Source organism: Miscanthus floridulus, chromosome 6 (assembly GCF_019320115.1).
Source record: "Miscanthus floridulus cultivar M001 chromosome 6, ASM1932011v1, whole genome shotgun sequence".
NCBI lineage: Eukaryota > Viridiplantae > Streptophyta > Magnoliopsida > Poales > Poaceae > Miscanthus > Miscanthus floridulus.
Window position 1 is genome coordinate 114,344,964 of NC_089585.1, and position 72,089 is coordinate 114,417,052.

Consider the following 72,089-nt stretch of genomic DNA (forward strand, 5'->3'; position numbering starts at 1 on the left):
CTCCATGCAAGGTCTCTAGCACCTAGTTCAACTTTAGTCAAACATGTCACTTTGAAATTATGATACATACTCAAACCATGACTAAATGACCAAATTAGCCCTAGCCCTAAATACCAAAGTTGTTCATAATGATATCCTAAGCATGTTTAAGCAATTTGCAAGGTCATTCAATCATTTTATGTAGTAGTCACTCATAGAGCTAGTTAGGGCAATCACAGGAAACATGCCTTAAAGGCTTGATTAAGAAAAGTGACTTTCATGAACAATGTTCTAATTGCTAACCCAAGTGTGGTTACATGTTTTTGTGACTCACTTCTACCAAGTACATGTTTTCATTCATGATCATTTGCAGATACACATGGAGACATGAAATAACGAGAAAGGTTGCATATGATAATGAAACATGCGATAACAAGCAAATGTTGCAGATGTTTCAATTGTAAATGCTTGTTTATGAATGTGTGATGATCATGCTCATGTTATGCAAGTCAAGTTATGCAAGGCTAACACCCGAGGTGTTACAGTCACCATAGATAAGTTCACAAAATGGATCAAAGCTCAGCCAATCTCCATGATCAAATCTGAGCAAGCCGTGTTGTTCTTCCTCAACATCATCCATTATTTTGGAGTACCAAACTCCATCATCATGGACAATGGCACATAGTTCACCAGCAAGAAATTCCTTTGATTCTGTGATGAATAACACATCCGGGTCGATTGGGCCGTAGTCGCGTACCCCCGAACAAACGGGCGGGTCAAGTGTGCAAACGACATGCTCCTACGGGGCCTCAAGCCTAGGATCTTCAACTGGTTGAACTAAGTTCAGCGCATGCTGGGTCACTAAGCTTCCTGTGGTGCTCTGGAGCCTAAGAACGACTCCTAGCCGGGCCACCGGCTACACACCTTTCTTCATGGTCTATGGTTCTAAGGCCATCCTCCCGACCGACCTCGACTATGGAGCGCTAAGGATCAGAGCATACGACGAACAGGGAGTCGAGGCATCCCACCAAGATGCCATAGACCAGCTAGACGAAGCTCGTGACAGTCGCCCTCCTCCGCTCAGCCAAGTACTAGCAGGCGCTGTGTCGGTACCACAGCCGACGGGTGCGGGACCGAGCCTTCAACGTTGGGGATCTAGTTCTCCGCCTCATGCAGAGCAACAAGGACCGCCATAAGCTCTCCCCACCCTGGGAGGGCCAGTACGTCGTCGTGGAAGTACTCTGGCCAGACGCCTACAAGTTGAAAACCATCGACGGTGAGGTCTTCCCCTAACGCCTGGAACATTGAGCAGCTACGTCATTTTTACCCTTAAATAAACGCATACCTTCTCTTGTTAGTTTTTGTCATAAAAAATCCTCGATCTTTAGTGACATCTGACCCCTACAAGTGCGAGGGGTCAGAACCTCACTCGGGGGCTAATATAAATACGTTTATCTTGCAAACACTCTCTGTATTACCTCTGCAAACATTCTCTATGTTTTCCCTCTTTTCTCATGGCAAGTCCTAAGGACTAGGATTTTGGGAATAAAATCTGAGTATAACTGGTAGGACTATGGGAAACCTACACCCCAGTGGCTATGACCTCCTTGCTTCACCTAGCATGATCAGAATTAGGCTTGCCCACAAACTGAGTTTTTTGGGACCTTAACTATGGGAAGGGTCGGAAGGCACCAAACCTCTTTTACAAAAGAGGGAGAAGAGCTGAAAAAATGTTTGTCGTAACAAAAGTTGAAAACTTATTCATTTTTCACACAAATTCATCGCTTATAAAGTGATTTCATCGCGAAAAGGACTAATGTATTCATAAATACAAAAGACTATTCACTCGAGGGGCTCCCCCACAACTTATTCGAATACAATTTCTGACCAATTCTACTATGAGTACTACTACTGGTCGGCCGTGCCATGCTCTCCATCGGCGACGTCCTACCGCTCCATGGGATCCTCGAGGGCGCCGTCATCTGCAACGTCGAGCACCAAGTCGAGGACCGTGGCACCTTCGCCTAGGGCGTCCAAGGACTATGCCTATCGTGATTCAGCCGCAACCCTGACAATAGCACCTAGACGGGGCGCTTCCCTGCCTGAAGAAAGGCTACCATGGCTGATGGAAGCCTCCGACATCTCATCAAGCTTCATGAACTGGCTGATCTGAGTGGCCACATGGGTGAAACCCCCCACCGATAAGACTCGCCTAGAGAAGATTCATTGGAAGAGCTTCCCAGTACGGCTCCATCCAGATGAAGGCCTCGCGGACGACGGTAAAGCCAACTGACGCTCAGCACCCTCCAGTGCGCCTCCTTCTTCGACTAGCAGCGACCCCTTCTCGACAAAGGGCATCCAGCACCATCTAAAAGGGTCGAGATGGCGACTAGAGGGGGGGGGTGAATAGTCCTTTTTAAAACTTAATCATGTTGGCTAACCGAAACAAGTGCGAAATTAAAACTATCGGACTAGCCAAGACTACATCCCCTCTATCTATGTTCACTAGCATCTTGCAAAGATACTAATCAAGCAACAAAGGTGCCAGGCTAGCTAGAGCTCTCCTAACCAATTCTAGAAGCAAGGTCATATAAACCTATGCCACTAGTACTTTAAGCAACAAGGGAGCCCCTACACATGCTAGTAAGCAAAAGCATGAAGCTAACTAAGCTCACTAGCAATGCTCAATAATAAGGCAACCAATGCCAAATTAGAGAGCGTAATTACTTAGCTACACAAACTAAGTAATGTGACTAACAAGGTTACACAAACCAAATTAGCCACGCAAGGGAGCTACTTCTATGCTACACAAGCAAGAAGGTAATTAGCAAGCTACATAAGCTATCTAATTACAAGAGCAACTACACAAGCTAAATATGTATAAAGGTAATTGCAAGCTTGTGTAATAGGGATGCAAACCAATGGGAAGAATAAGGTTGACACGATGATTTTTCTCCTAAGGTTCACATGTTTGCCAACACGCTAGTCCCCGTTGTGTCGACCACTCACTTGGTGGTTCAGCGGCTAATTAGCATCACCCGCTAAGCCCGCAAGTCGGGCGCCGCAAGAACCTACCCCTTGAGTGAGGGTAGCTCAATGACACGCTTTACTAAAGTTGCTCTTTGCGGCTCCCGCGGGGCGAGCACAATTCCCCTCACAAAGCACTTCTCCAGAGCGCCGCACAAGCTTCTTGCGGGCTTCGATAGAGACCACCACCAAGCCGTTTAGGAGGTGGCAACCTCCAAGAGTAACAAGAACCACCAACAGGCAACTCGATCACCTAGTACCACTCGATACAACCTCACGATACAATCGCACTAGAATCGCTCACTCACACAATCGGATGATCACTATAGAGTATGTGTGAGATGGAGGGCTCCTAAGCACTCTCAAGCATGGACACAAAGTCCCCTAAGGTGCTCAGCACCAGCCATGGCCGAAGGCCACTTCTGTTTATAGCCCTAAGGGCTAAACTAGCCGTTACCCCTTCACTCGGCGTTTTTCGGGCTGATCAGACGCAGCACCGGACGTGGTAGTCGTGCATACCGGACGCGTCCGGTCACTATACCAGACATGTCCGGCAGCACCTGACCGCCACGTGTCCCATTCAAGCTAGCCGTTGCCACAACGTCTCTCTAACATGTCTGACCGGATGCTCACACCGGACGCAGAAGCAGACATGATCGGACGCTGAGGCGCTGTGTCCGATCGAGTCTAGTAAGCACCTAGGTCCGATCAGACGTGTCCGATCACCCCTGACCAGACGCTGTCAGCGTCCGGTCGACCGTTCACAGAATGCCGACCATGTAGATTCACACCGGACATGTCCGGAGTGGCGACCGGACGCGTCCGGTCGCTGAGTTCACCAGTTAATACCGGACGTGTTCGGTCACCATATCGGACGCGTCCGGTCACTCTCTACCAGTGCAACTCACTCCTTTTCTTCACCAAGTTGATCCACATCAACTCTAACTTCATCTCCTTTGTAAATGTGCCAACACCACCAAGTGTACACCACCATGTGTATGTGTGTTAGCTTTTCACAATCATTTCCCAAAGGGTTAGCCACTCAACTTGCCACGCCACTCAATCCTAGCGACGATGTAAAGTTAGATCATTCGAGTGGCACTTAGATGACCGATATGCAAATAAGTTTGCTCCTCTTGATAGTACGGCCATCTATCCTAAACCCGGTCATAAACTTCTCTACACACCTATGACCGGTGAAATAAAATGCCCTAGGTTATACCTTTGCCTTGCGTATTCCATTCCATCTCCTCCAACATCGATGCAACACATGCACCAACATGATCAACAATGATATGATCCACTTCATATCATCATGTGATCATATTGGTTCATCGATCTTGACTTCACTTGCTCTTCACCGTTGCCATCGTCCATCGATGCCAAGTCTTGCTCAAGCTTCACCGCCACGTGGTCCATCACTCCAAAGCCTTTGACTTGCCCTTCACGCTTGCAACCGATCCATCAAGCCAAGTCTTGTCTTGATCTTCTCCACCTTGATCACATGACTCAATGTCATGTCTCATGTGCAATAAGCTCCTTCATCATCACATGTGTGAGCTTTGCAACATCTCCAAGCCATTTTCACCTCCATGACATATGTTGCTCACACATATGTACCTGTGGACTAATCACCTGTGTATCTTACATAAATACAATTAGTCCACCTAAGTTGTCACTCAATTACCAAAACCAAACAAGGACCTTTCACCATCTCATCTACGTTGGATGACCTCCAGCTTGACATTGCACTCTAGATTCATGGACAGATCTGTGAGTTCTCCTCTCCATCGCATTACCCTCTCTCACTTAAGAACCGCCATGACATATGAACATGCTCGGTGAGAAGGAGAAAGGAGAAGAGGTAGCGGCTCAGGACCAGGCGAAGGAATAGGATAAGAACTCCTCTCCCCTCCCTATTTAAGGAAGAGGCGCAATAACTGAGGAAAGGCGAAAGGTTGGGACAAAAAACTCTCTTCCTTCCCCTATTCAATGCAGATGGGAAATCGATGCTGATGTGAATATGAGGGGATGTGCCCGGACCGATGGGACGCACTCTGGTCAACAAGATGTCGCCTGGTCAAACAGGACGTTGCCAAGGCATGGCCCACCACTACCGCGCGCTGGGCACTGAGAATCAGGGCGCACCTGCATGCAGGCGACTCTCCTGCTTCCCCAAGTAGGACCATGGAACGACCCTGATGATGGAACCCCCGTCTAGGGGGGCCTAATAGGCCTCCTGGGTCAATCAAACTGGCCCAGGTAAAACACCGAATGAATAGCCGCCGAAAGATAAGCACCTTTGTTTTCTTACTTTGCGTGTTGATTCCATTACCGAGCCTCTGACCTCAGCAATGGTAGGGGCACGGACATCAGCTCGAGGGCTGCCAAGGTGTCTACTTGTTTAGACATTCTCTTCACCCGACCCCTCCTTACATTAAAAACCGAAGATACGGTGTGCGGGTGTAAAACTTTGAGTAAAACTGGACTGAACCACTAGACCCTACGCCCCAGGCAGCTATGGTGTTTTTGTTTCACCAGCATAATCGAATTCACAGTTCCTTGTACCCCAAGCTTTAGCATCCGTCTTCTCAAGAAGAGTTCAGAGGGGTCCGCCTATAGAATCTCCTTCAAGGAGAAGTTGTCAGGTCGCTTAAAGTCAATCGAACAGCTTGGATCCCTACCGAGAGACAGAAACGAAAAATTGCAATGCTTGTGCAGGTTACACTAGCCTTGCCGTGAACATCAGACTCGGACCCCACACGAACATGTCCGGTAAAAGCTCCTCATCGCTCATACCGCCAAGGTAACATTACTGACCCCCGCTTTCATTTCAATTAAATCGTACATTAAACCCATATATCCAAACATTACATATGCAATTGTTGCATCTCAAACGCTTCATGTCACCCCATGAAGCGGCGCCTGCCTCATTCGATATGAGTGGCAACTGACCAAGGTTCAAAGGCCGGCCCACAAAGGGCTAGAGGTCGCCTCACGTCAAACAGAGCCAAGGGAGAAAAACTGAGAGGAGCCCCAGCGGCCTTACCCTGACCCCACTCAGAAGCGGACAGGGATATCTTGACCTTCCTCGTTTGATTCTAACCTCAAGCTAAACCCATAGAATTTCCGTTGAGGAGAGACCAACGGGCCACCTGAGCCTATCGAATGGCTCGGGCATCTGCCAAGAGGCAGGTTAAGAAGTAGTGGAATGCCACATGAGGGCTGTGCCGACCCCATCAGCTAATGACGGACCTAGATTCCACATGAACATACCTGTTATTGAGCTCATTGAGCATGACACTTGAGCCATCGAGGCAAGTGTCATCAACTCAGCTCCTCTGGTTGCAGAAATCGAGGATAGGGGGACACACGAAACACGACCAACCCCTATCAGACCCCAAGGGGCTTGAGCCGCTTGATTTGAGATTGAGAGACCGAGGTTCGAAGGCTGGCCCATGAAGGGTCCAAGGCCACCTCATGTTAAACAAGAGCCAGGGGAGAAAACGTAGATGAGCCTCAGCGGCCTTTGCCCAACCCGTATTGAGGCGAATAGGGTTATCTCAACCTTCTAGTTCAATCCAGCCTCTAGCCGAGCCCATAGAATCCCCATTAAGGGGAATCTATTGGAAGGTGGGTCAAGGAGCAATGGAACGCCACCCGAGGACTTTGCCGACTCTATCACAAAGCAACAGGATTGGATTCCGTCCGAACATCCCCGTTAGTGAGCTCATCAACCATGTCACTTGAGCCTTCGAGGCAAGTGACATCACCTCAACCCCTCTAGTTGCGAAAACCACAGACGGGGCAACAATAACAAGACAAGCCAACCCTTGATTGAATCCCTGCCACATACGGGGGCTCAGGGAAGGCTAGGCCAGCAATGAGACCAAACACACGGTCATGGAATGATTGCCAAAATCCTAAGTAAGGGGTAAGTGCGAATACAAGAGTAAGTTTGCTACCCTTGCTTCGATCTCCAGTAACATTCGGCCCCAGCGACCACAAGGGTCTCACTCGGGGGCTAACAAAGGTATAAATACCTCTTTTTTCAAAACAGTCGTTGCATCAGACCTCTTCCTCACATTAAGGTTAGCCGTAAGGTTTGTGGGAGCAGATAAACGAGCATGCCTAGTAAGACTGCAAAAAGCCCACGCCCCAACGGCTATGGTAACTTTGCTCACCAGCATAATCAAAATTTCTCCCTTATACACCTCAGGCCCTATGGTCTTAACAAATGAAAGGGTCGGATCATATAAACCTTTTTTCTCAATTGTAAAAGGGAAGAAAGTAAGCTCAAACAAATGAAACAAAATTGCGAAACGAAATTACGAATCTGTCTATAGACACAAAAGTACCAACACTTGTCCACATATTACAGATAAATGTTTATCAGACTTATTCAACTAACTACTTCCTCGAAGGGAGAACTATGTCTTTTAGCCTGTTCGCCAGGTTCTGCGCAATGGGAGTCATCGCCTTCTCAATCTCATCTAGCTTGGAGTTTTCGTAGCCAGGCACGAAGCCGAGGCTCATTGCCTCCATGTTAACTTCCTGATCATAATGAAAGCGAGCAATAGCAAAGGCTTGGGTGATCCCGGTGTAAAAGATGTCCTCTTCAAGCTAGCGCACCCACGCCGTGATATCTATGGCACAGGCCACAAGTGAGCCGGTTTCCTCTAGCCATGCCACCCCTAGGTCATCAAAAACAACCCCGATGGCGGCGCGCAAGAGATCATGCTCATCACTCTCAGCCTGAAGAATCCCCCGCACCTCAGTGAGCTCTATGCCTAGCCTGGTAGAGACACTCTCAGCCTCTAGCCTTCGGGACACTACGACTCCAACATCTGCCCAGAGGTAGCTAACCCCTTGACACGCCTCGTTGCGCTCTCGGATGGCCTAGTCACGCTCCTCATGGGTCGTGCTGTGCTCCGAGCGAAGTCTTTCGACAGTCTATCGTAGCTCGTCTCACTCCCTATGCAGCCGAGCGATCACCTCAGCATCCTAATTCACCCTCTGCTATAGGGTTGTGGACCTGTCCTCGGCTTCCAGCTTGAGGTTCTACTCCCTCTCGAGCTCTTCTAGAAGCTCAATGGCTTGTTGGCTGGCCTCGACATCCTTTTGGAGCAGCTCATCCCGCTCCTTTCGGACCCTTGGCGGCCGCCTACTTGTCCTGCTGCACCCTCGCCGATAGATCCTAGAACTACCCATGGACCTCCTCTGTGTCTCAACATGCCTCAGCTTCCCACTGTTGGGCGATAGCAAGCTGGGGGCTCACATCTCTACGCAGCCAAGCCTCCTCGGTGAGGCGGTCCCATTCCACCTTCTGCTCGCGGAGGAACCAGGACTTCTCCCGACTATAAGCAATGAGGGACTAAAAAGAAGACCAGTATAGAAAATACGAAAATACAAGAATACATGAAGAAAGAAGAAAGCGAGAGGGAAGATCAAGTGGATACCTGGCCAGTGGGAATGATGACATCACGCATGATGCCCCTGGCCTAGCTCAAGGCATCCATCATAGCTGAGAACCCAATGTCGAGACTCTCCCACTCTATGCACTTGGTAGCATCGTTGAGCGAGAAGAGAGTTGACGTTGGGTCCTAAGGAGCCATCCACTAGAGCGGCAGCTCACCCCGCGTAGGCGACCCCCCGTTGATCCTCTCCACCACTGCCACAACGCCCAGGGACTCACCGGCCGTGTCCCCCTCCATCTGGCCCACCTCAGGCGCCGCCGCCTGGGCCGGTGGCACGGATTGCGCTGCTCCCTCGAACACCACCATGGCTGCGTCTGTCTATGCCTGGCTTGTCATGGTCATAGCCACCTCCACTTGCGACATCGGGGCCTCAGCTTGTGGTGCCACGCCCACCACGGAGGGTGCCACAAGCATGGGCGGCAACTCCGTCCGCTCCAACATAGGTGGCGGAGTCACCTCTGCCATTGTCTACTTGGTGACCCCCAAGGGCGCTTCTTCAGCCCTGACGCCTGCTTGACCCACCGAGGGCACAGGCACCACCGGATCGGTCGACAAGACCGCAACATTAGCTCCACTCCTGTCCAAAATAGGAGTGACGTCAAGCGATGGCACCCGTTCCACCTAAAGAGCTACACTCTTCTTGGGTGCCAGCGCCAAAGAACGGCCCGATCGCAAGATTTTGCAAAAGTTAAAAGGCATAGGTCACACTAAAAAATAGAAACGCAGAAAAACAAGAAAAATAGAGGAATCAAAGACTTACGCTGGCGCTGTTGGGCGATAGGAACATTTTGGGGATGAACCCCCAGATTTCTGCTCCAACTTGTTTGGGCGGGATAGTTTCAAACCTACCCCCTGCTCCCGGGTAGGAGGGCTCATCTCCCTTGTCTCCGAGGGCACGGCAGCAAAGCCACCCCTCTCTGTCGGCACCTCGGGCGTGATGGTAGATCCACCCGCCCCTATCAGCTAGTGGGGTACGACAGTGGAGCCGCCCTACTCCACTATCACGACGGTAGATCCACCGGCTCCCGCCGGTCCTATGGACGGGCCAATGGTTTGGCCTGTCTTCGCTAGCGTCACGAACTCACTTCCCTCCGCATAGAATGGGAAGGGTCCCTACATGGACGAGTGGGTACCTGTCAGCGTATCCTCACCCTCCAGGACATCCCACTCCACATCAGTAACTACCTCGTCAAACTCCTCCACCTCCTCGTCGTCGTCACTATCTGTCTCTTCTCCTCGCTCCCGTGCTTGCTGCTTTTGTAGCATCTTCTTCCTCTTGAGCTCCCTCGTCGTCCTATCCTACTCGGACGCGGTGTGATTCGCCGTCACCACAATCTGGTCATTCGGCAGCAGAGCCAGGTTATCACCGAAGACTAGTCTCTTTGGCTGGTCCTGCTATCCTGAGGTCAGCATCAAGGGTCCAAGAATTCGAGTAAAAAGGAGGCACGGAAAAAGATAACTTACAAAATCGATGAACCCTGGTTCCAGCCGCATTAGGGGATGCCCCGGCACCGAATACATGAAATCAAGGACAACGCCAACACTGTCCTTCAAAGGCTCTATCGCCTCCTTGATGCATAGCGCCACTTCGGTGGGGGGGGGGAGCGCTTCGTCGACAAGCGTCGTCCCTTCGAGCGATGCTCTGAGGCCCATCAGGTATAGGGGAAGCATGTGACTCATCAGTGGCACCACCCTCCACGTATGGTAGGCGCCAATGATCCCTGATCTCTTCACACCCCTCTCCTTTAGAATTTGGAGGGCGGCGAGGTGGTCCTTGATCCTCTTCTTGTCTTTGTCCGGGACACCCCACTTCCATGACCCCGGGACCTCTTCGATGATGCGCCCGGAGAACACTAGCAAGGGGGCGACAACGTTGTCCTTGACGTAAAACCATTGCGAATGCCACCCCTTGTTGGAGGTCGACAGACGCATCAATGAGTATTCATTCACCCGGTTGTTGCGGAGATGAATGCCGGCGCATCCCATCGGCACGCTCAGATCTTGCTTTCCGACCCGCTTCTTCAAAAGGTTGACGATGAAGAGGTGCCACCACAGGTCGAAGTGGGGACTAATCCCTAGGAACCCCTCGCATAGGGCGACGAACATCGCAATGTGCTGGACCCCATTGGGTGTAAGGTGCTGCAACTCCACCTTGTAGTAATCCAATGGCCCACGAAGGAACTTGTGGGCAGGTATGGCCAATCCCCACTCATGGAAGTGGGCGAAGGAGATGACATACCCCTCGAGTGGCGACGGCTTGTCCTCATCTCCGGGCAGCCGCCACTCCTCGACGGTGGTCAGCGGGCAAAGGAGGCCATGGTGAACGAGGCCCTCTAGGCACTGAGGGGTGATATTAGATCTGCACCATGGCTCTATTGAACTATTGAAAGGGGTGGACGCGAGCTTGACGACGGCGGTGGTGTGAACACAAGCTTGACGACGGTTGCGATGCGGGTGTGGGAGGCTCAGGCGATTGGCGGTGGAGGGTGCAGGTGCAAAGACGAGGAGGAGAAGTATGGAATCCTGGGGGCGAACCCCTTGGTTTTATAGGGGCGACGGATGCGAGAAGAGCAACCGCTCACCTAGGACTCTGAGCCTACCATGATACACCACCACGTCACGTCGCGGGATATGCACCCACGATCCCTATCCTTTCCCACCAAAATCGCGCCGAACGTTTTACCTTCCCGAGCAGACTAGGACTCTTTTCCCACAGAGGGAATACGCGTCAAAAAAGCTTTCCTCCGGCCCGCCTGGGCCTAGGAGTTCAAGGGCTGGCCCAACAGTCTCGACGTCCGTCCTAATGAGGGATGGGCCCACGAGCGATCAGAACTCAGGCATACGAACCTCAAAGGAGTCTCGATCCGCAAACACGTCTCGACTGGGCTGACCCTGGATGAATCCCCGCAAATGGGATACTAGGGCCCTCTTTGAATTATCTAGTTGTCAAAAACACCAAAACTCATAGCCATGCCCGCGAAGGGTCCGAAATACCCCCAGACGATTCTATCCTAATCACCCGGGGGCTCGGGGGCTACACCCGATGGGTGCGCTCGCGCGCACCCTTTGGCGAATCGAAATACCCCCGGACAATTCTGTCCGAATCACCCGGGAGCTCGGAGGCTACACCCGTCGGGTGCGCTCGCGCGCACCCTCTGGCAAATCGAAATACCCCCGGGCGATTCTGTCTGAATCACCCGAGGGCTACACCCGTAGGGTGCGCTCGTGCGCAAAGCGCACCCTCTGGCGAATCGAAATACCCCCCAGGGGATTCTATCCGAATCACCCGAGGGCTACTATCGGGGACCTAATACCGGGGTACCCAATGAGGTGGAACTAATAACCATCGAACGTTGACGCTTCCGGTCAGACAAGAACGCTACTATGTTTCTTACCCGAACGACGGAAGGTTGGTTCTGCCTCGCCCGACCCTCGAGGGCTAGACTCCGCCTCATCCGACGGCTGAGGGCTGGCTCCTCCTCGCCCAACGTCCGTGGGTAGGCTCCGCCTCGCCCGACGGCTGAGGGCAAGCTCCGTCCCATCCGACGACTGCACCCTGCTCCTTCATGATGACGAGCAGGAGGTAAGACAGGACACTCAGGTCAACCGCAATACCGAGGACCATGCCCTGCACGCCTGCAGGAAGGTACCGTTAGGATACGATGGGACGGGCACTTTAAGCCCTTTCCGATCTAATAGAGTCCGAACAGTGTTATAGGCGCCGACTTTTGTCCTATAGTGTTGTAGGCGCCGCCATCAGCCCTCGGGCGTGGATACTAACACAAGCATACGACAACCACTACAATCCAAGAAAGAACTCACATCATCTACAGAAACAGATGTATAATCATTTCCCCGTCTACTCCCCGTAGAGTCATGGCTCGGCGCCCTAACACACCGCACTGTCCGCCAGGAGAGGATAGGACATGACCACTCGCTGAGACGAAGTCAGAGCCCGGCCCTATTAGGATCAACGAAACATGCTAACCCTGACGTGGTCTGCCATGTCAGCAGGGCAGGCTCAGGGGAAAACAAAGACCCGGCGCCCTCGAAGGACCTTCTTTGCCTTTGGTTTTTTCCTCTTTCTCTCATCTGTAACCCCTGCTCCCCCTTGGTCTATAAAAGGGAGGGTAGGACGCCCCACTAAGGGGACGGATCAATTCCACACACAACACATAGCTAAACAGCAATCGAGCTTTTGGCGTCATTTCGACCTTTCCATTAGAGACTTGTGACCTGTCCCTCTTTCGACCGTTTGTACCCCCTACTACGAACCTTTTTTCGGTACTAATAACACGAGCAACAGCAAACTGGACGTAGGGACATTCTGCCTGAAACCAGTATAAACCTTGTGTCCTTTAGTACACCATCCGAGCCTAACGCGTAACAATTATAAATTTACTGGTTGGTGTTTGTTCGAAACACCGACAAGCAGCCAACAATTATAAATTTACTAGTTGGTGTTTGTTCGAAACACCGACAAGCAGCCACTGATGTTTCTTTCACAATTTTTTGGTGCATGCACAAATGCGCCTAAGAACAGTTGAACAACTCCGCGAGCCTGTGATACAACCTTCATGCTTTGGACTGTGCACCTGGTATTTCAGTTCTGCTTAGCTAGCAGAATCGTGTGGTTATAATTCATGGAATTTTGTGCACCATGTCATGGTAATCAGCTAATGATTATAATTTCCGTCATCATGGGTTCCAGGATGCATCTTGGATTTTTCTTGGTAAAATACCAGTGCCAACCTAAACTTTCTTCAGTTCTTGTGCAAGTTAATCGGTCTGAATGTACAGACCTTCTGATAGCGATTATTCAGGAATCATAACAAGCAACTGCTCTAATGATTGCAAAACATACCTGTGAAAACAAAAATATATTACGATGGTTCTCTTGTAGCTGTGTCGTGTAACTCTATTCCTCTTAATGAAACACAGGCTATAACCCTGATTGTGAAAAAACAAAAATATACAGTTGAACCCACGAGAACAACAAATCAAAAAGCCTCGTGTTACAATATGATTATCTTTGAAGTCCTATAAGCAATGGCCTAAACAGTTACCCATATTGTTGAATGATCTGGATAGATGGGATGTGTTCGACCCTAACAAAATCTTCACTAAGTTCTCCCAATCTATCAGTAAACGAGCTTGGCATGCCCACCAATCTCAGTCTCTGAAATGTAGCAAGAGACTGCAACCCAGTAGGAACTGTCGCTAGATTTTCACATGACATGATCCACACTTCCAGGACACAGGGCATGGCTCCTTCATCGACATCCCATTCCTCCAGCTCCTCATGTTCAGTTATGATAAATATTTTCAGGTTTGGAAAGCCTGGACAGCAGCATCTCATCGCTTTTCCCTGGTATGCTTTGTTCAGCTGGAGGAATAGCAGATTTGGCAATTGAGAGAGAACTGAAAGTGGATCTTCTTCCAGTTTTGAGAAGCTCAAGCGTAGCTTTGTAAGCTTATCTAACTGAGTGAACCAATCTGGCAATTTCTGTAATGGTCCAGCTATGTGCAGCTTCTGTAGACATGATGATGAAGGCTTCAATGTTGCAATGTCAAGAGGTCTGATGCCATCACCTGAGAAGATGGATAGGTATGATAGTTCTTTCATATTGTTTACTCAAGAACACAGTTTTTCTGCATCTTCATTGTTTAAGTCCTCTACAGCAAGCTTTTGAAGCTTAGTAAGGCTTGCAATCTCATGAACAACAGTTGCACTTGCTTGCAAACCAGTTAATACTTGGAGTTCACCAAGCTGGGAAAGTCCTGTCAGGGCCTTGATGCTTTTGCCATCTTGCTTCATCTCTAGGTTTCTTAAATTCCTCAAACACTTGATTTGAAATGCAATTATACTTATCCAAGTCTTCCTGATATCAAGAGTTTGCAAGTGATAGAGTTTCTGCAGTGTTCTTGGGAGCTTCTTCAATTCTGTTCCTCTTAGCCCAAGATACCTCAAGTGTAGTAGTCCTCGTATCTCTTTTGGAAGTTTTAGCACTTGGCATTTTCTAAATCCAAAATTCTTACCAGTTTAAATCTCTTTGCAACAATGTTGCTTTTCAATACAACAGGTGCACTACCACTGAACATGAAAACAGATCGCATTTTTTTCTTGTGTTCTTTGTGGAATTGCACATGAGATGTCTGTAATGAGATGCGCCGAGCACTAGTGCTTGCACCTTTATCATGACAAATGACAGAAAAGTTTCCATTTTCAGATAGCGAGACGGCAAGATCGTGAAGGAGATCATGAATTCTGCATGCTTTTACTCTCCCGCTGCTGCTAACGACCGACGCTTCTATCATGCTTCTGTTAATGAGCTCCATGAGGTACTTCTCTGCGGTTGTTTCAAGTGTCTCATCATTTTTCTTTTTCACAAAACCTTCAGCAATCCATAGTCGAACTAGTTTCTTTCGTGAGATCTCTGAGTCGTATGGAATGACAGAAAGCAGCAGAAAACATGGCTTCAAAGGGTGTGGAAGATCCTTGTAGCTTAAAAAGAGTGCTTGGTGGACTCCCATTTCACCGTTGCTTAAGTCCTTCTGAATACTCTCCAAGACACGTCCATTCGGTGTCTGTTTTTTTCTTCCTTGACATCATGCTCCCTGCAGCAACTATAGCAAGGGGCAAACCAATACACTCCCTCACAATGTCCTTAGCGGTCTCTGTCATGTCATCAGGGCATACCCCATCTGTCAAGAATGCCTTTCTACAAAACAAATTGCAGGAATCTTCAAATGTCATTGGCTGAAGTCGATGGACATCACTTCTCGCATCAATAACTGACTCAGCCACGACAACGTTACGCGTTGTCACAAGGACCCGGCTCCTGCCATTCTTAGGCAATACCAGCTTGATCACATCCCAGAGCCCTTTCTCCCAGACGTCATCAAGCACAAGCAAAAACCGCATACTGTTAGATTGATCTCTAATCCTGATCGAGGGTGCCCAGCCCACCATGGCTGGAGAGCCCCTGTCACACTGCGCTATAAAAGAGGTGGGGGCCGGCGGCTCTGATCACGAGGTTCACCTGATTTGTGCTCCCCACCGACACCTAAACCCTAATCCGATCTAGAGGGGCGCGACTAGTTACGGGAAGCCACCAGCTGCGCCACCTCTACATCTGCACCGAAGGGCTCCCACGACGCCAGACTACACTGCGCCGCCACCGGTTGCCACTGCTCATCACCGTCCTCTTCCCCAACCGTCGCTGCCCTAGCGCAGATACCGACTCCATGACGGACGCGAGTGGATCCTTCTCTACGGTGTCATGTTCGACACGTTCCTCCACTCTTCCCTCTAATCTCTGTCTAGAACATGTACTAGGACATGCTACCTATTTACATGAAGTACCCGGCTAGATCTACGCTCCTAGTGATTCTATAAGTATACAACAATGGTATCGGAGCCAGGTTGCTAGGTGTAGATCTCGGCAGAGAAGTTAGAAAAGAAAGAAAGGTCAGATCTAGCTCGAATCTGAGAAGACAAAGGGTTTGGTTGAACCCTAACCCTAACTGGGTTAAGGAAAGGAGAAGAAGAAGAGGGTTTTGACCTTAAGAAGTTGAGAGTCAAACCCTAAACCCGTGAAGAGTTCACGGGGAAGATAAACAGTGAAATCCTAACTTCGATCCCTATCCCCAATCGGTTGAATCCGAGAACACAAACAGAGAAGCGAATCTAAAGGGGGACGTTGGGGAAGGGGAGGCCTACCTCGCCGCTACGCAAGCACTACTGCCTCACCGGCGCACGGGGAGAAGAAGGCCGAGCCGGGGCGCTGCTCGCCGGGCTCTGGCCAAAGGGGCGCCGCGGCTAGGCCGCTCGACGGCGACGCGCTCACACGCTGGGGAACACGCACGCCGGCGAAGGGGTCGGCGACGGCTCCGAGGCTCTGCTCGCCCTCCGTCGTCTGCTCGCTCGGTTCCTGCTGTTGCTGCGCTGAGGAGAGAAGAGAGAGCGGCGAAGAGAGAGAGAGAGAGAGAGAGAGAGCAAAAAAGAGAATGGCGTTAGGGTTTCGCCCGCGTCGGCCGTCGGGGGGTTTTGATTACTCGATAACGACGCTCGACCGTCGGATCGGTGCGGACGGCTCAGATCGAGCGGGCCATTTCGTGGCCCAGGTGGGCGTGTGCGGCTGTGGCACTTTGCCGGCCTAGGCCCACGTTGCGGCCTGGGTGCGGCCGGGCGTCGCGCAGAGGTAGTGAGCCGAGCTGTTTTTCCTTGCTGGGCCAATGAACAGTGCTGAAATGAGTCATTTTTTGTTTTTCTTTTTCCAGTGAATATTTATTTCCTAGAAAATGGATAAATGGCTTAAAGAAAATAGAAAAAAGAATTTTCCTGTGGGTAAAATTCACTAAATTAAGATTAATTTTCTGTTGCGTATATAAAGATGTTATTTTCATTATTAAATTCGAACCAACAGGAGAATTTAATTTTAAAAAACGGATATGTTTTGGCTTATTATAATATTATTATTACTCTGACCAACATTGATTAATGGTAATATTATGATGAGTTTTTGTCATGCATTAATTCTATTTCTGCCCAACGATGATGTAGAATTAATGTAGAGGACAATTGTATATTTTAATTTTGACCAACATTGAAACTAAGGCATGCAATTGTTGTTATTATTTATGTTCTCACTCTATATAAATTATGTTTTTCAGACGGATACAACTTGATGGGTTGTAACAAAGAGATCCCCACTCTTAAAGGATAATAACTACACGGAGTGAAAGAAAAAGATAGACCTAGCCTTTATCTTGGTTGAGGTGGACTGGGTAGTCACCTCACCGTGTCCCATTGAACCCGTGGCACCGGTGATGAAGACAAACGAGGCTGATGCCGCTTGGGCAACCAGAGAGAGGGATTTTGCATTCCAAAGAATGTCCTATGACTTTGAGCATAGGAAGTGGGTCACTACCAACAAGAAATGTATGGCTGTGATAAAGAACTATGATTAAGCCTGCAATTGTGGGCTCAATCCCAGAGTGTGACACCGTTACCGAGTATCTCGAAAGAATAAAGAGTCAATTCACTGGCTTTTCAAAGACATATGCTACCCAGCTGATAAAGCAGCTGGTGGCAGAGAGTTACTCAGGTAATGGTGGCATAAGAGAGCACATACTAACGATGAGCAATTTGGCATCCGAGCTAAAACCAATAGATCTGGCTCTCAAGAAAAAGTTTTTATCCATCTGATTTTTGCTTCCTTGCCAAAAGAGTTTGACACTTTTATTGTCAACTACAACATATAGCCCGAGAAATAAGACATGGAGAGGCTCATGGCTATGTATGTGTAAGAGGAGGAGAGAATGAAAGCTACCAATGGTGGCACTATTAATTATGTGAAAAACAAGTTCACAGTAAAGAAAGACCGGTGTCTCTATTGCAAAAAGACGGGACATTATAAGAAATATTGTCCCGATTACTTAAAGATGATCATGACAAAGAAAGGTGAAAACATTATTACGTTCATAAATAAATCTCTGTATGTACAATATTCAAAATCTACTTGGTGGATTGACTCAGGTGCAACTGTTCATGTTGCTAATTCTTTATAGGATTCCGTTCGATGAGGACTACGCAAAGAAGCGAAAGACACGTTAAAGTTGCAAATGGAGTCTGAGCAGATGTCAAAGTCGTTGGCGATCTTTATCTAGAGCTTGCTGATGGCTTCACTCTTTTACTTAGAGATGTACTTTATGTTTCCTCTTTACAGAGAAACTTGATTAGTGTTTTATGCTTGGACAATGATGGATATGATTGTCATTTTGAAAATAGCAAATGTAAGATAATATTTAATAATGCATGTGTTGGTCGTGCTATCTTATAAAATGAGCTTTATTTGTTATCACTACGTGATAATGTGAATGTTGTATGCGATGATGGGAACATTGCGTGCGACAATGAGAATGTATCCTCGTCTGCGGATGTAAACAGAAAACGAAAGAGAGTTCATGATGCGTTGTTAAAATTATGACACTGTCGTTTAGGCTATATTTCGAGGGGGAATAGAAAGACTAGTTAAGAATGATATTCTTCCTCCATTAGAGCTCTTAGATTTAGAACAATGCAGAGAATGCATAAAAGGAAAGTATGTACAGAAAATTAAGAAAGATGTCAAACGAAGCGTAGGAATTTTACATATTATTCACACAGACATCCTGCGGTCCTGTTTCCTATAAAGAGTGTGGATGGTTATGATTCGTTCATAACATTCACAGATGATTACTCCCGTTATGGCTATATTTATCCAATCAAAGAAAGAATAGAAGCATTGGATAAATTTAAGATATTTAAGGCAGAAAGTTGAAAACCAATACAATTTAAAGATTAAGATAGTTAGGTCTGACCGTGGGGGGAGTACTACAGTCGGCATACCCCATATGGCCAAGTTTCTGGACCTTTTGCAAGGTTCTTACAGGAGAATGGCATTGTAGCTACAGTATTCTACACCGGGTGAACCTCAACAGAATGGAGTAGCTGAAAGACACAATCGTACCCTGATGGATATGGTGCGCAGTATGATAAGTTACTCCACCTTACCGTTGAGCCTGTGGATGAAGGCGTTAAAAACTATCATCCATATTCTCAATAGAGTACCAAGTAAGTCGGTGTCCAAAACACCGTATGAGTTGTGGACAGTAAGAGTACCCTCACTAAACCACTTACGTGTGTGGGGGAGTCCTGCTGAGGCTAAAGTATTTAACCCAAACATTGAAAAGCTAGATCCCAAAATAGTAAGTTGTCATTTCATCGACTACCCAGAAAAGTCAAAAGGTTTTCGTTTCTACTGTCCAAACAGATATACAAAGTTTATGAAAACGAGACACGCTGTCTTCCTAGAGGATGAAATGATCAGGGGGAGCATGGTAGCTCGAGAAATTGACCTTAAAGAGAAGTAGGTGTATGCGCCCACTCCGATGATTCATGAGCTATTTTTCTCACTACTTGCTGTCGCTGCACCGACAATGCAAGACACTGTGATGCTAGCACCTGTTGTTATTCCGCCTGTGGCAACAATAAATGACGATGAGAAAACTATTCTTTAGGATCCTGTAGAACCTATTGTCACACATGAGGGGGAGCAACAACAACCTCAAACAGAATATGTGCCAAATGTGGAGGCTCCTAAAAGGTCTCAAAGAGTTAGAAGATCAGCTATTCCTGCTGACTATGAAGTATATAATACTGAGGAATTTCAAATGGAGAATGATCCCACCTTATTTGAAGAAGCCATGAGAAGTGATCATTCATCAAAGTGGCTTAAGGCCATGGAAGATGAAATGAAATCTATGAATGCCAATAAAGTTTGGGACTTAGAAATAATTCCTAAATGAGCCCAAACAGTAGGCTGTAAATGGGTCTATAAAACAAAACTTTTGACTCTTAAGGGAATATAGAGAGAGAGATATAAAGCGCGACTTGTGGCAAAAGGTTTTACGCAAAGAGAAGGAATTGATTACAATAAGACCTTTTCTCCAGTCTCATGTAAGGATTCCTTTAAAATCATAATGGTATTAGTGGCACATTACAATTTAGAATTACATCAGATGGATGTAAAGACGGTATTTCTCAACAGAGACTTGGAGAAAAATGTTTACATGGCACAACCGAAAGGTTTTGTCGTGGAAGGAAAAGATCGAATGGGATGTCGCCTAAAGAAATCCATTTATGGATTAAAACAAGCTTCAAGACAGTGGTACTTAAAGTTTGATCAGACAATAAGAAATTTTAGGTTTAAAGAGAATGTTGAGGACAATTGTGTCTATGCAAAGTTTAAGAATGGGAAGTTTATCTTCCTTGTCCTGTATGTGGACGACATCTTACTTGCTAGTAGTGATGTCAGTCTACTACTAGAGACAAATAAATTTTTGTCCTCAAAATTTAATATGAAAGATCTTGGTGAATCCTCGTTCGTTCTAGGGATCGAGATTCACCGAGATAGAAGTAAAGGGATATTAGGACGGTCACAAAAGACGTACATAGAAAGAATCTTAAAGAAATTCAGTATATATAAATGTAGTCCCTCATCCTGCTCCTATAGTCAAGAGCGATAGATATGAGGATTTTCAATGCCCCAAGAACCAATATGAGATCGATCAAATGAAAGAGGTTTCATATGCTTTCCGCTGTCGGAAGCTTGCAATATGCTCAAGTATGTACGCGCCCTGACTTAGGCATTTGTTACCGGGTTACTTGGCAGATTCCAGAGCAATCTTGGAACAGAACACTAGAAATTAGCAAAGAAAGTCTTGCGTTATTTGCAAGGAATGAAAGGCCTCATGATGACGTATAGAAGATCTGATTCACTCAATATAGTGGGATATTCAGATTCTGATTATGCGAGAGATGATAGAAAATCCATGTCTGGATATATATTCACTCTCGCAGGGGGAGCTATTTCATGGAAAAGCTCAAAGCAAACCGTCACTACATCGTCCACAATGTATGCCGAGTTTGTAGCGTGTTATGAGGCAACGGGGCAGGTGAACTGGCTAAAGAAGTTCATACCCCGTTTGAAGGTGGTTGACAACATCTATAGACCACTTAAGTTATACTGCGATAGTAATCCGACAGTACAGTATGCTCACAACAATAAGTCAAGTGGTGCTGCCAAACACATTGACATAAAGTATTATATTGTGAAAGATAAAGTCCGGGATCATGTCATAAGTCTTGAGCATATAAGTACCGAAAAGATGCTCGCGGATCCGCTTACAAAAGGATTACCACCCAACGTGTTCAGAGAACATGTAGCCGACATGGGTTTAAGGGAAAGCCTATAATTCCTTGACAAAAGAAGGCCCAAAAGTTAAGTATCTATTTTATAACAGAGTGGTGTATTGTAGCTATTAAATCTATCGGCAATTGACCGTGACAATGAAACATGCTCTATGCGCTAATCTGTAATGAAATGAACAAAAGTAAATGATATAAAAATAAAAGATGGAAGGAGATTAAGGGGGAGATTGTTAGATTGATCTCTAATCCTAACTGGACCCAACGACCCAGTTGGGCCTTCGATTCGCGCCCTGATCGGGGCGCCCAGCCCACCATGGCTGGAGGGTCCCTGTCACACTGCGCTATAAAAAGAGATAGGGGCCGACAGCTCTGATCACGAGGTTGACTTGAGCCGTGCTCCCCACCGATACCAAAACCTTAATCCGATCTAGAGGGACGCAGCTAGTGATGGGAAGCCACCAGCCGCGCCGCCTCTGCATCTGCACCTGAAGGGCTCCCACGATGCTGGACTGCACCTGCGCCGCCACCGATCTTCACCGCCGGTCGCCACTGCTCATCACCGTCCTCTTCCCCAACCGTCGCTGCCCTAGCGCAGACACCGACTCCATAGCGGACGCGAGTGGATCCTCTTCTGCGGTGTCAGGTTCGACACGTTCCTCCACTCTTCCCTCTAATCTCTGTCTAGAACATGTACTAGGACATGCTACCTATTTACATGAAGTACCCGGCTAGATTACATTCCTAGTGATCCTATAAGTATACAACACATACCTCTGAGGCCACTCCAGAGCAAGTTCTTGGAGTTGCCCCTCACTGAGAGAGTTTGCCTCGGCAGAGAGGATCCTCACCAGCCCCTGGCCATCTCACGAAGGACACCTCGCAGCTCCATCTTATTTGAAACATAGACCCATGAACTGCAATCGAAGTGCCTCTTCACATCTGGGTGGTTGTACACCTTCTTGGCAAGCGTGGTCTTCCCAACACCACCCATGCCAACCAAGGACATGACGCTCAGCTCTGATTCCTCACCCAAATATGCTGAAGCAACGCTTCCAGGTCTCTATCTAGGCCTACAGTGTCTTTGTCATGAACTAGGGGAGACGAGGCTAAGAGACCAATGATCTTATCACTGGAGTCTGCTGGGTTTGGGTACTCAAACCGCCGGCGAGAGATGTCGCTCAGCTGCTTCTTGATGCGCCTGATCCGAGCCTCTACTTTGCTCCATGCTCTCAAGTTACCGAGGATGCTGCAACCACGCACCTGATTAGCATCCAAGACATCGAAGACGTCCTCCGAATAAGCATGATGTCCCACATCTGGTGGACCCATGCTTCTGTGGTCGCGCTGCCATCGCCGCTGCACGTCTCCACCTCGTGCAGGAAAAGCTGCATGCTGTGGAGCTCGTCGCGGAGCCAGCAGACATCCTGGCCTGAGACTAGAACGGTGGTCATGGAGTATCTCACCGCTAAGGAAATGACAAAAAGATGAAGAAGATCCAAAGCACATTGAGGTGTAGAACAAACATAGCACCATGAGTTAGAACAAAGGCTGAGATCATTAGATCTAAATCCATCACAAAAATCGAGTTTCTGATGGAGGTACTTTAATAATAATTAGATCTGAACCATCACAAAAAATCAAGGACCCAAATACAATACAAATAATGATCAATGAGTGAGCGTCAACACAAGAATTTTTTTGCCTTGCTCCAAATTTTCATAGCGTTGGTTGGACTTGGTAAAACTCGGGGTTGTTGCAACACTAGGAGAAAATGGCAATCGCAAATCAAAACTTACTTTCTGCAAAACATAAATCATCTATTGCAGCATTAGGAAATCATCTTGCAATACCCCCAAATGGTCTCATGCAACACGGAGAAACAATAAACACAACTTCATAAATCAGATGCAACAACATGGGTTTGGATGGCTTATAAACACAACTTCATAAATCATCCCGTTCGTTTGGCTTATAAGCCAGTATTTTTCTCTCACGACAGATAAGTCAGACTGCCATATGGGTTTGGATGTACAATAGCTAGGGGATGAGTTCAAGGGCGAAGGTTGCAGCTCCAACTGAATGCCCCGGCCCATAACCATCGAGCTCACCGTAGGGAGGACCGGAGGAGCAAGAAGGTCATCACATTCTGTGTCCACTCCCAGCATGGACGAGCCCACACAGCCATACCTGCCGTGGTTGCAGCGACACTCTTTGAACTTTTCCATGAGCGGCGACGGGAGCATGACCCCGCAGGAGACAGGGGAGCCAATGGTGGCTGCGCTCGAAGGATTTGGGAGCAAGCCGACGACGGAGGAAGCAAGATTGACAGATTTCGTTGTGGGCAATAAGGAAGTGCCGGAAGAAAAAAAGAGATATTGGAGAGAGAAGAGAGTCGGGAATCAACGAGTGAGGCGGAAGATTTTTTTTTTCTTCAAGCTCGCAGTGGATGATAACGTGGATAGCGTGAGACCTGTTTGTTTGGATGTGGCGTAAACGATCGTAAATTTTCAGCCGGAAGAATATTTTTCTCTCCGGAAGAATATTTTTCTCTCACATAAATCAGTCAGCAGTACTTCTTCACGAACCAGCAACGATACGAATCAGCCAACCGAACAGGCTGACTTAGTATTAGTATCCGAAAAGGACTTGTGATGTTATGATGTTCTACGGTTGTACCGTGGACAGACTCAAGAATTATTGTTTCCTTAATTATTGGGATAAAGAAACAGATGCTTGTTTCACTTTGCTGTCCATTTTATCCCTTTTGTGCAACAAACTCCTGGTTTGAATACACTTGTTAGCTTTCTAGTAACGAAGAAGAACGCCAGAGCTTTATTAGTGTCAATAGGCGCGCTTGATTACTGTGGGTGCGCGCCGGTGAGCACAATGAAAGTTTTCCATGAAGCAAAAGCTCATTCTTTCATTCCTGCAAAAATACAAATTCGCTCGTCGTTTCAGTGAAACGGATTTCTTCCATTCCTTTGTGTCAAAAATATACACTAGTCCGTGGCGCACGCCGTCAGGCACGTCGGCGTCGACGAATCACCCGGTTAAGGCGCAGATCATGGCATTTTCTGTGCGTGGTAATCATAGACATGATATTTCCAGATCATACACAGTCTATGATGAAATTCTAAAATCTTAGAGAGTAACAATGCTCATACATTTAAGCAAATTTGAGTTCCATTCCAAAGGAAAACAAATCATAGCAGTGCAAAACATAGAAAATAAAAAACTCCACTCCAACCCAAGGGAAAGAATCTTTGCTCTCTCTCTTGCTACGCTTGCTCTGATTCATGTACCTTCTTCCCACCATTCCTAACATCTCAAAGTATCAATTCCGGTAGGATCTATAGTTTTTCACTGTCCACTGTATCCTATTTCAGTTTTTTTTCTTCCAATTCCTCTATTTTGCATTCCTTTGTTGCAGTCAAGCCCTTGCTGTCAGAAAAGAATTGTTAGATAGTCGATACAGATGTACATAGCTTCTCAGGCGTCTCTTGTCCTTCCCAGCAGCATGTGCCTCACTCACTCCTTCGATGGTCGTGGCACCTTCATTTCCCACTTCAGCAATGACAGGGTTAGTGCTACCGACAGTATAGTGTCCCAATAACACTGTGCGAATGGCAATCAAATTAGGCAACTGCCATAAAAAACAACCAGTAAATATCAATTGCAACTGCATTTATGTTTTTTTTCCCAAAAAAATATCTACATGGGGTTCATAATACAGGGTGGTCACTTTGGCCAGCATGTAAGATAGAGAAGGCATTACCATCATATAATGAAAACATCACACTCAATTGAAGAAAGAAACCTAGGCAATAGTTAAAGGAGGAAGCAGTAGACAACCTGGGGCTACTCCAAAAATGGTGTCGGTCATGAACAGATAAAGGGAGTTGGCAATAAATTCCAGTAATTCAGCCCTACTGGTATCGCTAAATTCATAACAGAAGTTCTTATACTTCAAAAATGGCAAAAAAAAGGAAAGGAAAAAGGTTTGGCATGTTGCTCAAGCACATTCATTTTGTATTTTGTTATTTTAATGTACACTTGTATATTTTCGTATATTAAGGATCTTATTATGGATCTGTTACATTTTACTTCATGGAGGTCTAAATCTAAAAAACAATCCCATGACCTTTAGTTGTTAGGAGCATTCATGCATGTATCCTATGAATATGCTGCTAGGACATGTACCTTTGCAGTCAATGTAGGCCACACGAACATATAGCAGCACACTGCAGAGAAGGTTGACGAAATCGGCCATGTAGGATTCAGTACATGCGGCCAATAGATGTAGACACACAGAACATTGACAGATAAGAAGGCTGTCATTGCATCTTTGACACCACCGCATGCGCCACCACCACCAACCCCCTCACCGCCATGGCCAGGTCTTGCTGTTGCCTGTTGCTGTCACAGAACTGCAGTGAGCTTACTCTATTTTAGATTATAGAATTATGCATGTGTGCTAAAGGACATAAATGTGATAACAATATCTGTACGAAACCAAGGGTGCTATACAGGTATTCCATGGTGGTGCACATCTCTGGGATATGGTAATATATTGATAAAAGATTGAGGTATTTATGGGACTCTGTCAGTGTCATGCTATTGAGAACTAAAAACCAAAAAGTTAGTCAAACTAAATCTGTGAAGCGAATAGCAAGTTATTGTTATACAGGTAATAAATGTTTCTTTCGTTTTACAAATTTTAATGTGGATAGAAACTAAGCACAGTTGTCCCCTGCTGGACATCTCCTGTATATAGCAAAGACAATGTATTTGATAAAAGAAAAGGCCAATGTATGAAATCCTCTCTCAGCAAACATTTATTTAAGAACCAAAACCAAAACACAAAATAATACAACTTTCATTTTAGGAATGCACAACTATAGCGGACTGCACATTTCCTGCATATGCTAATTCTATAAAGGTCACCAGCAAAATGGGAGTGTAGGAAGAGCCCAAGGAGCCAGCCCCAGGCCAGTAGCAGAGGATTCTTGGAGCAGACTCATGTTCGGCACACTAAAACCTGCTATGTCAGACCTCTCATTTCCACTGAACTAATTGTCACCACCGCTACTATCACTGAACTAATGGGTTAACTATATATGAAAATGTCAACTATCACTCTACTAATTCTCATAGCACATAAATGGCATTTCCTCTCACTGAACTAATAAATCCATATTAAATCAATTTATCCCTCAAGATAAGGCTTAGGGCCGGCCTTACCTCATGATTAGAAGAGGGCGAAGGCAATTAACGATGCGCTTCTTGAGCATGTGCACAAGCTTGATAATGGGTTAGGCATAAAACTGGCATGGGATACGCATTCCCTCAAACTGGCTTGTGTATGTGGATTATTAGGCAGATAGATTAAGCCTGACAAATAGGTTATGTAGAGATATAGGTGACCAAGTAATAATTGGAACGTGCTGCAATGTTATGCGTATAATCAGTAAGCTAAGGTGATAACAGCTATTCCATAATTATGAACCATACTTTCAGAAACAATCATGCAAGGTAAGAGTCCATGCAGGTTCTTGTTAACAGAACACATGTGAACCCAAAAAAAAAACAGCAAGAGCTGCATAGGAATTCACCAGGTTCCTATCCTGTGATATCCACGATTTTGTGTTGAACACCAACAGTGGAGCAACCCTTAACCTACAAATAATGTGAGTGAAGGGAAGACAATGATATGATAAACAAGGAATGGAAAAATAATAAAAGTTCCCTACAGAACTCACCCAAATGCCGCATGATGGGTTTAGACTATTTCTGCCAGCAGCACTCGCAACAGGCTAGCCAACCTATGTGGGGAATTTTTTTCTTTAGTCAATCAGCAAAGTACCGAAGGGCAAAGCAGAAAAAAGGAAATATGGAAAATAGATGTTAAAACGCAGCAATAATAATAAATCAAAGGAACATAAATAAGCGACTGTAGATATGTTGTTTCCATCCTATGCTATTGTTGCCATCATGATTCATAATTTAAACCAACATGATTGCAGGACCACCGATAGCAAAGGCAAGTAGAGTTGTGCCTAATACGAAGCATTAAACCACAAATCAGCCACTGTTATGGAAGGGGAACAAAATATCTCATGAGCGAATTTTTTTTTTTTTTACTGAGACTATTCTATTCTCGCACTTTAATTTTGCAAAACAGAAGAGACATGTTGTAAGCATCAGCAAAGCATGGCAAGATAACACATGGTAATATGATCATCAATCTATAACATAATACCTGCCTGGTCTCAAAATCCTACACTAAGAAATCAAACAAATATCTCAGACATGGTCATGTGCTCAGGTCTATTGCATAATACCTGCCTGCTCTCAAAATCCAGTGGAACCCAGCAGAACATATGAACATAGGTACGCACTAAGCACAACAAGAAGAATTGTAGGAAAGGCTGGTTTATGGCTTAATCACCGCGAAACACCTCACGGCCACTGCACCAGCAGAAGGGAAAATTAGCGCCAACAGATTCCAACATGGCATGACAAAAAAAAACCTACTCGGTGAGGGCATACAAACACACCTGCGATCTCTGAACTATGAAAGTAGGCAAATAGTAGGAGCATAGCAACACAACGGTGATTTCTGAACTTTGAAAGTAGGCCAACAGTAGAGTTTTTCCAATGGACAAAACAAGGTTGGCACCATCACAATCAAACAGGCTACTACTGTAATGAGATCTGGTTTTTACCGGCGCGGAAAATCACAGTCAAATGGAAGCGATGCATGAATAAAATGTAAAGTAAAAGGGACCAAAAAAAGATTCTCACCCGAACAGCAGATCAACAGATCGGTTAGCAGCTGCTGGTGACTAAATCACTATAAAATACCACCTCGCCAGTGCAAAAAAAAATCAGGAAAAAAATAGTTTGTAGTAACTGCACAGGCATAATATAGTTTGCAGAATTTTCTTAAAAAAAAGAGAGAAAAGTATGACAACTTACCAACATAGGAAGTACCTGCAGTTGCGTTGTACATATGGAGGCTGAGAAGTGAATAAAAAGTGTTTGCAATACAAAGCAATTGTTAGCAACACAGAAAAATGTGGTGTGAGGAATTATATGAAACAATGTGCAGTGAAAACGTAAACAAAGTATATAAGTCTAATCTAAATCTAAAAATGAGAAAGATCTTTATTATGAAAGCCAACACCTGCATATGCATGTGTAGCCTCTGCATTCAGGAAGAATAACATCACACTTAGAAATGACGGCAAGAGTATAGGGCGTACCCAGTGCAGAGAGCTCCCGCTCTGTGCGGGGTCTGGGGAAGGGTGTCAGTGGCAAGCCTTACCCTCGCCTGTGCATAAAAAAACTTAAAACAAGCAGTATAGACCTACCATCTCAATAAGTGGACATAGGATCCTGAAAGAGCGCTAATTAGTCCAATAATATTTGTATCTTTATTCAGTCAACCAAAACTTTTATTTTTGGTGGAGAACCAAAGCAACATCATTATTATTACGTATGTGGCAGAGACAGTTGATTAGACAGGTAACTATGTTTGTTATTAGACACAAAAAAGACTCAGGACAACCTGCCGCAGACAAATTATGACAAAGGACTAAAGAGGTCAAACTGGAAGGAACATATGGTAAACTGAATGCAGAGCTGTCTAACCTTGATCAGTTATGAAGATAAGAAGCTCTATTTAACTATGCTACACATGATCCGTAACAGGTAGGGAAAAACATGAAGTATGCCCAAAAGAAATTTAATTCTATGTTGGCCCTGAATCTTTTTTGTAGCCATAAAAAAGTATATAATGCTAACACTAATATGTCTTGCCTTTGAAACTGACACCAAAACTAATAGCATAAGCAGAGCAAAGATGCTACACCTTAGTACCTGAGATCTGTGTCCAATATATCCATGTAGACATTTCATCAAAAATCATGAGGGCACTTTGTAGGACATCGTACCTACAGAGAAGGGGTCACATGGTCATAGTATTAGCATGTTATCAATGGAACAGCCATATATAAAGACCAATTTGATACTCTGATAACATGACAGCTTCAAAAACAACTGACATGTACTAATTAAGATATGTGTCGACAGATTAATAAGAGAAACTAAAACTAACTCACCAAGCCTACCTGAGTAGTAATCAGTTATGAAGATAATCAGGTCTATTTACCTATGCTTACACATGATCAATAACAGCTAGGGAAAAAATGGACTATGCCCAAAAGAAATTTTAATTCTATGTTGGTCCTGAATCTTTTTGCTAGCCATAACAAAGATATATAACGCTAACACTAACATGCCTTGCCTTTGAAACTGACGTGTAAACTAATGTTTTTTCCTCAAAAGCAATACATCCCTGTCAACCAATTTACAAAAAGCGATCAGTATGCACCTCCATCACAATCCACAATTACATTCTGCTGTCTCTGGACATAATCAAGGAAGGGAAGACACCGAACAGAAGGATAAAGTAGCAATTACCAGTGTAGCAATTTCTAGAGAAGGAAGGGGGAGCCGGCATCATCACAGACACGAAGACACATTAGTTGGCAGACCAAAAATAGACAATACATCTCCATTAGATCCCTGGAAACAAAATCAATGTCCGGTCAAAACAAAAGGAAAAGTTTTTGGGCATCTAGAATCATAAATCAGAAGTAGGCACCCACAACCTGGCACACTTTGCTCCAAGGAGACGAAATGTGACAGAGACAGCTCGGGACCGTCGCGCCGGCGGCGCCGGCGAGGGCGGCCAACTCTAGGGCATTCGACGGCGACGCAGGCAAGGGCGGCCAGCCCTACACCACGTCACGGCCGGCGGGGGTGACGCCGGGCATCCCTAGGGCACGGCGACGAGGCGCCGCGGATAAGGCCGGCCAACCCTAGGGCACGGCGGGGTGGCAGCGCAGGTGAGGACGGAGGTGGCGTTCAGAGGAGGGGATGGAGAGGATGGAGCAGTGGCGGCGCTGGCAAGGGCAGAGCGGCAGTGGAGCATGTGGAGGGGAGGGCTCCAGAGGGCGGCGTGGGGAGGGGCGGCGGAGCAGGAGGACGGCGCGCGTGGGAGGGAGCGGCGCGCGGGAAGGGACGGGCGCGGGAGAGCGGCGTGTGGGGAGAGCGAGGGGCGCAGGGGAGATTTTTTTTTTTTTGCCGTGTGTACAGTCGGTGGATGGGCACCGTAGATTTTAGATCAGACGCAGTAAAAGATTTTTGCTATCATGGATGCTCTGGTTGGCGGCCAAATTCGGCTCGTTTGATAAGAAGAAAGAAAGAAACTGACGTTAGCGAAACGGAGAAACGATATTCCATTGAAACTAGAAAACTCAGCGCGGCTTTGCCGCGCCTCTTTGGAGTTCGCCGGTGTAGTTTTTTTATACCATTATTAGTGCAAAAGGTTGAGCTACGAGATCACCCACATTAGTAATATATAAGGATTTTGAAGTTGAGCTAAGTTGTCGTGGAGTCATGATTAATATTTACAGCAGTAGCACTATCAGGAGTTCAAATATTTTCTCAAAATATCATTCTGTGCCTTGCTCGATCCAACTGTGTTATACTACCTAAATTTGCATGCACATATATACGTTGTTGTGAGGTGTGAAAAATCTGTACTACTAATTCTTAGAGTTGAATAAGGCACTTGAACGGGACTGAAGCACCAAATAACTGACATAGGTCATACATTATACGACTGATTTCAGATACAAAATTAAAATAGAAACAAGGTATTGTTGAAAGAATCAATGTTTATAAAATCTAGTATTAGTTTGCTGGTAAAAAAAGCAATGCAACAGTACCGTTTCCTAGCATTAATTAGAATGTGAGGCACTGAAAGATCATGCTAAGAACGTCGAATGGCCTTACAAGATTCACAAGATTCCCAATGCACTTCAACATTGTACTAGCAGCCCCAAAAGATGATGTATTATTCCTGTGAGACAAATAATGTCGTGTTTGTACAGTAATTAACAAACTTGACTTGCAATTAGCAGAGCAAGTATTTTCAGACTAAGAAAGCAGTAGGAAAGGCAGTACATCAAAACTGAAACTACACATGAGAGAACGGCGAGGATGTCATCTTTTGTGTAATGCTCTGAATTCTGAACTATCTAATGATTTTGAGTTATAGCATGTCCATATGATAGCGCTGCCTCATAGTTTTGGATGAACAGGCTCCGCACTGAGGAGCAGTCGTGGATCTAAGACAGGAATAGTATGATAGAACACATACTAAGTTAAATGGGATGCTTCAATTGTCGTAATTGAGAATAGTATGATATACTAAGACAGGAATGGATGAAGAACATATTAAACCCCAACATGAATAGGTAATCTCGTGCATAGCTAGTCATTCACAAAGCATATCAGATGATCTATGTATCAATTGTCCACTAATATTTCTGCCAATGCAAAATCAAGCATGCTGAGTTGAATTTTACAACTCAAAACCCATAGAGTTGCAAACAAATTAAGCAGCATTTTCCATCTTTAACTCAAACACATTCAGACATAAGAAATCAACTGCGTGTATTCTCTGATTCAGGTCTGGAGTTTCATTTACCCATACTGAACTACAGTTTTACGTTTTATCAGAGAGTTTAAGATGGGATATTTTGGCGCACCTTTCCGGGATTGAAGTTTGCAGCTGCAATTGGAGCTGCGGGTACAGTGAATATCACCAGGCACAGGCCGCCGAGCCGGAGGAAGAAGGAGCCTAGGGTCTTTGCTCGAAGGGGACTTGGATCTCCAGCCCGAGGTCCCAACTCGGCCCGCCGACGACGAAGCCGCTGCGGCTGCCCTCCGCCTCCTCCTGCGCCCTACGCCGACGCAGCCTCCTCCTGCGTCGTCTACACCATCCTCACCTCCTGACCTAACCAAATCAGCGCCATGAGAAACAAAGTACGCCAACCCAACCCAATGTCGGGCAAAACGAATCAGTGCAAGGAGCATCTCTTACCTGCGTCTTGCTCGCGAATCGCTACACTGGCTGCTGGAGAGTCGAGGGCGGGAGAGACGGCGGCGCACGCGATAGGGCTGCGGGAGAGAGGCGGCTGCGGGGCTGTGGGAGTTTGCACGATAGGGTTACAGACAGGAGAGGGAAGAGGGATGCGGGGTTGATTTCCAAATAATTTGAGGCGTTTTTTGCAAAATATTCTGAGAGGGCTTCTGGAGCGCGGGTTGATTTCCGAAAAGTTGAAGGGGTTTCTTGTAAAATGACCGCGGATCGCCCGATCTGGGCCGTCCGCGCGCCCGATCGAACGGCCGCAAAAAACCGGTGACGTGGCACGCTGTCTGGCCGCGGTTTGGGCGCATGTTTCATATAGAAAGATTCCTATACATGGAGAACCTCCGCTCCAAACGGGATCTCAGTGAGGATCAGACATTGACACCATTCTTCACGGCATCTCTTGCCTGCTAGTACCCGTAGTAATCATCTTTCTGTACAGGTACTAGGGTTACGACGGAGTTTGCAGGTCTTCACCGGCACCGGCACCGTCATCCACTGACTCCCATCCCAGCGTCCGGATGCATTTGCTCTACTCCAGGTACTGTATGCAACACGGCGACAACGACAAGGCTGCCGGGGGCATGCATGCCAGTATGCCACCCTCAGATTGCAGCGCTGGTCATCGTACAGATCGAGTTAACACTCCTTGTCCATTCTGCCGAGCCCAGCGGCCGGCTCCTGAACATATCAAAGGCTAAGGGCCATTACTAGAGAACAGACTTTAGAATGATGTCCCAATTTAGTATTAGCCTCGGCATTTTTTTTTGTCCTCGGGACTAAATGACCCTTTAGTCCCGGTTGGTACCAACCGGGACTAAAGGTCCCTGCCCAACGGTCGTCCGCGGGGCAGGGATCTTTAGTCCCGGCTGGTATTACCAACCGGGACTAAAGGTAGTCCCGGTTGGTAATACTAGCCGGGACTAAAGATTTTAATCCTGGTTTGGGTGATTCCCCGGGAATAAAGATTAATCTTTAGTCCCAGTTTGGACCCCTAACCGGGACTAATTATCCCGGCCTATAATTCTGCTCAATTCTTCCTCCCCGAGCCCGAGCCATTCCATTATTCAAACTCACTGCCTCTGTTCTTCAGCTTGCTGTTGTTCTTGCACTCTCCTCCTCCATTGGTGTTGCTCTTCGATTTTGGAGGTAGCAAACTTAATCCTCTTATGTTTTATCAGTAGCTTATCTCATTTTGCGATGTAGATGCATGTGTAACTTTATATGTTGGACTTTATTATGATTTTATATGTCATTTTTAGCTCAAAATCACATGATGATTTGCATATATGTTTGGATAAACAAAAGTTAAATTAGTTCATCAAAATCACACCTCGCTCGTCCTCGCTGGAGCACGCGCCATCCTCGTCCCCGGTGGCTTACGTGATCTTAGAATTAATTTTTCCATGAAATGAAAAACTTAGAAAATTGTTAGAAAATTATAGAAAATCCGTACTAGTTGAACTTGCGGACCGTATTCATCTCGGCGACCATATTCTCTGCCGAGCGGTAACGGACGTCAAGGAGGAGCTTTGATTCTACGAGGAAGAGCGGCAACGGTCGTGGAAGACCGTGTTCCCTTTCTCGTAGAATCGGAGCTCTTCCTTGGCCAAGTACGGTGCCGTCCGGTAGAGAAATGCTCGCCGAGATGATCACGTAAGCAAGGTCAACTAGTACGGATGGTTATTTATTGAAACATGTTTTTGAGCTATAATTTGATGGATATTTGATAACTTCGGACCTACAAATGTCATCTACAAATATTACTATCCTCGGCAACCTAAACGCCCACGAGCTCGCCGATATCGAGCAGGTCACTTAGAATTATTTTTTCCATGAAATGAAATACTTAGAAATCATGCCTTTTATTTTTTAGAATTAAATTTTCCATGAAATGAAAAACTTAGAAAATGGTTAGAAAAATGTAGAAAATCTGTACTAGTTGAACTTGCGGATCGTGTTCAGGTCGGCGAGCATGTTCTCTGCCGAGCGGTAACGGACGTCAAGGAGGAGCTTTGATTCTATGAGGGAGAGCGGCAACGGTCGTGGAAGACCGTGTTCCCTTTCTCGTAGAATCGGAGCTCTTCCTTGGCCAAGTACGGTGCCGTCCGGTGGAGAAATGCTCGCCGAGTTGATCACGTAAGCAAGATCAACTAGTATGGATGGTTATTTATTGAAACATGTGAAATCCGTACTAGTTTTGTTTAAATATATCATTTTAGAAAATATGAAATTTACACTAGTTTGCAAAAATAAGTATAGAAAGTAGATGATAACTGTTACCGGATCCTCGGCCTCTCGTTCGGTTGCGAAACGACTGAGGCCAGAACTCCCTCTCATTATCTGCGGCAAGTGTAAGCAGAAGATTGTGATGGAGTACCGAGTCAAGAGACAGGGACCCAACAAGGGTCGTGTTTTCTACAAGTGCCCGGATCGCGATGTGAGTTTCTTACGCATTTTCCACAACGATCTCCAACTCCTACACCGGCCCCACTGCCTCCACAACGATCTCCAACGTCTCCACGTCGGTCTCCACCAACACCGGCCTCATCGCCTCCACGTCGATCTCCAACACCGCCCCCACCCCTCCACAGCGACGCACTACAAAGACGTCTAAGGTCCCGGCGGCAAAGAAGACCCCGAAAAAAAGAGTTATTTCTCAAGAAATACTTCCTGAAAAAGACTGATGAGCAAATAGCAGCTGAAGAAGACAAAAAAGTAAAAGATTTTTTTATAGATATCAAAAACAAGAGTCAAGCAAAGCTTAAGAAGAAGCCGTACTTTTACATACCACGAGATGTGCTGAGGCAGAAGGTCGATGCTCACAAGAAAAAGATGATTGAACTTCGTAAGCCTTCGCCACTATCAGACTATGACCGCTCCCTCGTGAAGTCATATGATGCAGATAAGAAAAGGAAAAGAGCATCAGGGAAGGATGTCCCACAGCTCGGACAGCAGAAGCAACCAATGCAAAATCTTGTTGTTGCTAATGAATATGGTTCCAACATAGAAGTCTATCGACCAGACAACTCTGGAGAAGTGTCGGTTCAAGCCCTTAATGCTTTTTTTAAAGATACTGGTTTAACCTTGGATCAATTGACGGGCAAAGCTCCAATCCAGAACCTGGAAGTTGATACCTGGAAGACTTATAAATATGGCAAAAGTCTGTACAACCCTGCGGCTCTGAATGAATTGGGTACGCAAATATACTTGCTCAACAAGTGGTACATGCAGGCGTGTGGCAGGGGTGAGCAGTGGATCTTTGTCAGATTTAGAGACCATCATTACTTCCGTGGCGATGACATCTTACATATTAGTTTCGAAGAATTGCATCAACTATTCCACTTGGACGCTCTGGACAAATCAATCATTAGCTCCTTTTGTTTGTAAGTGATTCTTACTTTTATTTAATAAACTCACTTCCATGCGTACGTGTATATAATTATCCTCACATGTAACTTATATTTATATATAGATTCCAGATGTCAGAGCTCCAAAGAATACAAGACACCAGTGTTGGCTTCATTGATCCTTATATCGTATTCAAAACCGGTATTATTGTCAATGAGCGATGGGTATCTGAAGCATAGGAGAATATCATGATGTTTTTCGTGAAGCAGCACGACAAGACAACAATACTTTTCCCATACAACTTTGAGTAAGTGTTAATAATAATGTAGTCTACACATTTTATGTAATATCAATACAACTTATATGCATGTACGTGTGTGTATAAACCAATGCAGGTTTCACTGGATACTCATTGTCATTGAGTTAAACTCAAGTCAGTTAGTAATCTTGGACTCATTGAGAAAAGAGCGAGCACAATACCAAGATATGATAGACATTATCCAGGGGTAATTTCGATCTCTCGCGCACAACTATTATTGAATAGACTTTGCCATAATTTATTAACGATCGTACATTATTGGTCGCACAGGGTTTGGAAAGAGTTTATTCGACAACACCGTAAGGATTGCAAGGCACCACTTAATGTAGTTGAAATACCAGTAAGTAGTACTATATATACTTCCCCACATGTTTAATTACTATATCGTACTTCAATTTACGTGTGAGATGCTGAGAATAATCTTCTTCTCGTATAGTGGTGTTTGCGGCAGGAACCAGGTAATAACTTGTGTGGATACTACGTTTGTGAATTTATCACTGCATACATAAGAAGAACTCCTGAAGATGTCCTCAGAGTATGTATATATCATTTTTTATTTATTTTTAAATAAATATATATATTTATATATATATATATGTATTAATACTTTTCCTTTTATTTCAAATGCAAGACTGAATGATTGAAACGAAGGGTCATGCAAAAAGACCATCTAAAAGCAATTCAAGAGTCAATAGCAGGATATCTTCTAGAAAAAGTGCTAAATCCCAACGGCGAGTTCTACTTTGATCTAAGAAACTAATGATGTAAATTAAATGTTTATTGATATCGTTATTTTCGAGAACAAGATTATGAAAGTGTTGTATATATACATATATATCTATAATATATATAGTTTCATACTTTATTCGAATAATGCTTGAGATAAGAATTAGATGTATTTATATGCGTGCGTGTATTTATATTAGCAGCGTAGAATACGTACATAAAAACATATTATATATTAAACAAATATGTGTAACTGAACTGAAAACAAATTAAAAAAAAAAGAAAAGGAACCTTTAGTCCCGGTTGGTAACCCCAACCGGGACTAAAGGGTGAACCTTTAGTCTCGATTGGGTTACCAATCGGGACTAAAGGGTGCGCCATGTTTGCTCGGCTGGAGGGCCTTTAGTCCCGGTTGGTAACACCAACCGAGACTAAAGGTCCCTCTTTAGTCCCGGCTTTATGACCCGGGACTGAAGGTTCCACTTTTAGTCCCGGGATCGTTGTCCCGGCGCGGTAACCGGGACTAAAGGCCGTTACTGCCCGGGACAACAAGTCCATTCTGTAGTAGTGGGCCAATGCTAGGACAAGGTCACGTAGTTGTAGGGCCAATGCCTGAACATATCATAGATGTTAGTATAATACAGTTCTCGGTTTTAGGACTCAAATAATTTCAAAGTCAATCAGATGTATAAAAAAATACTAACATCTATGAAATCGAAGCATTATTAGATCAATTATATGAAATACCTATTTAGAGAGAAATATTAATAGTATTTTCTATGCATTTAACTAGATTTAACAAAGTTTGACTTGTTTCCAAATTTAAAATTGTAGTTTTCTTTGAAAAGAGTGGAATGTGTCTGTGCGGACTTGATGCGTGCGTGCAGAAGCCATGAACCTGGGCCCGTTCCTCTGCCGGCGCGGCGCTGCCAAGCGTCGTCTCGTCCCTGTCCAGCACCACCAATTCTTCTTTGTTTTCCCTTTAGTTTCTTTCGTACTCGTGTCATCATATTCGTGTTATTCCCCACCAATCGGGGACGTGTGATGCGCTGCTGAAATATGGTCCGCAATCTGCCAAAGGACGGGAGTGACTCAACGAATCAACGGATGTCCTGCTGCCGAGCCTCTCGCGGCGTGCGGTTCTTGTTTTGTTGCCCAGGCAAAGCGTTTCGTGTTGATGCAGGAGCCGGACTGCGGGAGTAGCCATCGCTGCTCTTCTTCGTTGATGGATGAAATCGATACGGATATTTTCCGACCGTATTCGAAACCGAATCTGTTTAGAGGAGTTGAGATCTGTCCGTATCCGAGTCCGGATATCCAACATCCGATACCGTATCCATATCCGAATACTCAAATCGCATATTTATGATGTCGATATCCAATCGTATCCTATCCGACATAGTTGACACTATCCGTATTCGAATCCGAATCCGGACAGAAATATGAAAACAAATGTAATATCGGTGATATCCGTTCGTATCCGATCCGTTTTCATCAGGTAGGGACGAAAACGGATCGGATACGAACGGATATCATTAATATTACATTTGTTTTTATATTTCTGTCCGGATTCGGATTCGAATACGGATAGTGTCAACCATGCCGGATAGGATATGATTGGATATCGACATCATAAATATGTAGGGATGAAAACAGATCGGATACGGACGGATATCACCGATATTACATTTGTTTTCATATTTCTGTCCGGATTCGGATTCGAATACGGATAGTGTCAACTATGTCGGATATGATACGATTGGATATCGACATCATAAATATGTGATTTGAGTATTCGGATACGGATACGGTATCGGATGTTGGATATCCGGACTCGGATACGGATAGATCTCAACCCCTCTAAACGAATTCGGTTTCGAATACGGTCGGAAAATATCCGTACCGTTTTCATCCCTATAAACATGTGATTTGTGGATTCGGATACGGATATGATATCGGGTGTTGAATATCCGGACTCGGATATAGACAGATTTAAACCCCTCTAAACGAATTCGGTATCGAATACGGTCGGAAAATATCCGTATTATTTTCACCCATACCTAGAAGTAGAAGACGGTGAACTCAATTGAACAAGTTGTGAAAGCGCCGCGTATCTGTATTCGCTGATGAATACTTTCGTATTAGATATCCGTTTTAAAAACGTACAGCAGCTTGAATTCTAGCACTGTGTTGTGGTACAAGTTCCGTGTGCGCTGCAAATTTGTGACAGCTTGAATTCAATTTGCTGGCTCATTCTGCCTTTTGTATGTAGTACGTAACGTAACCCAGTCCTGTGCTGTAGAAGCAGGACACTGGGAGTTGACAGGAGGTACAAGTCTACTATTCCTTCCAGCAAGTCAGTACCTGTCTGCATGAATGTGCAGCTTAATTACAAACAGGGGTTCAGTCAGACGTTGCAGTGTCATGGAGTGAGTAACAGTAATGGCATCGCAGCGGCGTGATACGAAGGCATGGCACGTTCCTCTGTTACCATAAAGCTGCACACTAAACCATTCGGTCTGTTTGGCCAACCATCTTGCCCTTTTGATTTGATACTTCCATTCCATTCCATGTTAGTACTAATTGATTCCCTGTACGTTGTTTGCCATTACTGTAACTCGTCGCTTGTCACACAGTGATTAGCTAAGCCGATTGACCAATCCAGCATAACTCGTCGCAGGCATGGACCATGCAGAACAGTACACTGCACTGGAGTTTGACAAGAAACAAAGGCAGGCACCGGTATTTTACCATAGGAAAAAAAAATCACTTTTGCCGCATTCATATTTGACTCCCCTGTACAGAATCAATCACAGCAGGCAGCAGCTATGCCACCTCGTGATCAACCAACCCACATTTGTACATCAATCAACCGGAGGTAACTAATAATACTGGCCCCGTTCGTTTGCTGAAATTGGCTAAAAAATACTGTTATGCCTGAATCGTTGGGAGAGAAAAACACTGTTCCGCCTGAAAAAACAAGTTGAATAGTACCGCTTTTAAGGTCGGCAGAACGCAAGAATCTAAATAATCCTGTATGGTTACTGCTGTAGCTGCTATACCTAAACTAAACGCGTCTAATAACTAATTAGTAATGCACCTGGCAGCTCGATCCCCCTCAACAGCCCATATCTATCTACGGCTATGAGTCGGCGGCGAGCGGCGGCGAGCCGGGCGGCCGGAAGATGCCCTGCCCGGTGGCCAGGATGGCCCGGGGGTCGAACTGGCCCTTGAGCCTCGCGAACCGCTCCCACCTCGCGGCGCCGAAGTGCTCCTCCCACTCGTGCCGCGCCTTGTGGTTGGGCAGGTACTGCTTGGCGCCGATGCCCGCCTCCGCGCACAAGTCGAGGATCCGCTGGTTCTGCCGCGTCAGCGCCTCCAGGCTCTCCGGCGCGCCCGGCAGCGCCGACCGCAGGAACGCCACCAGGTAGAACACCTCCTCGTCCGGGGTCACCACCGAACTCCTCGGGTCCCACCTGCGCGCACCAACAAACAAACAAGCACACACGGTCAGCTCACGGTCCAGTTCAGATTTCTTTCAGAACTGCAATTGCCAGATTACCTAATCGACTCGAAAAAGGTTTGGAATATGGACAGCAGAGTATGGGAAAAGCAGCGGTTTTTAGCCGGATCGTCTGATGATTCTGATACGGCTTTTTAGGTTGGTTGTGTATGCGCTGAAGCTGAAAAGCAACAAACAATTGGTGCATCTACCTGGCCACTGACCCCCCAAACAAACAAAGTAAAAGGCGATCAGGTCTCGGCTAAGGAATGCCAATTCTGACCGCGCCGAGCTCGTTGCGCCCTGTAAAGCTCTCGCGGCGCCGGTTTAAAATGGCTGGTCGGCGCCACCATCAGCCGCGCGCGAGATTGATGATGGGCGTTGGCGTTGCATTGCCTCCATGGCAGTAGAATAGTATAGGCCGTGTCGCGCAAGTGCGCGGTATGTCCGCGGCCATTCAATCAGGCGCCAGATTCGGCTCACGCAGTTCGGCAACTGATTAATCCGCTTTTGCTGCTGATGGGCCGGTGATTTGTGTGCGTGGCGCCAATCATGGCACACTCGATCGCAACACATGATGAGCCCTGAGCGAGCCGAGCCGCCGCCACCTGCGCTGCGCGTGCGGTGCCGTCCGCGTGGGCGCGCCGCATGTGAGGGAGACGGGCGGCGCCGTCGGACGGCGCGGAAACGTGCGTGGCGGCTCATGTGATGTCGCCGTGTCCCGTGCGCTGCATCTGCACGTGGGATGGAATGGAAGGTTGGTTGGAAGCGCGGGCGGGGGGGCTGGGACGGCGACGCGCCGCCCTCCGCGCCCGCGCGCACGTGGCGGCAGATCGATGAGCTAGCGCACGCAGCCAGCCAGGCGCGCAGCTTGATGCGATGCGATGCGTCTCCTACCTACGAGTAGTACTAGTACTTGACTTGTGATTATTCTGTGGGTTGACTTAGCTTACTTGTGCTTGTTCATGGGGTAGATGAGGATGGGGCCGCCGGCGCCGGCGGTGCGGCCCCCCAGCACGCCACGGAAGACGCCGCGGTCGAAGTCGGCGATGCGGGACGCCGGCACGAAGAGGTTCAGCCACGGGTGCGGCACCTCCCACATGCCCTTGGCGCGCAGCTTCAGCTCCGCCTTGTGCACGCGGTCCAGGAAGTCCACGTACGGCAGGTCCGTCGTGAACACCGTGCCAGGGAGGAAGTTGAGCTCGCCCAGCAGCGCATCCACATCCTGAATGAAAGAGAACAATAAAAAAATTCGAAATTTCCTTAGTCCGTGCTGCTGTTTGCTACTGCTACTGCTGATGCAAGATAGTAAAATATTGCTTTGCCGATGGAACAATATCTAGTAGCAGCAATGCAAGGTCCTCTTTTCTATGATCTATCTACACTCATCTGGGCTTCAATTAGTATACTACTGGTGCTATTATTATACGGCTTAAACCAGCTATTACAATTAACTGAAAGCATGGCTCCAATGATTAGCTCCTGGCTCGCCGCCCTAAACTGGGGCGGTTTCTTCATCCGACATTATTTCATTTCCCAAACCGAACCATATATCAGAGCACGTCGTCATATATAAAGAAAGAAAGGCGGCGGACCTGGTCGACCGACCCGGCGGTGTCGTCGTCGTAGTTCTTCGTGACCTCGAGGCAGTAGAGGACGCCGGAGTGGTGCTTGACCGAGCTGAGCTTCACCGGGTTCTGCGGCGAGAAGAAGGAGGACCTCCAGTTGTTGATGAGGCCCTCGGCGGCGACGACGAAGCCCTCCACGTAGTCGAACCAGCGGCCGCCGCTGCCGAGGGAGATGAGGCGCTCCTGGTCCGCCGTGAACTCGGTGAAGTTGGAGTAGAGCGCCCGGATCCACCGAACCTGCAACCACCAGCCATGCATCCCGGCCGTTAATTAGCGCTTCTCCTTACTAGATTACAGACCGATTAATTAGCAGAGGAATAAAATCTTGCGAAAGATCCAATGAGCTAGACAAAAGACCGGACGATGACGACGACGGCTAATCGGTGAGCAGAGCAGGGGGGCAAGTTGATCGGCGACGGGGACCCATGGATCGGCCCCCAACCGAACCGTGGACCACCTGACCGGATGACGTATAAATAAACTTAGCGCTGCTACTAGCGTGTAACCATGTACAGTACTAGTATATCATTCCGGCAGACTCTGACGAACAGTGTAACGAGAAGACTGTTCCGGTAGCCCATCCGATCGAAGCAAAGCCGGATCGAGGAACTATGGCAGCACGTACGTACGTGTGTGGGTCTTTTTCGGACGCTACACTGCACGTGGCAGCCGTTTGCGCCTAGCAGAGAGTTTAGCGGCCGGCAGAGAGGCGCGCGCTCGCCACTTGCATGGCCGGCCGGTGTGGGTGAGATCCCTGCTGGGTCGGTCATTAGTTGGAAAGCGAGGCCGGTGACACACGCGACGGGAGGAGATACACCGCCCGGCGCCCCGGCGTTCCTGGTGCCACACGATCGAGACACGACTCACGGGAGGGAAACGAAAGGTGAACGACGGCGACTAAACAAATGGAGCTGCTACTGAAACTGAAGTGCTCCTAATGATTTAACTGGTGCAGAGATAATTAAATTAGAAGAATCGCGCCTGCAGAGAGAGGAGAATGTTGTTTGTGGCTGTTACCCTTTGGGGAGCACGCTCCAGGGCGATGCGCGCCCGCGTGATGATGCCGAACTGGCCCAGCCCGCCGAGCGCGCCGAAGAATAGGTCCGGGTTCTCCGTCTCCGAGCAGGTCACCACCTCTCCCTTCCCTGCCAACGCCCAACGCACGTGTGTCAGTCAGTTCATTCGGCGGTCCAGAGCGCCTTGCATGCACGCGTGTAGTGCGGGGCAATCATGGGGTAGGAAGCTGGGGAATTTTGGATGGCCATGGGGAAACGGCTGGCCGGCTAGCTACCTGTGACGACGTCGAGCTCGTAGACATTGCTGATCTGGGGCCCGTGGTGGAACGCCTGCCCGCTGATGCCGGCGTTGGAGAGGGTGCCGCCCACGGACAGGTAGAGGTAGTCCGTCCAGGACCGCGGCGCGAGGCCGCCGTGGGACAGCGTCCAGTTGAGCACGTCGACCCACAGCTCGCCGCCCCAGACGTCCACGTAGTGCCCGCCCAGCACCGGCGAGTACACGGGCAATGCCCGCGACCCGGTCCGCGCCGCGGCGCCGGGCCCGTGGCTCATGTCCACGACCACGCCGCCGGGCTCTTGCGCCTGCCCGCTGATGGAGTGCCCGTGGCCCCGCGCCGAGACGCGGAAGCCGCGCGCCGACCCGAACGCGGCGCGGACCAGGCCCGCCACGTCGCCGGCCACACGCGGCTGGAACACCGCCATGGGCTCGGCGTCGGCGGCGCGGGCGAGGCCCCCGAAGTCGCGCGACGCCTCGGCGATGTCGGACGCGTCGACGCTTAGGCGGCCTCCGCCGACGTCGCCTCCGAGCTGCAGAAGCTCCGCGGGAGGCTCCAGCGGCAGCCCCACGGTGGAGATGAGGGAGGAGACGAGGAACAGCAGCATGAACATCAGGCACCGCGTCATTGCCAGTACCAGCCCGGACTTATCCTATATTTGTCTTTCACTAATCACTCCGGCCGTGTGCTCCTTGGAGTTGGAGGTCGAGGAGCTATAGCTACCTGAGCACGGGATGTGAGAGAGGAAGAGGAAGTATTGAAGTGGTGTGCGGTGGTGGCGACTGGCGACTGGCGAGGCGGGCGTATTTATAGGCTGCTGGAGCCTGGAGGAAGGCGGTGGCGGCCTGGTAGCGGGGGGAAGGGGATTAATTAGGCAAAGGATTATTAGGGGGGAGACCGAGGAAGATAGGAGAGAGAGAGAGACAAAGGAAATGGTGGGGGGTGACGATGTGCCGATGGGAGGGGACAGAGAACACGGACGGGACGGACGGGGCCGGGACCCGGGCGCCCCGCGAATAAACAATTCCGGAGGCCGGAGGCGCGTCATGACTCGTGCACATTCGGTGCGGCAGAGACTTTCACTTACCGGAGTTGCCGCCCAATTTCTTTAGCTATTGACTGGACTAGTGGAGTACTTGGCCGGTGTGCTGAGCTGGGACGAATCCTGCGCCTTCCTGACAAGGATCGCTTCTCGGACAGTACAAATTTTTGTATAATAACTTTTGATAAAAAACGTACATATAGTATACATTTAGATGAGAAACTTTACTGCCTGCAAGTTGTGATGAAATTCTCTTGTTCCAAAAAGGAGTTCTCTTCTGTTTCGTAAGATAACCAGTGCAAATTGACTTGACTGTGGAAGCAAACAGAGTCCGGAGTCCATGGTGAAGAATAATACTCCTATATGTGTGGGAAAGTTATACTACCATATTAAAGTATTTCTTCTTATAATATATCTTTAAAAAAGTAACTCTTTTCCCCCCTATATAAAAACTTGATTTTTCTTGCACCTGATCTTAGCTGTGATCCTAGCCAACTAAAGTTTTCTCTATCTCGGAGGAGGATCGGCTTGTTCGGTTGGCTGGTTCGTATCGTTAGAAAAATATTGTTCCGGCTGAAAATTTACGATCGTTTACTACAAGCCACAGCCAAACGAACAGGCTGGATATCCACCATGAGTAGGATTAGGGTTTGATTTACATAGTTTGGGGTTATAGTTTTGGGTTGAGAGTTGCCAGATCGGGAGTCCTCTAAAGTAGAGCCATAGAGGCAATGTCGTCGGCAGTGGAGGCAATTGGTGGACACTACGATCATTTCACCGCTAGACAGAGTTGTACGTGATAATTGGTTAGAAGAGTCGAGATGGGGGAACTTAATTCAACTAGTTAGCGTGGGGGCAAATAGCGGTGATAGATCTAAAGGCGAGAGCCATTTATTACAAGAGTAGGTTAGTGGTTGGGATGAGCTAGCAAGACAGAAAGCACACCAACCCAAGATAAAAAGGGGTATTCGCTTGAGATGAATTTAAGCCAAAACGACGGTTCCACAGGATTGAGAAGCAAAACACTAAAAAGCTTTAGCCGTAACACCTATTTTATTGCTGCCGATCATCCCAAAAACTTGGAAAAAGAACATACGGAGTAGAAGGGAGAAGCCTCTCATCATCGATTCGTATCATAGAAGAAAAAAAGCTTTTCCACCACCAAAGTAAGATTTAGCATACGATAAATTCATTTGTGGAGAGAAAAAAAAAAACGTAGGTATCCTCCCTCATTGTTTTCACGCCGTTGATGGTGATGATGTAGAGCTAGCGATTACATACCGTATACGTTTCCTGCCGCCATGTGCAAGCTGTGGAGCTTTGTTTTCAAGTGAGGAATTCCCTACGCCGAGGGAGACGGTTGAGACGAGCACTGACTCAACCAAGAGAGATCCTTCGTCCGGCTTCCGTATCTTGACCAACCTGTTAGGACCGCGTCCGTCCTCGTCCCACCGGAGGCATGCAGATGTGGAGAATCTACAGGCCCCAACCTTTAACCGGCACCCGGCTAAATGCATTTACCTCTGCTAGCCGTCACCTGCTTAATGGAAGATTGGAAGTACAGTACGCACGCCAAATCCTCCGCTTTCCTGGCGTCTGCCGAGGCTGCCGCAGGAATTTACCGAAGTACGTGCTACGAACCAAATCTTCAGAGGAAAACGTGCAATAGCTAGCTCCTACTGCTCCAGCTAGGTACACGTTGCAGCCGTGATGATTTCAGTGGTCAACAGATCGTCTCGGGTTCACCGCAGATTTTCTTCGTCTTCACCAATCACCACTGCTTTCTTCCCCTAGCTATAGGTATGTAGTAGTACTACTAGGGTACGCCTACACTAGGCGATATCCAACGGGCAACGGCAGACCGATCGTGCAGACAGGTTTCGAGGAAAAATCGCCAAAGTGTCGTCTCCAGGTCCAGGCACACAGGCCGCCGGATCGACTGCACAGGATCGCGTCAAGATTTTGTCTCTTTTTTGCTTTCTGCCCCGTCGCTAGAATAGCATGCGTGCAAAACCGAGCCATGGTTTCGAGGTGCTAGGACATAGTTTTCGTTTGAAAGAGAGGCCGGCTACATGAGGTGGAGCCGACGGGCGTGCCAGGCTGCCATGTGACGAGTCACCGAGAGGAGGTCGATCGATCGAGTACTACGTTTCCTCCTCCTTTCCAAGGGAGAATCAGCAATGGCGTCATGGTATCCTCGCTGCCGGTCGAATATAATCGATCGGTCCGCATCGCCCGCACGCGCGCGCGGACGAATTTGAGGGGCGCGTGAGACATGTGCTGCTCGATCGGGCGCGCAAAAACGGGCGTACGAACACGCAAAGGAAATTAAGGTAGTCTGAAAGCAATCGCGTCGTTGGCAAAAGCGCGACGAAGGCAAATCTTACCCACTTATTACTTGGGTTCGTACCATGGTGTTACGTCCCGTTCGGTTGGCTGGTTCGTATCGTTACTGGTTCGTAAAGAGTACTGTTGACTGATTTATGTGAGAGAAAAATACTAATATTATAAATTTACGATCGTTTACAACAAGCCACAGCCAAACACAGCCTGTTAGTAGCTAGCGCCGAAGACGACAGGTCGATCGGGAACCGCCTGCATGTCTATTTTTATTGCCCGTACTGTACGTACATGTGATCGCGCGCGCGTCGTCGTGAGAGTGGTATCAACGTTTTCACGTCGTATATACTGCTGAAGTGCTGAACGACCGAAGCAGTAAAAACGAGTCAAAGACCAACATCCAGCCAGCCACAAAGGCCGGTCATAGCCAAGCATACCGTAAAAACCCTAGGCCATGTTTAGTTCACCTTAAATTCCCAACTTTAACACTATGCAAAAAGAAGATTTTCCGTCACATCAAACTTGCGGTATATACATGGAGTACTAAATGTTGACGAAATTAAAAACTAATTGCACAGTTTGGTTGTACTTTGCGAGACGAACATTTTGAGCCTAATTAGTCAACGATTGAACAGTTATTACCCAATAAAAACAAAACGATATTGTAGCTACAGTGTTGCTGCAGTGTTCCTGGCGGCGCAGATTCTGGCCAACTAAATACGGCCCTAGCTTTTGGGACGGCATGAGATCGCCGTGCTCCAGCCTGCCTGCTGCTAGCTATATCGACCCCATGGACCGATCACGTTGCCGTACATCGGACCGATCCACCGAACACCGCGCATGCATCGACCCATCGACGAACGGCATTCGCGACGGATCCATCGAGCAGACCGTACCGTACGTACCCAAGATGATTCTGTCCGGCCAATACCCCCACCCAAGAACAATCGCACGTATTCCGTGGTCCGGCCGCGCGCTGTACCTACGTATGTGTGCCCAGGGCGGGAGCGGGACCACCTGAATGCATGCAGCGTTAATGTGCTGCCGTCGAGATCCCCTACGCGATTCGGCCACAGGCGGATCGACGAATCGCTCGTACAGTACGCCCTGCCGTCGCGGTGCCGCCTGCCGCCCCGCTCGCATGGCCGCATGCACGTGATGATGTGCCGGCGCAGCGGCTCCCGCGGCTACGTGCGTCGCTCGGTTGTTGGCCAGACACTTAATGCGTCCCGATCAACAGCTTGCCGCGCGGCTTCAAGCCTTCTTGCATTCAAGTCAAGGGGCGCGCTGCCGCACCGGTAGCAGGAAGCAGCATCGCCTTGATGAGTTTATTACTGTCTCCATGGACTAGTACGTACTGTATAAGTTTTAGCGCATGTCTCGTCAGTTAAGGCTAATTGTTAGACATACCTTAAAATTAGGAGTAGTTAACTAGTTGTAAGAATTAGCCATCTAAGACCACAGTTTCGATCCCTTGAACTACCAACTAGTTGGCTAAACTTTAGCCTAGAGCATCAACTAGTTGTTAGCCCACTAGTTAATAGAACCCAGCTATCAGGGGTTAATAACTAGTTTTAGGCTATAGAACCCAATAATTAGTTCAGGATTCAAACATGTATGGACTAACAATTAGTTGACTAATTTTTAGCTACCTATTTTGTCCTAGTCCATCCAAACAAGACCTTGCACGTTTGGATCCACATCTTATTTTATTAGGAAAGAAAATAAATTATATTCCAGTCTCTGCATGCACGCAACCATCCATTATTAAGAGCAAGCTCAATGTATATGGCAAACCAGTCCATATGAGTGGGCCTCAGCATCAGTAGTCTTTTGCTATCTCATCTTCCACAATGTCCAGCCCATAAGGTGGGGTCCACAACAACAAAAAAAACCACGGTCCCAACTGATGAGCGGCATCTTCTCCCTGCAGCCCGCTCCTCTTCCTCCTCCAAGATCTGTCCAGGGTGACCGAGATCTGGTCAGTCCGTCCTCTGTTTTTCCACCGGCGAGGCTACGGCCGGCCGAGGTCTAGCTTCTCCCTCGCCGGAGTGGAGGCTGCGCCACTTGGTGGCCGCTTCTCCTCCTCATGTTCAGCGTGCCAATGGTGGTGGGCCGCACGGATGCCTGTGACGGTGTCCTCGCGGGCGGCATGGATGGCTGCGGCAACGGCGGCGAGAGTGTCGCGGATGGCTGTGGTGACCTCGGGGCGGCGCAGATGGTCGGGCAGGCGGCCTCGCGGGCGGCGCAGATGGCCGGGGAGGCAGCCTCGAGGGCGGGTACATAGAGCGACGGAGAGAAATATTTTTTTATTCCTTGTGGGCGGTCCATAGTCCTACGGGCGACTTTTGCTATGGACTCCTCTGCTGCTTCTCTCACAATGTTTCAGCTAGTCCATAAGGAATAATTTAGTCCATATGGACTGCTTTTGAAGCACATTGTGGTTGCTCTAAGTATCCTTTATCCAAAAAATAAACCAGTGAAATCAATGAAAAAATATATTTTTTTAAAAAATAAAACGTTGAAAACAAAAACGACAATTCAAGAGGGCAACTAACTAAGCCTCAAGCCTACTAGAAAACATTTACTCATGTTTGACGAAGATCTCCAACAAAACTAAGGCCTCGTTTGGTCGGGCTCCGACTGCTCCGGCTCCCGCACTGTTCACCTATCGGCTCGTGGGCGGCCGACAGGATGCTATACTGTTCACCGGAGCCGTTTTTCTCTCTCCTCCTTTCCTCTCTCACTGACACCACCGGAGCCGGAGAAGCTCGTTTTTCTGGCTCCCGCGGCTCCGGCTCCCGTTGGCACCTATCGGCTCGTGGGCGGCCGACAGGACGCTACGGTGCAGGAGCCGGAGCCCGCGGGAGCCCGGCCAAACGGGCCCTAATATTGGCTCATGAACTACGACACGAACTTGATAAAATAGTCTGTCCATTAACCCTATATTTGAAAGAGGTTAGTGGCGGGCCCAATGGGTAGTCCAGGTAGGCCCACGACTACCACAAATTTGGCCCAAAAATTTATTACCACTCTTCAGAAACCAAGAAAAATTTGTCCAAACGCTCTCCTTCCAGCTTCCCTCGGTCACTCTTGTCTCAGCCTAGACGGAAGACACCGCAAGTCCGCACTCCTCGCCCCTCGACCCCGACCCCGACGCGATGTGGGTACGAGCGACCGCCCCAGCCACGCACCGCCCCTCCCGGCTGCCCGCCACCGGCGCGAACGCCTGCCCCACCTCACCAGCCGGCCCACCCCTGCTCGCCCCACACCCACGGCCCCACCGGCTCCGCCAGTCCACCGGCGGCCGGCGCCGGACGCGTCTAGCCGCCGCCCGCTAGCGCCCCACGGCGGCCGCTGCCATCTACTGCACCGCCCTGGCCGGCTGGCCGCCTAGCCCGACTAAGAGGTAGAGATAATTTTTAGTAGTATTAATCCATGTGATTCAAAAAGACCGCGCGCTGTGTGAGTCGAGAAACGCCACCTCAGCTACCCAGCAATAATAATGCATGGCTAGCGCCCCTTGGCCTCGTGGCATTCGTTTTCAACGAGATAGCTGCTCCTGCAGGAAGGCAACGTAGTAGTAGCATTTACCATGCATGTCGGTGACCACCACGCTCCCCGGTCGCCGTGTGTCACGGGGTCAGGCCATGTCGTACGCTTCTGCTGGAGGTGCCGTGCTGCTGTCTGGCACAATGAACACGGGACAAGGAAACACGGTCCCGCCCCTCCTGTTCTGTCTGTACAAAAATGAGCTTATAAGCCAGAATTAGTCCTACTTTTTAGTTATAGAATATTGTTTTTCTCTTACCACAAATTAGCCCTACAAATCCACCGCACCAGCAATAAGTCCTGCCGAGCGTACCCATAGTCAATGGGTTTGCTTGGATCGCACTGGAGTACTGTACACCATTCAAGGCCTTGCTTGGTATACACACACACTACACGTACGTTCATGCATGGTCCTTAAAATGTCTTTGTCTACACCGTGCTCAACCCAAAGTCCCAAACGTTGGGTTTCACCAGAAACATGTGACCGGAGAGAATACTTACTCGATCCTACGGGCCGCCGGCCGGCGTACGTGGATACCAGTCGGTGCAAATAAAGGGGTGTTTCGCCAGAAACATGTGACGACGACATATACATCATCCACCATGCATTGTGTGGGTAAATGATGCGGCCGCACGCAGTCATGAGGTCATGCGAGATATGGATGGACGAGTGGATAAAACGGTTGCGTGACATGACTCGTCGGCGGGGTTTCCGGTTTCGCACAAAAGTTCTGCTTGCTGCCGTAACACCGATCTCTTGCCGACCCTCTGCCAACGACGTCACGCATGAACGAACAATAAAATCCCTGGGTGACACAAGAGTCTTTTGGCGCTTCGCGGCGTCGCCCCACGTACAGGCTTTGTTCGGCTAATACATATGCCGGCTGAAACTGTTTTGTTGTGAGAAAAAAAATATTGTAGATTCTAGTTAATAAACCGATTGATAAGTTCAAGCCACGATCCTACCGCCGTGCGTTGATTTGCATCCGGGTCCGGACGAATGTCATTTGACACGCCACCCACGGGCCGACGGACGAGGGGTAGATGATATCGCTGCATCCTCTCATTTGTAGTTTCTTCATTTCTTGCGCGCATCCAGCTTGCGTGTGCATGAGAGCACCTCAAGAATTTGTCAATATTCCCCCATGCTGCCGTTTTCCCAGAGGATGTTTTTTTCCCACGAGCCTGATCGACATATATATAGTATCTAACTGTTAGGAAGTGTAACCGTGTGCGGTGGTTGGTTATAATAAAATGACTTGCATGGATGTCCATATATGTGAAATGCCTATTATAATATTAATTGCATTATGCTGAATACACAGAAAATACACATCAGGTAATAAACTACTAGCTATGTATATTAGCGCTGCCAGCCTGCCACCTCCAGTCCTCCACGTATCAAAAACCGATCGATCTCGGGCCGGGGTGACGGCAGCAAATGAGAGAAAAATAAATCTGGACCACAGTACACCTTGCCAAGAGGGACCCTAATGCATGCATGTACACTTGTACAGTCCCAGACGTACCCCAATTTTGGTGCACACACGTACGGCAGTGTGGGGCCCGGCAAGCTAGGCAAGGCAACATGCATGTCGACCGCCATCTACGCGTTAAATAATACCACCCTTACTGAATCGACACATACAAGCCCACTAGTCCACTAGCACACTGACACTGTGCACTGAAAAGTACGTGGAGAGAAAGAGACACTGCTGAATCACACATCACACCTAGGCCTCGTTTAGATTGCGAAAAAATTTCAACCCGATAAATAGTAGCACTTTCGTTTTATTTGACAAATATTGTCCAATCGTGGACCAACTAGGCTCAAAAGATTCGTCTCGTGATTTCGAACTAAACTGTGCAATTAGTTATTTTTTTTACCTATATTTAATACTCCATGCAAGCGGCTAAAAATTGATGTGACGGAGAGAGAGTGAAAAAACTTGGAATTTGGATGGCATCTAAACAAGGCCCTAATCATCTCGCACAGTGATCGATCGATTGGTTAGTTGGTTTTACTGCAAGTGCAAGGAGTAGATCGGAGCCAGCAGACAGCACAAAATCGACGACATGACTAACCCTGCATGCCAATCCTAGATTATTCGTGGCGGTACACTCCGGTCGTTTTCAGGCAGATTTTGGAGCGATTTGCGTGCCACACGGAAACGTGATTTGGTTGCCCAGCGCCTCTGCGAGACCTAACACATATACTAGATGCTCGTGCTGTGTCACGCAGTGCAGTGCAGTCCGTGCAGGCCTCCGGCCAGCTAGCTATGATACAAATTAAAATATATACAAAAGTATAATTCGATCGATATGATGTTGTGTGACTATATAATCTAGTACAGCACTTTTAACACAATTCCCGTAAACAAATCCGATATGCATGGTTTGTTGTTGCTTAGCTAGCTAGCCACACAGGTGGTGACACAACTTGCTCGGAAAAGAACAAGACTTAAACAACGACTGCGTTCGTTTGCATATTTCTCTTTTATTTATGGTAATGCCTTTGTTTCTGCCGTGCGTGGCACGCACGCACGCTCCTCTTGACGTCGATGGACCATCCAAGGCTCGGCGTGCATCCAGCGTTTCCAACCCAACTACGATGCCTGGCCCACTAGTCATAGAGAGGGGAGGAGTACCTGTTCAAATCTTGGGACTCGCGCTTCCTCTCTCCTACCGACAGCGACGCCTCAGATAGAGCTCGCTTCATCTGCGCTCACTTCAGCTCCGTCTCCGTCGAGAAGAATCCCCCACGGCGACCCGATGACTCCGCCGGTGACTGCAGTTTTTCGTCGGACCCGGATCTAGGCGGAGCACAGGTCACCGCGCTCACCGGTAAGTTGGATCACGTCCCGACACTTCCACCTCACGGATTCGATTTGGATTTGTTCCCCATCTAACATCAATCTCTTCCGATTCCATGGTTTGCTGGGTACGCCATGCACTGAAGGTAGCCTAGGCGGCGCCATTCTCGGTTTGCATGGCGAGAGGACCGATTTGGATGAGGCATATACTAACAGATTTGGTTGATTTTGTTTCACTTGCAGGCTTCTCGGCGATGGCCATGTCGCGGTCGTTTCACCGTCGCCGTGCAGCCCCCTATCGTGACATGCTGCTCACCGTCGTCGTCGTCTCATCGTCGCCGAGAAGCCTGTCCCAGCGTCGACTGCGCCTCGCTGCTTGCTTGCCCACACCCCCTCCCCGCCGCCGCCGCCTCCTCCGACTTTTGCCTCCCTCGGCGTCTCCTGTTGTAAGCACTCTCACTGTTGTTGCTTGCTTCCTTCCCTTCACAGAGAGATAGATAGATAGATAGATCGGACTGCTCCGTTCAAGCATTCTAGTTATTCATTAGTAGCGTATCCAGGATTTTTTTGGAGCCTTGGCACTCTAAATGAAAGTACAGACTATAATTCCTACTTGTAGAATGTTGACTTTACATGCTCACCAGTGTTTAATTTTAGTCAGAAGAATAGGCTCTCCTGAAGGAAAAAATTCATAAGCATCAGCCATTACACCTGGTGATGAAACATGTACCCTGAAATATGTAATCTCAGACCTGAAACCCGAATATCTACAGATAATATCATTTTTGTCGCATACACTAAATTCTAGGTGTAGTGTCCATGTCCTGCGAGATAGCTATGGCTAGGTCGGGTGGACATGCAGGTGCAGCGCACATCCTTATTGGCTTTGGCACAGACTAAGCTTCGAATATGTACTACCCATAAAGATGGAACTTGTTTTTTGTCTTAAGTGGTCGCAGTGCTAGCACCTGGTGCTTGCTAATGTTGCCCTTCCCTGACCATTACTCCACGTCTTGATGATTTCACAGAATCAAGTTGTTGCTCTTTCGACTCTTTTAGGGTGCATTATATGATAAATCTAGTCCATGTAATTACTGATAAACCTGAAAGGCTGCATGTGCATGATACTAGAAGTCCATCTCCTTTAGCCCAAACCAATGCTTTGTTTGCTCTGATCGCAAGTGGCCTGAGGCATTCAACATTCAGCATTTAGCCGGGAGGCATTTCTTATCCACATGCACACCATAAGGCTGAGAATTCAGATATTGTTCTTTAGCAACGTACTTCCTTGTCATAATATACATGGACTGTCAACTGTGTGGCTCCCTTGTTCATAACCCAAGTTGTATTTGCCATTTTTCTTCTTGTTTTAATCTATGCATTTCATGATCTTGAAAATGCCCATTTGCTATCTCACATAGTTCCAAAAATATTATACGCTATGATATTGTTAATTAAGCCTTAATGTTGGCTATTTCTGCTCAATGTGCATCATTAGGTCTATTCTATTTAGGTTTTGAGATTCTTCTTATTTAATTGGAACTGAATGCCTTGAATTTGTTTATTTTTAGCTTCTGCTTGGTCGAGGTACAAGCGAGGCACCCAGTCCATTTTTCTGCATCTAATTTGTGTATAAGCAGCTCTTGTCGGTGGAACTGCAAAATATCTCAGGTGCTTGTTGTTTCCTTTCTTTTTATTTCTTCTCCAATAACCAATGTCATCCTGTTTCTTAACAGTGTTATTCGTTTAACTGATTGGTGTCAGATTGTCTCATGTACTATAACAGTTTACCTGTGATTGTTCAATTCCTGTCTATTTAGCATCAATGGCAATCAAAACCAATAGTGTGGGGGTATAACCCCAGGTACCCATGGCAAGAGACATGAGCCGCACCACCAGGGGAGGTCCAGCCCATAAGATCATGGCCTACGGTGCTCGGCTCTGGTCGGCGTGTACTGCAAGGCAATCAGAAGAATCTAGAAGATAGAAAAAGATATGTTCGGATATGATAGATATCGTATTCGTTGTAAATACTTACCATATAGTCGAATAGATCTAGATCTAACCGACTTGTAACCATGTCCCCCAAACTATATAAGGCGAGCAGGGACTCTCATTGAAATCAGATCTCATATTCAATACAATACACCAAAGACACATGACGTAGGGTATTACATCGATCAGACGGCCTGAACCTGTCTAAATCGCTATCTCTGCGTCTTGTGTTACCATCTAGTTCCTGATCACGCCCACCTCTACGACAAATCTACCATCGCGGGATATCTCTCGGTGGACTGCCGAACATCTTTTATCGACAGTTGACGCGCCAGGTAGAGGCTGTGCGTGCTTATCCATGCAGAACCAGGCGGGAAGATCGTAAAAGCGATACAGGATACCGCCATCGTTTGCAATAACTCGACATCCAGCGGCGACTTGCTTTCGGTCATGGGCTCCATGATTCGAGGCAACCTACGACGGCAACCGACGTTCACGGAAGTAAAGCGGTGGACTCGAATCGACAGCATCGATCTACACCCTATGAACTCGTTCCATCTACTAGCCGGCACCAGATATCCAGCTTGGCCCCGCAGCTCGGCCTCCACGGCAGCCCGAAACGCCCAAAACGCGGCATCCGCATGGGAGTATTCCAGTAGATCCAATCAAGACCACGGGTTGACTGCATGCAGAGAAAGCCATCACCATGTCTTCGCGACAAGCCAAGATCGTCAGATGCTTATTAATCTACAGAGTCATGCCACGAATGCAAGCCAATTACTAGAGCCATGCAAAGCTAATTGCATGTGCTTACGTATATACATCTACATGGAAGCCAACTACAGATTGCTACGGCACTTAGTATGTGCACACGCACATATGGCATCAAGCATATATGGAGATAATTTTCTTGCGGCCGTGACATCAACATGTGAAAACATGGAAGCAAATCGCGGACAGCCCACTCCGCCGGCATAAAACGTGACGCACGCACACCAAGTGAGCCGTCCGAGCCACGATACACACCGATTACTCCGTCCGAGTCGATCAGCGTCGTAAGGTCGATGTCGTCCGGACTACTCGCTCCAACCGCCTGGCGCGTCGCAATATCGATCGCCATGAAGAACAACGCTATGACGACCGCGACCGCAGCCATGACGACAGGCTGGAAAGCTCGAGGGCCACGTAATTTTGTCAACGCCGACAAGATAACGCCATACGTCACTGACCAGACGTTTTGACTAAAGCTAAGTATATCTCTTATATCTGCATTTAATACAACTTTCTCCAGTTATTGAAGCACAGGGAACAAGCAAAAAGTAGTGTCCTACTTAGTGTTGCAGATTTTCCATCTCCAAGTGATTGAAGCACAGGGAACATCACCTATGTTGGGTTGGTTATTACCAATGAATGTCACTGAGGAAGAAAAAAAATCATGTATGACGAAACCTAAATACATGTGGAGATATTAACTTACCATTTGATGATGATCTAAATGGTTATCTGGAAGCCAGAATACACGTGAGACCTGTGTCGTAGTTAGGTTGCCCTCCTGCATGAAAGTCTGTGAAAAAAACAACACCAAACTGCCTTAACAAATTAAGAAAATTGCTAACAAAAACTTGAAAAATTATTTGATACTAAAAGAAGAATTGCTTCTGTACAGATTTACAGTACAAGAATAATAGAAGTGTTTACGCTAAAATTTGGAGAGAAGAACGCGGGAACTCGAAGCTTATAAAATTGTGTCGATCAAGGACTCGATTGCATGAAGATTGATATCAGCTAATTCAGAGGAGACACTGGAATCGGCTCTCTTTGAATGACGTCAGCAAGTAATGATAATGGGCTACGGTTGGCGTCGGGAGATGCATATCGGACTCTATAAAAAGGGAAAGATTAGGGTCCAAGTTATCTTAAGATTAGGAATGTTCTCTTTTATACCAAAAATTATAATAAGTCGTACTCGAATAGGATTCATGTTTAGGATCCGGGTATAAATATTGGACCCCGGCTATTATAAAGAAACAATCAATCAAATACAAGTTACCTACTTTTTCGTCTCCGGCCACCCCTTAGGAATAGGAGTAGAGTAGATCTCGACGAGTTCTTCAGCGAGCAGGACTGCATTGGTCCGGCCGACCTCCGGCTTGTCTGTAAGTACCGTCATGGCTTATACTTCCGTTCATATGGCTGCATCGATCCGGTCGACCTCCACTGCGACTCTAGTATAAGCTAGTTATCGATTCTTGTCTAGTTCAAGTACGGCTGCATCGATCCGGTCGACCTCCACTGCTCGAACTAGATTAAGGTCAAGTTATCGGCTCTATCTAAGGGTGGCGTCCTTCGGATAAATTCATTAAGTTACCGATATTGCTCATTGCTTTCATTATTTATTTAATTACAGCAATATCACTTTGACCGATTGGGATTGATCTAGATCGGCCTTATATCATGTTTAACCCATCGTTTATTAATTTAAACTAATCTAATCCGTACCTTAAACGATGAGTTATATTTTATTGGTTGTTTTATGTCAATCTTGATCGTGCATAGCGTGCGGTTAAGGTATGCCTGGTCTTGAATAGATCTGTCGGCTAACGAAAACCGTTCCATGGTCCGTTATCACGTCATGTGTGATTCTGCCTCACACCTCACACCCCACTGTTAGCGCCGTGGAGCGGGAATCGTTATTTGGTAGATCTGTTTCAGATAGGGTATGACCTTAATTGTGCGATATGATTGAATCAGCTGTTTTAGTCGATATCGAGTGTTTTCACATATGCAGTTCACGCCACGAGACCGTTGAAGTAAGGGTAGGTTGAAAGATATGTTAGCTCCATGATCTTATTATTATATTACGGCCTGCATGATTCTGCCTTATGCCCCACTTATATTAGTAATAAGTTAGGGTCGTCGAATTTATTGCTGTTTCTACGGCCTGCATGATTCTGCCTCATACCCTACTGATCATAGCGATAGATGAGATCTAGTATGTTCATTAGATTTATCTCTATTAAAATAGTTAAATGATGATGAGCTGGATTTTTTATATAAAAAAGGGATTCGGTTACTTGCAGTCATTGGCTTAGCATAAAGTGATTAGTGTTGACATCCTATTGTCATTTCCTAGAGTAAGAAAGTGAGCATAAATCATTGATAACATGATGATCAGCATTTTTAAAATAATGAAGGAAGACATGGTTATGGGCATACGCACTCTTGAGCTTTTTTAGATATAGTAGACCTTGCATTTCCATGTGCACACACAACATCATATAAATCACAAACATCCTTGTTGCAACAGAAAGTCCTCTTTGTAGCAAAGTCAATATAAGGCGAGCAGAGAGCAGCCGGCCTTTTCTGAATCCTTCTTGGGTGAGGCTCGTAGGTAGGTGTAACTGAAGAATTGCCACTAGCAGGATCCTTAGATGTGGATGGATGAGGTACAGGATCATATGCCTAAAACACAACTACCGGTTTCACCTTTTTCTTCTCAAACTCAATAAGAGCATCATTTTCCAACTTAGCAAGTTCCTCTTCTAGTATATTTAACAGTGTGAATTGAGAACTAGCTGGTGTGGAAGTTGTTTGAACTTCAATAGGTGATGTTGAAGTAGCACCTGCAGAGTTGCTAGGTCCACCCTGTGAATCTACAAATTTCATGATGTTGATATCTGGGGTGTAAAATCCAAAGGACAGCTTCTGGTACAACGTGAGTCACCTGTGTTGGGTTCGTTATCAGTCTAAGCAATAAAGGAAATAACATGTATGATGATGAAACATATCCCATTATGAAGATGTGAACTTACCACTTGGGGGAGCCTAAGCTTTTCCTTCATTCTTTGTGCATTGGATTTGGGCTTGATGGTAGGTTCTGGAGGAATAATCTCCAGTGGTTGAGGTTCACTAGAAGTTGTTGTATCCTTCTTCTTATCTTTAACTTTCAAAGCTTGTAACCTTTCCAAACGGATCTTTAGTGGGACAAGATCTTCACTGTCATCAACTTGAGCTTCAACATGGGTGGTAGAATCTACAGGTGGCTGCACATTACATTGCTTGTCAACTCTAGTTGCATCCAACTTAGGTTCTTCTAAAGAAGCAGTATCATCCTCATCTTGCTTTTCAATGCCTTCGTCTTCCTCCTCCAGTACATGGGACAGATTTCCATTGCCATCATCATCAAACATAGTCTCATGATCTGAATCGGAATCTTCATCCGCTTCACCTTGGTCAGTGTCACCATCTCCATTTTCATCACTCGGCAAATCCTCTTCAGATTCTTCGCACAAAGATTCATCTTCAGCAACATGTCCTCTTTTACTCATTCCCTTGGTCTGCCTTTGTGCACAGGAAGGTACAGCTTGTTCTAATTTGGAACGCTTTGGTCTGCTGTGTCTCTGTGCAGAGGAAGGTTCACCTTCAGAATGATTTGCCCTTGGACGCTTGGAACTGCCCACACGCTGTGATGTAGGAGCTTCAACTTCAGAAACTTTTTTCAAAAATGTGTCGAGAAGCTCTGTGAAACTAGAGTAGAACTGGCTAACAGCAATGTTGAGCATATTTTTTTCTACAAAGGACAAAAGAAGAGGAAAAACAGGTGTAAGTAATGGAATGAAACTACACACACAAATTTTGGACAAAACCCAAAAAAAAAGGAATGAAAGTAAACAAGTGGAATGGGCCTCCACAAGATTCATACAAGCTTGTGCTGTGTAGGCCCATGAATGGGGGGGACAAGTAGAGTTAAGCAACCATATAAGCAACAAAAGAGATGGCCTTTTTGACTAGTAAGAATAGGCTAAATTGCCTATTTAGGAAGACATTGTTGCCTAACGAATAACACTTAAATTGCCTAAGAAAATGCGAAGATGCTAAAATAGGGATGCTAAGAACACGGGATTCATGAAAAGGCAAGGCCATCACGGGATTCATGAAAAGCTAAGCTGAACTCTAGGAAAAAGGATGAATCAACATACTACTACACAAGTCAAAAGTAGGCGCGAAAGAAACTACACATAAAAAGGATGAAGTATAGGATGAATCAAAATTTTGTATTTTTTTAAAACAATCAAGCAATGGGCTAAACTCTGAACTTAGTAAATAGGAAAGGCAATGCACATTAACATTTGAGTCCTAGCATATAAGATGTACAATGGGTCTGCCAACGCAAATTTTCACACAAACACATTCAAGTACATTTCAGTAACACTATTTCTTAATTTAAACCGTTTCTTGATTTTGAACTTCTCTTCTAGGCTAGTCTGGACATCTCTGTGCATTGTGATCATATGATCTGCAAACGCTGCACCTATTCTTCCTCTTCGCTTGACCATTCATCCCCTTTTTGTGCGCCTTCTCCTTCTTGCGCCCTTTGGCTTTTGACTTTGGGGGGTTCCCTACATTTGATGAGCTTGGACCAGCCACTACACCTATAGGGTGAAATGCAATATCAGCAACTAAGTAATCAAGTACAGGTGTACTAGGATGAAGTAAAGCGGAACACAGGGTCTAGTTTTTAAACCTATAGTTCACAATGAAGGTCCAGTTGGAGCAGAGGCACCTGGACCAGTGTTCTATAGCACTAGTGTAGCACCAGGGTCTTGTGCACCTTCTGTAGCCCCACCTTCTGTAGCACCAGTGTTCTGCCTATTTGCCATCTTCCTTTTCTTGATTTCTTCAAATTTAGATTGCATCTGTTTGATGTGCTTCTCCAAAACAGCAAAGTTTTCATCACTTGTACAACCCTCAATTGCTAGTGCTACAAATGTGGTGGATGCGTTGGTGAATCTTGGAGTTTTCTGGCCGATCAATGGCATCCCACAGGCTACAGGTTCCACTGGTGCTTGCACATTTTGGACCTGATCTGTATCACTAGTAATTGCTTGCTGCGTCCACATTTTAAGGATGTAACTTTCTGGTATCAATTTCACCCCATCCTGACCATAACCCTCATAATATGGCAGCAAATGATTCCATCCCTGCCAAACTTGCTGCACTCACAGCAGTAGCTTTCCTCCTGTTCTATTGCTGTAACAAGGTAGTTCCGTTTTCCATACCCATAAACAAAGTTGTTATTGGGCTCCACCCAATATTGGAACTGCCCTACAGGCTTCACATCCTATTTTGCAGTTTTCTCAAAGTCTTTGGAGAACTTGTAGAACATATTCTTTATGTATACGGTGGAAGCATGCTTCTCAAGCGGATGCCTTGACCATCGTCTTCGCTCATTCTCATCAGTCCTAAAGTCTTGCCCATCCTGTGCTATCGGACACTTCTCTTGTATTTTCTGGTACTGTCTCACAAACTGTAGCACGGACAAGTTTGGGTTCACATACTTCTTGAGCAAAGCATTGAACCCCTCGCTCCTTTGAGTTGAATGGAGGAATGGGAAGAAGCTGTGCATGTAGTAGGCTGGAATGAAGCTCTGCCTTATGTGGTACAGGTGCTGAATGTAACAGAACCGACCAATTATACGAAATTAAGTAAGAAAATCATCCACCAGAGCAGACGATTGAGCAAACTTAAGCCCGTATAACCCGGTAGTCCGTGAAATCACGAAGGATTTCAAACCAACTCGTGTCCCAGCCATGATCGTAATAAGTTTAGCGGTCACCATCACATATTACATAAAAGTTCGCAATCTCAGATACATCAGAGTTTTAACATAGTTATTACAAAACCAGTTCGAATAAAAGTAGCGGAAGTCATTTGTTCAAACCACACACACACTCACGCGGAGTTTAAATATAGTGCCAGCGAATGATTATCTCCAACAAAAGCATCAGACGAGACGTAAGGAATGACCATGCCCATGGTCCTAAGCATCACCCATCGCAGGATACAGGCAGTTGATACAGTAGCCGTAATACATCTGCCCATCTACAACAAGTGGGAATAAAACCCTGAGTACGAGAAGGTACTCAGCCAGACTTACCTGACATAACCGAAAATAATTGACACCAAGGATTATGAAGGGCTTTATAGTAGGGTAGCTGACTCATTTTGCAGAAAGAAGCATTTTTAGCATTTCAAGAACTTTTCGAAAAGCATTATTGCCAAGTTAATTAATATTAACCTGTCGACTAGATTTGCACCTATACTAGAGTAAACATGTGACTAAGCATATAATGATAACCAATGATCATTAAACAACTTCCATACTGTCATATTCATTATAACTGTCCAAGTGTTCCATAACATTTACTACGATGAAGTAACTCAAGTCAAGTGCTCACTATCCAGGAGCGATGGCGATTCGAATCGATTCCTAACCAGCTGGTGATTTATTCCTTACACAAACCTCACCCACCCGCTAAAGTGAGATATTGATCACCGAGTCAACTTTCCAGGAATCTCGAGTTTGCCAGGAACCACATGTACCCGGGGGCCGGCCGACTGCACTTTGGCCTTATCATCCCGCCCCCGTGTCCTACCACACCTGCTCTGGCACAGTGCGTTGCGGGCAATCTACTCGGCCCGAAAAATCTCCCAGCTTCGCGGTCGGAAGGTACTTTATCCAGCCAGCTAAATGTAAGGCATGCGTTCAACATGACTCGAGGCCCAACAACGGCCGGTCCTTAATCGACACAGACGGAAAACACTACAGTCCAAAACTCTGCAAGTCTCCGTCCGGTCTCAACTTCATTTAACACTTAGTTATACCATGACTTCATAGTCATCCAAGCAGATCCAGGTAACCACCTATAGCTCGCAGGTGACAGGAAATCACCCGACTTCTACCGGTCTAAGCCAGCTAAGCATTGACTCGACTGCGGATACCAGGGTAACAAGGATATAGTATAACAAAGGTAAGCAAGGTATAATGCAGCAACGGTTGCAAACAACTCCTGAACGTAATGCATCAATTTAAAGTAAAGTATTTAATTAAATAATTGCAAACCGGGAGAAAATGCTCCGGGGCTTGCCTCTCTCGAAGGAGCTCGGACGGTGATCGGGCACTCCGAAAGTTCCTCAACGTCCTCCTCGTCGGCTTCTGGCACTTCCTGCTGCTGCACCTCGAGCTGCTCCTCGGGCTCCTCGGGTATGACGACTGGGTTCTCGGTTTGCGATCCTGTATGATGCATGCGCGTAAGTGATTATGCAAACGGTGCATCGAAGGAGATGAATGTAATGGATATGTTTAAATGCAAGGTAGTCAACATCATCCAAGAAACTATACTACAAGCACATGTCATCTACTGCATTCTCTTCTACTACTAATATGTTAAGTCAACATATCTTATGAAATGCCTCAAAGATACACCAAAGATATTATTATTAACTAATCTTGTATTAAAGATGATTATTCTATTTCCTTTTAAATTAGGGCTACAACAGCAATCTATATTTTTGGTGCTTATAAAAATCTGAGAAAATTACAGTAGCATGGTACTACTCTAAGTAGACTACCATCAGATTTTCATGGTGTTTGAATGAGTGGATTAGCCTACACAAAAATAACAAGCTATGGCATGATTTTGTACATGAAAATACTTTGAACTGTGAAAAGTGTCAAACAACAGAATTAGTATTTTTCCTAGGTTCTTCATAGCATACAATGACTGTACAAAAATTATCACATGCATGTTTTATACAAAGTTTGCTCTCTAGCAAAAATAACAAAAATCAGCCATTAAAGGTACTTGAACTACACCTCCAAAGTTTTCCACAGCACATGCATGAAACATATTTTTACTAGGAAGTACATGACATAAGAAGATTAACAAACTTGAAATCATATTTTTCTGCAGACTATAGATTTTTCTACATATTTTTCAAGTTATCAGCAATATCCATGATTAAATAAAATCCTACAGAAGAGTATCCCAAAAATGACATGCAATAATTTTCCCAAGTAGATCTGGTGATAAGGAACCTAGCACAATTTGTTTCAACAAATTTGGAGCAAATTTGATCACCCAAGCATTTTTCAAACCATTTCAGATTTCAAATAATAAAGAATAAATGGAAATCAAATCGTTTAAACAATGCTGGGCCGGCCCGTGGAAACGAACTGGCCCACGGCCACAACTGGCCTACGCAGCCCGAGCGCGAGGGACGGGAGACGGCCCAACAGGGCGTCAGCCCACGGCCTGGCTCGGCCTGGCCGGCCGAGGCAGAGTGCCTCGCCGGCGTTTGCACTAGCGCGGCGGCGCGGCTCGGCCATGAGGCCGGCGGCCATCTCCGGCCACGGCAGCGCAAGCAAGCGAGCGCAGGAGGTTCGCGAGGCATTGGCGAATGCGAGCAGGCAGCTAAGCAGGGTGGAGAAGGGGAGGAAGGGGGAGTCCCACGGCGGCCGAGCACGGCGGCGCCATGGCCGTCGGTGGCGAGGCGCGGGGAAACTCAACCTGGGCTCGGAAGGCGGCGCAAGCGCGAGCGTGAGTTGAAGGAGGGCGAGGCAGAGTTGTGGGCGCGAGGAATCAGGGAATGGCGCGGTGGTGCGGGAGTTCGACGCCGGCGGAGCTGCGGCGCGGCGAGCGGCAGAGCTCGAGCTCTCGGCTCTGGAGGAGAGGAGAGGAAGCGCGAGCGCGAGTGAGCGAGCGCACGGGCACCAGCAGGTGAAGGCAGGCGCGTGGGCGCGGCGTCAGGCCAGCTGCGACGCGCAGCGACGTCGACGGCGCATGGCCGCCACGCGGCGGGCGAGTTCTGCCGCGGTCGGGCGCGCGACGCGACAGCGAGCAGGCGCGCGAGTGCGGGCGAGCGGGAGGCGCGGCGTGGGCCTGGGCCAGCGAAGTGGTTGCTGGCCAGGGCGAAGCGCTGCGGGAGCATAGGCGCGGTGCGGAGGCAGGCCGGGCCGCCTGTGCGGCTGGGCCGAAAGCGAGGCGACGGCCCGATAAGGAGGGAAAAACCGTTTTTTCAAATATATTTTCAATGGATTTTTAAATGTCATCTTTCAACTATTATTTTGAGCAAGAAAATGACCTCTTTTGAAAATGTACCAAAAATGAAAGTTGTTTAGAATTTAATTCTCTACAACTTTGCTTTTATGACCAAAGTCAAATTCTTTCTAAATTTTGAATTGTAACATCAAAGTCCACGTTTAGCTCAAAACCCTAATTTTTGGAATTTATTTTTGAAGCCAAATTTTGAATTAATTTGAATACAAACATTGCTCCAAAATTTGAACTAAATATTGCTAGATGATTTACAATAGTAGCCCAACATGTTTTACTAATCTAGCAAGAAAAATCCAGGGCAAAACAATTCTTAAACAGGCGTATGCAACATTCAGGTTTCACGCATGTTTCAGATGTTTCAAAGCAATGTTTCAATTGGTATTCACATGATTAAGCATGTATGATTTGGATGCTTGATGATGCATGATATGCGTGATTTGCAGTGCCTAAATGTAGGCATAACACCGGGGTGTTACAGCCCTCCCCCCTTATAAAAATCTCGTCCCAAGATTTGGGTTACGAACCATTTGTTATAAAAATCTTCATAAGCTTTTTGTAGATACTCTCCTGTTTCCCAAGTTGCATCTCCCTCATCATGATGATCCCACTGTATCTTATATGTTTTCACCACACTATTCCGAGTAGCACGTTCCTTAGTGTCTAACACCCGGACTGGTTGCTCACGATACACCAAATCTGATTTGAGTTGAATACCTCTAGGTTCTATTCTTTCCTCCGGAACACGCAAACATTTCTTAAGATGTGATACATGGAAAACTGGGAAAACTGTACTCATTGTTTCAGGTAACTCTAACTTGTAGGCTACCGGACCTCTTTGTTCCAAGATCTTGTATGGTCCTACGAATCTCGCGGCAAGCTTTCTTCGGATTCCAAACCTTTTCTTCTTCATTGGCGTGACTTTCAGATAAACATAGTCACCAACTTCAAATACAAGGGGTCTCCTTCTTTTGTCTGCATAGCTTTTCTGATGTGATTGGGCAGCTTTCATATTCTGCTGAATAATATGAACTTTCTTCTCGGCTTCTTCTACAAAGTCAATGCCATAATACCTTCTATCTCCAGGTTCGACCCAATTCAATGGTGTTCTACATTTTCTGCCATATAAAGCTTCGAATGGGGCCATCTTGATGCTTTCTTGATAACTATTATTATAAGAAAACTCAGCTAACGGTAACCATGACTCCCATGATCCCTTAGAAGACAATACACAGGCTCTTAACATATCCTCCAAAACAGCATTCACTCGTTCAGTCTGACCATCTGTCTGAGGATGATAAGCGGTACTACGAATCAAACTAGTTCCTAAGCCTTTGTGTAAATGTTCCCAAAAGTGAGCCGTGAACTGTGAGCCTCTATCAGATACTATTGTCTTTGGTATACCATGCAACCTCACAATTTCTGCGACATACTTCTCGGCATATTGAGGTGGTCGATAAGTTGTTTTGACAGGTAGGAAATGAGCGGTCTTGGTAAGACGATCCACAATTACCCAAATCGAATCATGTCCTTTTTGAGTAGTGGGCAAACCCGTGATAAAATCCATGCTGATATCGTCCCACTTCCAACCAGGGACTGATAAGGGTTGCAACATACCAGCAGGTTTCATGTGAATGGCTTTCACTCGACAACAGGTGTCACATCTGACAACATATGCTATAATTTCTTTCTTCATTTTGGTCCACCAATAGCGAGATCTTAGTTCTTGATACATTTTACTACTTCTGGGATGGATAGATAGCTTAGAAAGGTGAGCTTCATCCATGAGTTTATTCCTAAGCTCTCGATCCTTGGGAACCACAAGACGGTTGTCAAACCACAACACGCCCTGTTCATCCACTTTAAAGTGTTGAGACAGCTTTTCTTTTATTTTCTCTTTGATGTGGAATATCCCCTTGTCAGTTTTCTGGCCTTCTATTATCTTACTTTCCAAAGAGCAACTAATCTGAATACTATGTAACACAGCAGGATGCATTAGATCGAACCCATCTTCAAGTAATGGCTGCACATTCAAGTAATGTGACTTTCTGCTCAAAGCATCTGCCACTACATTGGCTTTTCCAGGATGATATTGCACATTCAAGTTGTAATCCTTGATCAATTCCAACTATCTGCGCTGTCTTATGTTTAACTCTGGTTGGGTAAAGATATACTTAAGACTCTTGTGATCCGTGAAAATATTGCACACATTACCAAGTAGATAATGTCTCCAAATTTTTAGGGCGTGCACAACTGCAGCAGGTTCAAGATCATGTGTTGGATAGTTGACCTCGTGCTTTCTCAATTGTCGTGATGCATAAGCAATGACTCTCCTTTCTTGCATAAGAACACAGCCTAATCCAGTTTTCGATGCGTCGCAAAACACATCAAATGGTTTCTCGATATCTGGTTGTGCTAGAACAGGAGTAGTGGTCAACAGTTTCCGCAAAGTGTGGAAAGCTGCTTCACACTCCTCTGTCCATACAAACTTGTGATCCTTCTGTAGGAGACTCGTCATCGGTTTGGCGATCTTCGAGAAATCTGGTATAAAGCGACGGTAATAACCGGCTAGTCCTAAGAAACTTCTAATCTCAGGAACTGTGGTCGGTGCTTTCCAATTCATAACTTCTTGCACCTTACTTGGATCGACTGAAACCCCATGTCGATGCGGGACCCACAGGATACCCCGCAAAGGAGAAAGAAGATCTAGTCCAACTAGGATTCTTTCCATGTAATCTTAGTAGTAGAACTATTAAGTAATCCTACCAGGAAACCTCATTGTAAACCGACTAGGACTCTGGCCTCCTGACTATATAAAGGAGGGCAGGGCTCCTGAGGTAGAGGGAGAACAATTGTACGACACAACACTTGACAATCAATCCAACGCAAAGGCTAAGGCCGACTAGACGTAAGGTTGTTACTCGATCTACGATCGAGGGCCTGAACCAGGATAAATCGGCTGTCTCTTGCGTTAACCATCGAGTTCGGCATACGCCGAAGCCCGAACATACTGCCCCGAGTACCCCCATGGCAGGCTATTGGTGGTAAAACATCGACAGCTGGCGTGCCAGGTAGGGGTTTTCGGCGACTTTGCATCCGAGAGCTCGATGGACCTCGACAACATAATCTTCCCGACGGGATCAACTTTCATCTTCGGCTCATGGATCTGCGAGGCAGACAACAACGGCAAGCTTCAAAGTCATCTCCTCGAAGATCCAGATCATCTTAAAAAAGTTCCTATTTCAACAGCTGCAACGGATTAGCTCACCAGAAGATTCGCGCAGCTCATAGTATCCGATTCAAATCAGATTTCACGACCACTCGTATCCGATTCGAATTCAAGCTCCAAGGCGAAGTTTTATCCGAGTGCTTTCTGGAAACCGAGTTCTCTTTTGGAAAAATTCCAGAGCACAACCCGAAACAACTCGGATTACCCCCAGAGTTCTCTCAAGAAGTCGAGTTCCTTTCCATTTGGGCTCGACAACAAGGCAAAATCCTATCAGGGACAGGTCGAAAGATCTTTCAATCCTAGATTCGGGATACCACTGACAGGAGCTCAGGAGGGTCTTGTGCTAACGATAACATCGCAGGACTGTATCATCCACTGGCCAGGTTCTGTTCCTGAGGATAGCGGAACCCAACTAGTCGGCACATCAACAACAGCTATTCTACCTTACCAAGAAGGAGACTCGATCTACGACACCGAGGCATCTACTAAAGTTATCAGCGACTCCGACAGCATGAAAACTAATGCCAATAACAGAACGACTCATGCGCGAGAAGTGCTCATGGTTCGACGACCGCGGTCACCATTAAATCCCCCGAAAGCACCCGATGTCAGATCATCAGATGAATCAGAATCCAACATATCACCTTTTGCCCAGGGCTACGACGGAGAAACAGATAGTTAGAGACAAGCTAGAGAAAGAAAAAACAAGTTGAAGCAAGGGCGTCAACACCATGCTAGGCAGCGCAGGGAAGCTTGGATCAGATACGAGTCAGAATTGGCTGAGTACGACAAAAGAAAATCGCAACGAGAAGTCGAGGGGAGACGCACGGCGAATACACCTTACGATAAGATTCGAGAAGCATTAGAAGAACTCGGAACAACTTCACATCCCAGTGAGAAGTATGAACAGCTCCAAGACTTGCTCCGATCGACGATCCCGAGAACACACAAGAAGATTAGAACTCGACAGCTCAGAAGAAGTCAGAGTAAACGCTACCCTCCAATCAGCCAGATACCAACAAGGTTTAATACGACATTGCAACAAGAGTACCCAACCTCGATCACTACAAGTCGGAGACTTGGTACTAAGAAGGACACAGAAGACTGACGGACGACATAAGCTACTCAGTCCATGGGAAGGTCCTTTCATTGTCACAAAAGTCACCAGACCAGGAACATACAAGTTAGTAACCGAAGATGGAAAAGAAGTCAGCAATACATGGCACATCAGCCAGCTAAGAAGATTCTACGCGTAAAAACAACTCAAGAAAAAACAGATATGCAAGCCACAAGGGACCAACGTTCACAATCGACGAAAAGCAATACTCTTCAGCAACATATGTAGTAGTTTATACTCATGATCAATAAAGATGACATTCGTCCACAACATGTCTTGTCATGACTTTCAACGAGTTGTTTTCCCGAAGGAAAAAGCAAAATGGCTGAAAACATGCCTGAGCGTCCCGGCCGAGAGCAAAATAGGTGAAAAGATGCTTGAGCCCGCCGATGAGGGTAGCTAAAAGCTAACACCCGAAACAAAAAGCAAAATGGCTGAAAACATGCCTGAGCATCCCGGCCGAGAGCAAAATAGCTGAAAAAAACGCTTGAGCCCACCGATGAGGGTAGCTGAAAGCTAACACCCGAAACAAAAAGCAAAACGGCTGAAAACATGCCTGAGCATCCCGGCCGAGAGCAAAATAACTGAAAAGATGCTTGAGCCCGCCGATGAGGGTAGCTAAAAGCTAACACCCGAAACAAGTCGACCGAAATTTAACTTCAAAAGACCCTCCAGCACTTCGTTCCGAAAAGCAAGAGGCTCGGGGGCTACATCTAGATAGGAATAGGAATACTTTTTTCTTCAGAAAAGCACGAGCGCCACTCAAGAAAGCACTCGGATGCCGAAGTTTGTCAAGGCAACATTCTATACCGAGTCGTTTCACATAGCGCAGGCGAAAGGTTGTTAACGCAAAGCACTCGATGGATCACAAGGGAGAAAGAAGAGAAAAGTACTCGACAAATCGAGGGGCCTCGTCAGAATAACGCACAGAGTTGTTTTACGGAGCAGAGACGGGAACAGGACAAGGTACTCAGCCAGTCAAATAACTTCAACCGCACCCAGGCAAAGAATACATCAACAAAAATAAAGAATCTTCATTTAAAAAGAGTGTAATATTACAAGAGGATGCTCAATCGAGTCAGGCATTGTCATCAGAAAGGGAAATATCAATATTTAGACTATCTACAACCCTACTGGCTAGATCTTCGACCTCAGGCTCCATCCTTTCAATGGCGTCAAAATATTCTTGGCTATCAGCTTCTTCTGCTATCTTGGAGAGAGGCGCCTCTGGAGCAAGGACCCGGACCTGGGCCAGCACATTCTTGGTACATACTTGGGCACACCTCTTCGCGAACTCTTGGAAACGAGTCGGAATCCGGGGAATGAACTGCGCCCAAGATTGCCCGTCATCCGCCGGAGTCCGAAGGACATCGACTACTGAACGAAAGGATTTCCACAAAGCATTCCAATTCTCAGTAGCCGTCGCCAGCTTCCCGGTCAAGTTTTCAATAGTTTTTTGGGCCTGCACAAGATCTCTGTCAGCTCCGCGCCTAATCAGCCTAGCAAGGGCGAGTTCTTCCTCAGCATGAGTAATTACCTCCTCAGCTTTATTGTGACTAGAACGGACAAGAGCCTTCATTTCATCAATACTCTCCGAGAGCTTCTGCTTCTCAACTCGGAGAGCTACACAGGACACCCAAAAACAAGTCAGCGGGAAAACAAGTCAAAATACAAGAAGAAACAGGCAGAACCCGCGGCACCTTTGCATTCATTCTTTGCAGACTCCACCGCAGCATCTCTCTGCTTCTCCGTCTCCACTACCCGGGCGCGAAGGGTCTTCTCTCTTTCTGGTGCACTTGACGCTCCATCTCCAACTCAGCCCGGAGGAGGTCAAGATCGGCTTTCAGAGCGTCCACCTCCGAAGACAACTTCCTCTCATTCTCAGATGAGAAGAAGAAGCCAGAATGATCGCGAGAGAAAGACTGAGCAAAAAGAGGCAAAGAGAAACAAGACGTAAGGATAGAAGAGAAACAAACATGCAAAAAAGAAGTAGCAATAAAACCTACCTGGAGCTTTTCACCAAAAGAAGACGCAAGGGTCGACAAGCTCCCCCAGGCTGCGGTCAGCTCCGATAACCGATGAGTGGCATCGAACTGTTGCACCACGTCACCAGAAATCGAGGGGCCGCCGGAAGCAAGAGAAGGGGAAGGAGAGGCCGGCTGGGGCGAAGAAGGAGCGACCAAGGCAACCTCCAGAGAAGCCGGAGCCAAATCCTCAGAAGGACCCGGCGCGACGGCCACAGTCACCTCCGGAACGGCCAAGTTCGCAACTCCGCCAGGTAGCTCTGAAGCCCCCGCGGCGACTTCATCAATAGAATGTTGTGAGTCCCGAGGCTCGGAACTCGTGGGTACGGGAGGAGGCAGAGAAGAAGTCGATGAAGAAATGAGAGAAGACGAAACACTGAAAGATGATAAAAGGAAGCACCATTAAGAACCAGAGGAAGGAAGATAAAAGCCAAAAAGATAAAGCTAGAATCCTACTCACCCAACCACTTTCTTCTTCGCGAAGCCAAGAGAAGGCCTCGCAGGGGGAACCACGACGGCAAAGACGTCCCCGCCACCCGGCGACGGGAGCGGGATAGCCGACAACGGGGCCGCGGAAGAAGCCGGGACTGGAGCCGTAGAAGAACTCCGCACCGGAGGAGCGGTAGAACTCGGGACAGAGGCAACCAAAGAACTCGACACCGGAGCTTCAGAAGAAGTCGGCGCGGGAGCCTCGGAAGAACTCACACCCGACCTCCGATTACTTCAAAAAGTTCAAAACTAAAATTCAAAACAAAGAGGAGAAATTCAGTGCAACAAGAACATGAAAAACAACTCACCGCCGCATGATGAGGGGGACTTCATCATCCTCTTCTTCCTCAGCCAACGAAACCAGAGCACCTGCTGAAAAGGAGATGAAAAGTACTCGGTTCAAGAGAGAAACAGGAAAATAAAAGAACAAAGAGTATTAAATGCGCTCACCTAAGAGCATGCTAGCAACAACTGGAGTACCTGAGGGAGTACTTGGTTTGCGAGGCTTCTTGGAGACAGGCAAGCCAGAT

At 46.8% G+C, this 72,089-nt stretch overlaps 2 protein-coding genes, 1 long non-coding RNA gene and 1 pseudogene across 57 annotated transcripts in view; all 4 read right to left on the reverse strand.

Annotated features, from left to right (window-relative positions):
* Positions 1-13,545: 13,545 nt before the first annotated feature.
* LOC136461055 (disease resistance protein RPM1-like) lies at positions 13,546-22,691 on the reverse strand (annotated as a pseudogene).
* A 1,690-nt stretch (positions 22,692-24,381) lies between these two features.
* Positions 24,382-32,346, reverse strand: LOC136456643 (uncharacterized). Of its 50 annotated transcripts, none has more exons than XR_010759468.1 (15): positions 32,198-32,346; positions 31,863-32,110; positions 29,916-31,171; positions 29,725-29,829; positions 29,549-29,599; positions 29,122-29,195; positions 28,506-28,573; positions 28,219-28,259; positions 28,045-28,093; positions 27,798-27,954; positions 27,582-27,708; positions 27,000-27,062; positions 26,853-26,916; positions 25,441-25,656; positions 24,382-24,883 (listed from the first exon to the last, which is right to left on the reverse strand). It is a non-coding gene; the product is annotated as an uncharacterized lncRNA (long non-coding RNA). The 50 variants fall into 50 exon arrangements; XR_010759479.1 differs by having other exon boundaries at positions 29,114-29,195; XR_010759481.1 differs by lacking the exon at positions 28,506-28,573.
* Positions 32,347-39,414: 7,068 nt separating this feature from the next.
* On the reverse strand, positions 39,415-43,845 carry LOC136459138 (cytokinin dehydrogenase 5-like). The gene is made up of 5 exons (XM_066459033.1): positions 43,063-43,845; positions 42,789-42,916; positions 41,739-42,008; positions 41,097-41,368; positions 39,415-40,117 (listed from the first exon to the last, which is right to left on the reverse strand). Exons 1-5 carry the CDS (start codon positions 43,688-43,690, stop codon positions 39,784-39,786), a joined length of 1,632 nt encoding a protein of 543 aa, XP_066315130.1. The 5' UTR covers positions 43,691-43,845; the 3' UTR covers positions 39,415-39,783.
* A 26,599-nt stretch (positions 43,846-70,444) lies between these two features.
* Positions 70,445-72,089, reverse strand: part of LOC136459139 (uncharacterized) — a 4,556-nt gene continuing 2,911 nt past the window's right edge. For 2 of the 6 annotated variants that reach the window (XM_066459039.1, XM_066459036.1), the window contains 6 exons: positions 72,040-72,089; positions 71,868-71,928; positions 71,531-71,791; positions 71,053-71,446; positions 70,747-70,968; positions 70,445-70,669 (listed from right to left, as the gene is read on the reverse strand). The exon at positions 72,040-72,089 is cut by the window's right edge. In XM_066459039.1, coding sequence (XP_066315136.1) covers positions 70,804-70,968; positions 71,053-71,446; positions 71,531-71,791; positions 71,868-71,928; positions 72,040-72,089 — 931 coding nt within the window. In that variant the 3' untranslated portion in view covers positions 70,445-70,669; positions 70,747-70,803. Of the gene's footprint in view, positions 70,670-70,746; positions 70,969-71,052; positions 71,447-71,530; positions 71,792-71,867; positions 71,932-72,009 lie in introns of all 6 variants that reach the window. The other 4 variants (XM_066459038.1, XM_066459035.1, XM_066459037.1 and 1 more) reach the window with 2 other exon arrangements.

Bases quoted from the DNA above. Each gene is read 5' to 3' on its own strand.
- LOC136459138 (XM_066459033.1), bottom strand. From the start codon at position 43,690: ATGACGCGGTGCCTGATGTTCATGCTGCTGTTCCTCGTCTCCTCCCTC. The intron at 42,009-42,788 runs GTAACAGCCACA...TGGTGGTTGCAG, and splicing joins TGGAGCGTGCTCCCCAAAGG to GTTCGGTGGATCCGGGCGCT. The intron at 41,369-41,738 runs GTCCGCCGCCTT...TCTTTCATTCAG, and splicing joins CCGCCGGGTCGGTCGACCAG to GATGTGGATGCGCTGCTGGG.